This window comes from Lonchura striata, chromosome 5 (assembly GCF_046129695.1).
Source record: "Lonchura striata isolate bLonStr1 chromosome 5, bLonStr1.mat, whole genome shotgun sequence".
NCBI classification, from domain to species: Eukaryota; Metazoa; Chordata; class Aves; order Passeriformes; family Estrildidae; genus Lonchura; species Lonchura striata.
Window position 1 is genome coordinate 23557836 of NC_134607.1, and position 68155 is coordinate 23625990.

General features: G+C 50.1%; 5 protein-coding genes across 11 annotated transcripts in view; 3 read left to right on the plus strand and 2 right to left on the minus strand.

Annotated features, from left to right (window-relative positions):
• Positions 1-424: 424 nt before the first annotated feature.
• MICALL1 (MICAL like 1) lies at positions 425-20862 on the plus strand. The gene is made up of 16 exons (XM_021553958.2): positions 425-615; positions 6707-6755; positions 8723-8864; positions 9975-10078; positions 10747-10874; positions 12960-13537; positions 14076-14139; positions 14796-15178; positions 15455-15933; positions 16399-16533; positions 16867-16993; positions 17350-17440; positions 17814-17887; positions 18295-18409; positions 18740-18786; positions 19086-20862. Exons 1-16 carry the CDS (start codon positions 470-472, stop codon positions 19205-19207), a joined length of 2784 nt encoding a protein of 927 aa, XP_021409633.2. The 5' UTR covers positions 425-469; the 3' UTR covers positions 19208-20862.
• On the minus strand, positions 20863-24745 carry C5H22orf23 (chromosome 5 C22orf23 homolog). Its single transcript, XM_031503683.2, has 6 exons — positions 24634-24745; positions 24415-24477; positions 23874-24050; positions 23267-23401; positions 22164-22264; positions 20863-21871 (listed from the first exon to the last, which is right to left on the minus strand). The coding sequence occupies exons 1-6, from the start codon at positions 24722-24724 to the stop codon at positions 21767-21769; spliced, it is 672 nt and encodes a 223-aa protein (XP_031359543.2). The 5' UTR covers positions 24725-24745; the 3' UTR covers positions 20863-21766.
• Positions 24746-24768: 23 nt separating this feature from the next.
• POLR2F (RNA polymerase II, I and III subunit F) lies at positions 24769-28683 on the plus strand. The gene is made up of 5 exons (XM_021553960.3): positions 24769-24883; positions 24991-25060; positions 25182-25312; positions 26803-26874; positions 28446-28683. The coding sequence occupies exons 1-5, from the start codon at positions 24864-24866 to the stop codon at positions 28534-28536; spliced, it is 384 nt and encodes a 127-aa protein (XP_021409635.1). The 5' UTR covers positions 24769-24863; the 3' UTR covers positions 28537-28683.
• Positions 28684-31754: 3071 nt separating this feature from the next.
• SOX10 (SRY-box transcription factor 10) lies at positions 31755-42227 on the minus strand. Of its 2 annotated transcripts, XM_021554030.2 has the most exons (4): positions 42067-42227; positions 40400-40853; positions 34546-34811; positions 31755-34215 (listed from the first exon to the last, which is right to left on the minus strand). In XM_021554030.2, the coding sequence occupies exons 2-4, from the start codon at positions 40807-40809 to the stop codon at positions 33500-33502; spliced, it is 1392 nt and encodes a 463-aa protein (XP_021409705.1). In that variant the 5' UTR covers positions 40810-40853; positions 42067-42227; the 3' UTR covers positions 31755-33499. The 2 variants fall into 2 exon arrangements, with proteins under 2 accessions (XP_021409705.1, XP_021409704.1); XM_021554029.2 differs by lacking the exon at positions 42067-42227 and having other exon boundaries at positions 40400-41331.
• A 23729-nt stretch (positions 42228-65956) lies between these two features.
• Positions 65957-68155, plus strand: part of PICK1 (protein interacting with PRKCA 1) — a 9338-nt gene continuing 7139 nt past the window's right edge. Inside the window, exons 1-4 of one of the 6 annotated variants that reach the window (XM_077783395.1) lie at positions 65957-66003; positions 66735-66826; positions 67393-67504; positions 67968-68096. In XM_077783395.1, coding sequence (XP_077639521.1) covers positions 66786-66826; positions 67393-67504; positions 67968-68096 — 282 coding nt within the window. In that variant the 5' untranslated portion in view covers positions 65957-66003; positions 66735-66785. The other 5 variants (XM_077783397.1, XM_077783398.1, XM_077783396.1 and 2 more) reach the window with 5 other exon arrangements.

The window sequence follows — 68155 nt, forward strand, 5'->3', positions numbered from 1 at the left end:
TGACAATTCATTGCCTCGGTGTTGCTCGGGGTTCCTGAGATTGTATCTCACTCTTCCTCTGGTTCTTCCACGGTTTCCTGTGAAGCGCTGCCTGTGACTCCAAGTGTCTTGATCTTCAAAGCTTCTCCTTGGCCCTGAGCCTACCCTGTGAACCCCCTACGTCCCATCTGAACTCCACCGCCGCATCTTATGCCCCTAGGACTGCTGAGAACTGCTTCTGCCTGGAGCAGCCTGTGTCTGAGCCTGAGACGGTTTCGGAAATCAGGTTGCCGGGTGTTTTTTAATTAGTTGAATTTAAGTTGTATTCAGGTCCAGCTCTTTTGCCGAGGTGGGGAGGGTGCTCCCCGGGAAGCGCAGAGCGCGGGGGCCCGGCGCTTCCGCGGCGTGCCCGGCCCCGCCCGCAGCCCCGCCCCGGGAAGCCCCGCCCGGCCCCGGGCTGGCGGCGGCGGCGCTGGGAGCGGCCGCCCCGATGTCGGGTCCGCGGGGCGCCCTGCAAGCCTGGTGCCGCCGGCAGTGCGAGGGCTACCGCGGCGTGGAGATCCGCGACCTCAGCACCTCGTTCCGCGACGGACTGGCCTTCTGCGCCATCCTGCACCGGCACCGGCCCGACCTCCTGTGAGTGCAGGCCGCGCCGTGCCCGCCGCTCGGACGGGCGCCGCGGGGCCCCGGCTGCCGCCCGCGGGCGCTGCCGGCAGGAGGAGCGGGGGGCGCGGAGCTCCGGGGCGCGGGACCCCGGGGACCCCCTTTCTGGAGGGGTTGGGCCGCCTGTGCCCAGCAGCGATCGCGGGGGTCACAGGGGCTGGGGGCGATGGAGGAGCCGTGGGAAACGGCTCCAGGCTGGCCGGCAGGGAATCTCCCTGAGCATGGAGATGAGGGGCTCAGAGAGCAAAGGTGTCTCTGTTGCGCTGATGTGCTGGTAGGGGATGCGCTGAAGAAAATGCTGTCGAGAAATAGTTGGGTACTGGGAATGAAGGATTTCATATTCCCAGGAAGTGCTCAAAGCCAAATTGTGTGGAGCTCTGAGCATCTTGGTCCAGTGGAAGGTTTCCCTGCCCATGGCAGCAGAGATGGAATCAGACGATCTTTCAGGTCCCTTCCAAGCCAAACCATTCTATCAGTCTATGTTTCAGCAAACGACCTTATGACCTGGTCCTGCAGACCTGTCAAGGTCAGGGTTAGCAGAAGTTTTGTGATATAAGGCTGGTGAGATCATGGAGGTGGACTAGGTCCATACACCCTAGTGGGAACAGTGCCTACTGGAGAAGAGACTGGTGTTGGTATCTGGGTGCGGGGGTGTTTTGCCTCAGTGAGAGGTGAGCTTTCACACTTCAGGAGGGCCAGAGGCCTGTCCTGCACAGGGACATTCCCAGCTGCCAGAGGCAGCCACTCCGAACTGTGTAGAGGCCTGGACGAGGTTGCTGCTTGCATTTGCATCTAACTTGTTTCCTCTGGATTCCACAGTGAAAGCAGGAGGTAGCAAATGCCAGTAGGGGTATTGAGCCTCTCTAGCCTCCCCCAGCTTGGGTGTCTCTGGGGGCGAATGTGAGTTTCAGGAGGCAGACGGTGAGTTTGGGATTGCTTGGGGGCACTGTGTTAGGCTGGAGAAACTGGCTGAGCCGCTGGAAGGAATCTGCCCCAACCTGCCGCTGTAACCCTGTGTGCCCCGGCGGTGCTGGGAATCCAGCGCCCATCTGCTCTAATCCCTGGTAGTCCTTGCAGGGCAGGTAGGCATTGCCCCACCTCGCTGTGCCGCCGGTGTGCATGCGCTCCTTGGCCTGCCGCTAAAACCAGCAAGGGTGATGCGTCCCGTCACGTTCTGCTCTGGGATTGGTGGTTCTTCCTCTGAGGCTGCCCATACTGACCAAGTTCTCTTTCCTGAGCTGGCCTCAGGAAAGCTTTTTGCCATGACAGCAACCTCTGTCAGGCAGAGGATTGACTGTGACTCCACTGTGGAGCTGTGGTGTCCATGAGAGGGTGGAACAGGCGGGTGTCTTTACAACCTAAAGCTGAGCAGGTAGGCTGGAAACTGTGCTGCTGCCTGCTGTGGTTCAGGTGGCTGCCCCAAAACCCTCAGCATGGTGTTCTTGAATGACTGAGAGCCAAGACATACGGTCTCTTTGCATCACATCTCTGGGTCTTGAAGGAGCTGTGTGGTCTTGTGTCCTGCAGCTCTTGGATGGTATGGCTCACTCTGACTAGCTAGAATGGAGCCTCTGAAAATGCTCCCAGTTGTAAGGCTGTTGGGTGGGAAGAGGCAAATTAAGGGCAGGATCACTTGCAATTATTAATTTTTTTGTAAATGGCACAGCAGCTGTTAACTGAAAAGCAGAGGTTCACTAAAAGCTTATGATAAACACCACTAAAACCACCTGATGGTTTCTCATTAACCATATTTGCCATCCCATTAATGCAGAGGCTGTTGCTCTTAAATTGTCAGTGGGTTTAAATCTGCTCCTGGCCGATGTCCTAACTACATGCTTCACATCTGCACGAGCTGCATTGTAGAGACAAAGCCCAGGACCTTACAAGGACATGGCATGTTGTAGAAAGATTTTCAGACTGCCGTCAGGAGAGCAGCATCATTTCATCTGATTCCAGCTTCTTCAGCCTGTCCCGATTTGGAAGTGGGAAGATTGGATCAGAGGCAGTAAATCTCCTGACAGCCGAGGAAAAGTGGTTGCCCTTCTTTTCTTCTAAAGTGCTTTCAGTCAGCTCGGTAATGGGACTTGGCAGGGATCTGCAAGTGCCTTTCTGACCTTGTGTGGTCTTCCTTTATGTGGGGCTCTCTTGGCCCACATGAGACAGCTGTGCTGTCCCCGAAGGCTGGAGTTCCTCTTAGCTCCACAGAACTTCGAGTTCCTCTGCTTCCCTGCTTCCTGCTGGCTTCCTCTGGGATTGCAGAGAGGGGAATGGGCACATCCATAGGAGAGTTGAGCTGAAGCTCTTCTCTACCTGTGTGACACCGCTCCTCTGCCACCCTGATCCCCTGGGTAATGCTGCTGTGGTGGCTGCCAGACTATCCCGGTTTTCTGACCTTGCCTGGATACACGCCTGTTGTGCTGCTGTGCTGGGAGGGAACACACTGAGGAGGAGGCTGTCATGAAAGACCATATGGGTAAGTGAGACTGAGGACAGTTTTCCACATGACTCCTCATTTGAACACAATCACCATGGAATAAGTCAAACTGGCATCAGAGGGATGTGCTGCCCTGGAGAGCTTTGGAGCAGCTCCCACAGAACTCTTGGAAACAATATAGACTTGGGCTTTTTGAAAGAAGTAGACTGGAATTCGTCAGTGCCTACTGAATTCAGCTAAAGGTGTCTTGAAGTGACCACCAAGAACAAAGTGCACACCTCTAGGACCTGTGTGCTGAACCGTGCAGATGAAAATCCCTGACTCCATTGTTGTTAGGCACTTCACTTGGCTTCATTAGCTCACTGTCCCAGTCAGGGAAATGGGAAACTTGGATTTAGCCTCTGACTGTGCGGCTGGCTGTGTGATCTGGAGATGAGGCATTTAATCTCTTCTCTTCCCTTTTCAGTTAAGCTGTCAACATCCAGACCAACTTGACAGTGGACTGTGGGGATTAATGAGTTTGTTTGCTCAGTGCTCTAGAAATCTGAAGCATGAAATTAGTGTTTACAAGGCATTTGCTACAGATTAATGAAGCAAAGAGCATCTTTCAGCATCTCAAGCTGTACAGCCTCCCTGGCACACAGGGAAGGATCTTGGCATTCAGGGGTGAGAAGACTAAAGGAGTATGGCACATGCCTTTGGAGTGTTGGGAGAGATGGAGGCTTGAGAAAAACAGGAGATGAGAGCTGTTTTAGAAATGCTGTTTTGTGTCCCTAGAGCCATGGGTTTGGTTACAGGCAGGATTACAAATCTTGTTTGTTCCTTCCCATGTACTGCCTGCATTTCCCTGACAAGACCTGGAAAGCTGAATGGCTTATTATGTGGCACTGCCTTAAAGTGCTCATGATTTATATTTGAGGAATCCAGGAATTTGCTCTGGTTTTAGCTGTACGGCACACCCTTCCCCCTTCCCTGGATCTGCTGTGCTCCCTGGCAGCTGCCCTAAAGCCTGGAGTGCTTAGTGGCTCTGCATGTATCTAATTAGGTAAGTGCTTGGGATGTTATTTGCATAGAAATATTAGTCTGGGATATGGTACAACACTGAGGTTTGCTGAGTCAAGTCAGTTGTTCAGCTGGGATGGCCAGAGTCTCGCCTGTTCTGATATTCAATTCCTTGTTGGCAGGAGAGGAGCCTGAGTAGGGCTGGATGAAAGACTGCTGACGTCAGGGCAAAAATATAATGTGACATGCAGCCGCATGTCACAGAACTGTGAGATGGCAAGTTCTGGGCTCTCTGCATGGGAGACAGTTTATAGAGGGGAAAGGGGTGTGTCTGGAGTGACTTTTCCCCGTGCCTGAGAGGCCATGCTCCTTGCACATTGGTACTGGGAGCTTGCCTGGAGCCACAGGGGTGCCACGTGAGCAAATGGTATATGGGAGTGCTCATGTCAGGAGCAACACAGGTCAGTGTGGTCCTGCTTGGCTTATCAGAGAGGGAGCTGGAAAATGCAGTGGAGAGGAACTGAATAAACTGATCCCTGGGGCCATGTACACATGGACTTCAACATCTTGGATAAATCTGAGCCTGCAATCCTGCATTAGTGGAAAAGAATCTCCTGTTCCCTTGCTGCTTGGTAACCCCTTGATACCTCTTGAGCTTCACATTCTCTCTGCTTGCATCTGCTTTTTCTAATGGAGTTGCCTTGGTAGACTAAAACAGCTTTGGTTTGCTGAGGCAGAATGGAATGGACATGATATTTTGTCTGTTAGAAAATACTCTCCCAGCCCACCAAGGAGCTTCCAGCTATACCACTCCCATATCCTGAAAGTGAAGGCATTCAAAATGAAGGTCATGAATGTTTAGAGGACAGTTGATATATAACTTTGCTGTCATTGCTTCTCCTGTGTTCCAAGTTGGCATTTTCTTTAAAAGGAAAAAAAAAAAAATACTGCTAGGTTAAAGGATTTCTCTTGGCAAAAACAAAACAAAAACCTAGGGAAGAAACATCTCCCAGTGGAGACTAGTTATGATTACAAAAATGGCAGTGGTTTTGACATTAAAGTATAGGCTGCAGCTGACGCCTTTGCTCACCAGCATGTAGAGAAGGAAAAGTTGTGGTATTTTGAGCAGTCTGAGCTCTGTACATGCATTTACATGAGCTTTCAGGAAAGTAACAGAGCTGAATATCCAGCCCACCTTTCTGTGTGTCTGCTGCATTTGCTCCTGCAGCAGCCAGTGACTGCAGCTTCGTTCGTCTGTGAGGAAACGGCACCAGCAGCCTCTTGCTTTTGAAGGGAGGAAGTGTAATTTTATAGTGGTGTAGGCAGCCGGGAAAACTTTCCTGAGCTCATCATGGACTTCCTCTGCAGCTTTGGGAAAGCTGCGTGAGGGGCTTCGAGAAGGAGCTGGCTGCCCTGCCATGCGGCACCATGACAGGTTGTGTTGGTGTTCCAGGAAAAGGCAATAAAATCCAGAGGGGGATGGAGGAAGGAGGTTCATGTAGCTCCTCTCTGCAGGTGTGTGGTGCCACCTCACCTCCTGCACACCACATTCAGGGTGGGGAATGCATTCCCTCCTGTAGGCTGAATTGTCCTTCTGTGTTGATCTCCCAAGCTTTGGCACGTCTCTATGGTCCATTGGAGTGGCTTTGGTTGACCCTAGACCTCTCTGGACTGTGTCCTCCCATGAATCCAGCTAGCAGGCACCAGACTGCTGCACGAGGAGTTTTTTTTGTAGCAAAGCTGAGATCCTCATCAGGAAGGAGCTGTAAGCAGTGCAGCGTGATGCTGTTTTCACACATTATACCCACATGCACATGCAAAAGGCATAACTAACTCCTTCCTGCATTTCTTCCCCTCTTTTGGAAGCCTGCAGACTGCTTTAATGTTCTGCCCTCTGCTTCCCTGGTGAAGGTATCTAATCAGTCCCTGTGGCCAGGTTGAACTCCCAAAGGACTGCAGGGGAACAAGTGAAATGGGTTGCAACAAATGTATGCCCTGGGTTGGAGCCTGCTGGGAATCCTCTGTGTGCCCTGAGCACCTTGCATTCAGCTCCAAGGGCTGCAGCTGAGGATGATTTGTTGTGCACCGTGAATGTTTGGGGGAAAGCAAGGACAGAAGTGCAGTTGAAGATCTGTGTCATCCCAGATTCCTTGCGGTGGTGCAGGGAGGTTTGTCCAAGGACCCTCGAAATGCCACCTGTATCTGCCCCTTCTTTCTCTTGAGGTGAGGGATCTTTATCCCCATTCACCACTGTTGGACCAGTGGCCTTGAAAAGCAAGTCTGGGGTCATGGCATGCAATCTTTGGTGCAGCAGTGTGTGGTGCTAATTGAAACATGGTTCTGAAGCTTTTAATCTCAAGGGCAGAAGCAGGTAACAAGAGACAAAAATGACATTTTAATTTCCTGGTCACCACCCATTTGGGAGTAATTTTCTTTTTTTAATTGCAATTTCCCTTTGGTTTCCTTATCCCGTTAAAACCTGAAATCTGCTTTGCCAAGGTTTTGTTTATCTAGGATCTTATGTGTTGAGTTGTTGTAAGGTTGACTGCCCTGGGAATCTACGTATGATGGCATAGGGGCACTTTTCCTCTGCACTTCATGTGGCTATTTTGTGCTTTCTCATTTCAGAGACTTTGATTCTCTCTCCAAGGATGACGTCTATGAGAATAATCGCTTGGTAAGTTCCTGTTCTTCAGTGCACAGAAGGAAGAAATTATGTCAGAAGGACTTGATGGAGGTCATGTCATGTGGGAGGAATTTGTGACAGTACTGAGGGTATAAGAAAAATCTGTGTTAGTAAGTAATAGGCAGGAGCATCTTTGGAAACAAGGGAATCTGAAACAACAGCTTCCAGCCTGGTTATCCTAATAGTTGCCAAGACAACATCTCAGGTGAAGATTTAAATGGTGCAACATCTTGACTTCAGTTGTTCCAGATTTGCAGGCAGGAAGCATGGAAGCAGGAAGCTAGTTTTACTACAGGATTCAGCAGAGAGGAAGGTCATGTAGACCCTGGTCTGCAATGTTCCCTTCCTGCTTGGGACAGCTGGAGCCAGTAGCAGAAGCAGGCAGTGTGGAATGGGGAGGTGCCCAGCCCCAGGGGCTAGTGGTAGGACAGAGCAGCAATAGCCCTGTTTGTTTTAAATGACAAAAAGTCCTAGTTGCTACAGGCTCCATCTGACAGTCTGTGGAAAGGCACAGCCCATCATCTTCCCAAGATGAGTTGTGCTACATATAAATATCTTAAGGGTGGATGTCGAGGATGAGGCCAGACTCTTCAGTGGTGTCCAGCAACAGGAGAAAGGGCAATGGGTACAAACTGAATTACAGGAATTCCTCAGCTGAATATGAGGAAAAACATTTTTTACTGTGAGGGTGACAGAGCACTGGACTAGGCTGTCCAGAGAGGAAGTGGAGTCTCTTGCTTTGGGGATATTTAAACTCTGTCTGGATGTGATTTTGTGTCACCTGCTTTAGGTGAACCTGCTTTAGCAGAGGTTTGGAGTAGATGATGTCTGAGGTCTCTTTTAACCCCGGCCATTCTGTAATTCTGTGATTTGGTATTTACAGGATTAGGGCTGTCCAGCTGTGTCCTGGCATGTCCTTTCCTACTCCATTTGGCCCCTTTCAGTCATTAGCAGCTTTTTCCATTCAAGACCCACACAATGGGTATCTTGTCCTATTAGAGACCTCTCAGGTGGGATCTCTCTTCACTCTTTGCTCCTTGCAGCCTTGTGTTCAGTAAGACTCAGTCCAGACCACTGGCTTAAAGCCAGGCTGAACAGATCAGGAGGTCCATGGGGGGCACTTTTATACTCCTAGTTACTGGAAATATCTATTTTCTTTTGTTTTTCCATTCCTTTCCTTTATATCTCACACCCTGCACAGCACCTCTTGCCCCAGAGACTAGACACCTTCAGTCTTTACCTACACCCAGTACCTTTACCTCACCATTCAGTGCCCAAACCACTCTCATCTCTTCCAAACTTACTTCTCTTCAGTCCCTGCCATAGTCTTGCACCCCTGTCCCTGGGAGATCAATGTGGGTTCTCTGTCCTTGGCTCAGCAGAGGGATGGCTAGTGTAGAGACAGTAATCCACACACACTGACAAGTGGGAAACTCTCCAACAGCTTTTTATCTCTTCCATTCCTTCCTTTTGGGTAGCTGTGTATGCAGTTGGAGGAGATGGGTACTCCTTATCACAGTGTCCTTGTTTCTGCTTGCTGAGACACAGAAAAGTACTGGCAGTACTGGCTTGTGCGTGGCAGGGTGCTGGATGTTGAGCCAGGATGGCTCTGTAGATTGTGGGAGGGGAAGGTGTGGCACCCCAGAGCAGGAAAAGATGTCCAGTCAGTGTTTCTGTGGGGTGAGCATTTGGGGTGGCTGAGGACACTGCTCCGTAGAGCTCAGTGTCACTGGAAGAACCTGCCAGCCCTTGGCACAGGGTTTTTTTTCAGTGAAAACTTGAAGGGAACCTTGCTTCTGTTGCTATTTTTTTAGTCAAGCAGCATGTCTGGAAGCCTCTGTCCATAAGGGATGCTATAGGTTCACTAACCTTTCTGGGGTCCTTCCAATTTCATGTCTCTGTTATTTTTCATGAAACATCAGTTTTCTTTCCTTAATGCCTCTGTGCTGTTCCTGCAGGCCTTTGAATTGGCAGAGCGGGAGCTGGGCATCCCAGCCCTGCTAGATCCCAATGATATGGTCTCCATGAAAGTCCCTGACTGCCTCAGCATTATGACTTACGTGTCTCAGTACTACAACCATTTCAACAACCCCAGCCAAGGTGAGTGTCCTCCCAAACCCTCAGGTTTCCAGTTTGCCCCTGTTTGAGTGCAGGAAACCCAGCACCACCTTGTGCTTCCTCCTTCCTGTGGCAACTGGGAGCTGTGTTTGTGGGGAAGGGGAGAGGAGTAGGTAGTACCTGCCTCTCCTGCACCTTGCTGGTGCCCCTGAGGAGGGCTTGAAAGAGACAGTGCATTGGGGTGAGGTGTGGGGTGATGTAATAGCTCAGGCTGTGGAAAAGGAAACGCCTTTCTCCTCCCTCTGCACTGCATTCCTGCCAACTTGGGTTGAGCCACCACCCCTGGTGCTCACCAAAACCCTTTGTGGTCTGCTGTAACCCACTAAAATACAAGAAAGCTGAACAGGAGCCCATCTCCCACAGCTAATTTTCATGACATAGGTACATGTAAAGTGACTAGAGGACAGAGGGAGTGGAGCCAGGCTGGAATGTTTCAAATCAGTTCATCTGTCCCTACAACTGCAGTCTGAGCTGAGTGCTTTGAGCCAGCTCTTCCTGGGCATCCTTTGGCTGGGTGGAGATGAGAGCTCCAAGTCTCCTCTGCTTCAGACTGTAGCCACAACATCAGATAAATCTCTTCCACTTGTATATGCTTCTCCAGGGATGCTGGTCTCCCAGACAAGGAGTCCTGATGGAGATTGGTGTGTGAGCTCCAGCTCTGACAGTAAGAGATGCTTCACAGACCTGCTGACAGCCTGGAAGCCCTGAGGCCCAGTGGTTCACAACAATACATCAGTAGCTACCCCAGCTCCCAGCTGCTCTGGGCTTTGAGCATTGCTTAGGGAGTCAGTTACGAGGAAGCCAAGTAGCACGTGATGAGTAAATAAAATCACAGTGGGAAGCTGGTATCCCTGGGCCACAGAAGGAGATCCACAGCAGGCCAGGCTCTCTGACAGCCTCATAGCTTACCCATTATTAGATAGTGTTTGCATCTTCCACCTAAAATAAGCACTGAAGTTTTGGGAGTGGCAAGTCTCATCCTATGTCACAAGGCTGGATGATTTTATTTCTTTTCCCCTCCCCTTCACGCACATGGGTGGTGTGAGTCACCACTGCTCTCCACGCCTGATCCTCATTCCCTTTTGCCTCCAGCCAGTGTCCCTCTGCCTATGAAGCGACCAGCTGCTGCCTCCTCTCCTCCTCTGCTGTCACAGAAGACACCCGTGGCTGCTGTTGAGAGTCCTTCAGCACCACAGGTACCTAATTTCTTAGGAAAGTTTCCAAGACAGCCTGAGGCAGTGGTACCCCCTGCACTGAGGGTGAGGAGACGGGAAAAAGCCTGTCACAGAGCCATGGACCTCTGCAGGAGCCTGCCTGTGTGTTTTGAGGGTGAGGGGTGTTTGGGATTTTGTTTCCTTGTGGGATGCAGCTGAGACTGATTTTTCTCTATGAGTCTGTGGACTGTAATTTGTCCATGGCAGGCAAGAGGTTGGGGAGATTGGTGCTGGGTGTCCTTCCTTATGTGGAGATAACCTTGTAGATGAGGAAAGAGCAGGAATGTAGGATTAGAATGGCAGAAAAGATGCCTTTTATTTCAGGTTTTAGCAGTTGTCTGGGATGGGACCTTTTTCAATGTTTTGGAGGACTCTGGTGCATGGGGTATAGATTAGTCCCTTCCACAGCCATTCAGCTGTAGATAGGACCAAGGCACCTTTTGAAGTGGACTCTTCTAATTTGGGAAGAGGCAGCCTGCCTGTGCCTGGGCTTGAGGGCAGCTGTTCTGTACATTGTCAGCCCCTGAGGTCAGCCCCTGAGCTGTGCCACGAGTCCTCAGTGATGGGCCTTGCCCAGGGAGCAGCTGCTCTGGAGAATCCAGGGTCTGGGGAGCAGCTCCATGCTGAGCTGCCTGCACATTGTGTCCCAGGATGATCCCCCCTCGGAGCGGTCCCAGCGCAGCACGCTCAGCAGCACCTGTGCAGCCTGCCAGCAGCACGTCCACCTGGTGCAGCGCTACCTGGCCGAGGGCAAGCTCTACCACCGCCAGTGCTTCAGGTATGTCATGGCCAGGCCTGCTGGGGCAGCCTCTCCCCTCAGCACACTGGGGGTCTGTGGCCTGCTGCACCCCATCTTCAAGTGTCTGCATCCCTGGACAACATGGAACACAAAAAACAGTGCTTGAAATAAAAGTGAAGATGTTCCATTTGCTGCCAGCCCCCTGTCCCAGAGGTCTGACTAGCCCCTTGTGTCCATGTGCTCCATTCCTATCCTGCTCCCTGCCTCCCTTGCTTGTGCTTTCCCACTTCACTTGGAATCCCAGCTTCTTGAGCTTCTCCCACCTCCATAAAAAAGGATGCTCTGCCTCTTTACCACCTGCCTACCCAGGACCATCCCCCTTCCCCTTCCATTGAGGTCTGAGCCATGACATCATCCTACAGAGCTCCTTCCAGCTACACTCCACATCCTGAACTGGATATACAGGCTTCCATGCTGCCTGGGTGGTGCTGAGCTCTCAGGGAGCATGTGGAGAGCTGCAGACTGTTAACAAACTGAGGAATGAGCAGCTCTCTGGTTACTCCCTGAGTGCAGGTCCTTACCTGCAGCACCTGTGAAATCATTTACTTTGCTTTCCCTTCTGTGATGATGAAGAAATGAGATCTCTCCCATGGGCCACAGGACAAGGGTTGGCATCTGGTCAGAAACATCGAGCCACTGGGAAGATGTGGGAGGCCTCATTCACCTGCCTAAGCCAGTTGACAATGTGCTGTAGAAACAGTGTCACAGGAGGGCAGCTCAGCTGGGGCCCATCAGGCTTCCCATCTGCAGCTGGGACAAAAGCAGGAGTTTTGGGGTGCAGGTGCAACATTCCCTCATGGACCAGGAATAGGTGAGGTGCCAAGTCTGCCATGGCACAACTCATTGCCCTTCAGACTGAGCAAGGAGACCCCTGTAATTTAATCCCAAATGTTTTATCTCCTGATTATTTTCTTGTCTATTTTCTGCAAACTGCTTTCTCCCCTTGTCTGAGCTTTCCACCTCATTTCATCCTACCCCTTCTGTCTAGAGTTCCTATGTCCTCACACTTCTGCTCTCCATTTCAAAGGAAATCCCAGTCAACTGGATGCCCAGAGCAGAATTCCTTCCCAAAATTATCTGCTGGCAGTGTAGGGCAGCCAGCTGCTGCAAGCACCAGGTATTCAGACAAGAAGGAACAAGCTTGGTTTTCATGGGAGTGCTTGATCAGCCCCTTGCCTTTGGCTGTCTTTCATGTATGCTATCCTCCTCCCTTCCCAGGTGGAGAAGGACTGACTTGGCTGCCAGTGCTTTGTATCATGCTTGCGCCTGGAGGGCTTCATTAGGAAGCATTCAGAGGCTCAGCGGGGGAAGAGTGGATGATCCAAGGAGATGTAGCAGACAGCAAAGGACAGGGAAGCTATTAGCCCAATTTCAACAGGCAAGGAGTGTGTAAGAATGGCCCTGCTGCCTAAGGCCAAATGCTGTGGCCCAGCTGGATGCCATGGTCAGCATTACTGAGGCTGAGCATGAGACCAGGCCAGGCTTGTGTGTTCCTTCTCCTGAATACTCTGGAAGCCTCCAACACAGTAATTCTCCAAGTAGAAATTGATGTAATTTTATTTAATAATCAGCATTGGGGTGTGGTTGCTTTACAAACAAATGTGTCCGACATCTCTTTCACATGCCAGGACCCTTGGCCCCCGCAAGGCAGCCCGTAGCCTCCCTGTGCCAGTTCTGAACCAGTTGCTCCCTAATTCCAGTTGATATTCACTGTTTTGTGACTGTGAATGGTTGATCCCTCTCCCCATTCCAAGTGTGAAAACCACATCATGTCTCGATAGTAACTGTCACTCTTCCATATCTATTCAATCCTTTCTGAGATGAAGGAAGAACCCAAATGCATGCAGTATTTGAGTTGTGAATTTGCCATGGGGTCCTACAGTGGCCTGGTTACATTTCTCTGCTTCTCTTCTTTTCCAAATGACTTCCCCAAGGGCACTCTAGGATTTAATAGCAGGGGTAAGAACTAACTCTATCCCTACGAGGGTCTTTCAGGTGTGTTGCCTTCTGTGAAGGGCAGGGTGGCATCCCCCATCTCATGGTGCTCTCTCTTCTCATTGGCAGGTGTAAGGAATGTTCCAGCACGCTGCTCCCGGGGTCATACAAGCCTGGGTCAGAGGCAGGAACATTTGTCTGCACACAGCATCGTGGTAAATTGGCCATGAGTGGGAAGGCAGAGAGGAGACCCAGCCTAGACCGACAGTCACCAGAGCTAAGAACTGAGACTGGGGCTGACAGCATGGGAGAAAATGCCCTCCAGGCAGGAGCAGAGGTGGGGAAGGATGATGGTGACTCCCAGGAGAGTGTGGCAGAGACCTCTACACCTGCAGAGGGTCTTGCTGGCCCAGCAGAGGACAGCACAGCCAGCAAAGCAGAGACGCCGACACCCCCTGCTCAAGCTGGCAGTGGGCCACCTGTCTCCCAAACTCCCCCCAGGCCTCCAATCCCCAGCAAGCCTGCAGGGCTCACCCAGGACAAAGCCAGCTCACTGGATGGACAGCTCAGAGACTCACGTCCCACTCCAGCCCCAAGGAAGGCCACCGATGGATCTGCCCTCTCCCCTCCAATCTCCCACCCTGTCCCCCGGCCCAGGTCCACTCTGCAGGGCGAGGGCAGCGAGTGTGGGCCTGGCATGGTGAACGGTAAGAGGGCAGGGTGGTGACAGGGGTTACCTTCCACATCTTCAGTGGCTGAGGTGCTTGACTGCAGGATGGCTGAGTTCCTTCCTTCTCTGCAGCCTGACAATCTTCTGTCTCTGAACAAATCTTGGGCTCAGACACCAGGTCTTTGATTGTCAGCAATTGCCAGCCATCCCCATAGCAAGGAGAGTGGTACTATTTTTCCTGCTTGTCTGGTCCCTTGTACTTCTCCAGAGCTCTCCAAAGGCAGCAAGCCAGTGTGGAGGGAAGCTGGTAAAGCTGGAGGAGTTTGCAGGTTCAGGAACAGAGGGGCATGTCAGTTCTTCAGGTGCAGCTCCCAGGGCAAAGCGGGGAGAAAAACGCAAAGGGGTTTTTTGGGGTTAACTGGCTGCATCGACTGTGGGAAAAATGCCATGGGGTCTTCAGTGAGTGGGAATAGCCACCTTCCTGTGGGAAGGTATCTAAGGTGCCTCGTGTTGGTTTAACCTCTTTTCTTCATGTCTTTTCGGTGTTGTGACAGTCTGACTCTATGTCTTTCTAGGTCGGCTACCTGAAACCAGCCCCCCTGTCCCAAAACCTCGAGGGAGACCCTGCTCCTCTGATCGGTACGTCCCTCTGTTTGCAGATCACCTGAGAACTCCATAGTGAGGTGGGGCTATGGAGACAGCACAGCTGTGTTCTCTTCAACCTCCATCAGCTCCTGCTCTTAGGAGGATGTAGGCTTTGATCTATTCTCCAAAAGGTGCTAGCCCAGCACGGTCAAGCTGACAGTGTTCATCCGTACCTCCCAGGGCATTTTTCTCTTATTGTAAAGAGTCTGAGAGCTTCAGAAAGGTGTTTATGTGGCACAGGCAGATTGCCAAATGCCTTCTGAAATGTCCCTGCTTGTGGGTGCTGAGAAGGAGACATTTGTCTGCCTTGTGGAGGGTTTGTCCTGAGAAAGGTGGGAAGACCAGCTATGCCCATAAAACTCAGCCTTTACTACTGCTTAGAAGATGGAGGCTGTCATATTCAGACACCAAAACACTGGGCCCAGCAGGCAAGTCAGGCAGGCTGTGTTTCCCTAAGGCCTGTATGTTTGCCCACCAAGAGTGAGACACTGTGTCTGGGGAAGCCTAGGGCCATCCTTGGATGAGAAAGCTGCTTTTGCATTGGAGACATCCTGCTCCATCTTTCTTTCTCCCAAAGGCAAAGTCCCTCTCCAGTGCCTTGCCACCCCATCTTGTCTCTGTCATCTCAATTTCACTTTCTCTTCTACCAGTGGTGGAACAGCTGCAAGAGCCAAGGATCCACCATGGATGGCCTTAGTGCAAGCAGAGCCCAAGAAGAAGCCAGCTCCCCCTCCTCCCCCAGGCAACAGCCATGAGACTCCAAGTAGGACTTCAGAGGAGGATGGGGAGGAGGTGAGGAAAGCCAGGAGTGAGGAGAGCAGGTCTGATATCGCGGAGCCCAAACCGTACAACCCCTTTGAGGAGGAGGATGAGGAGGAAGTGGAAAATGCTGACACCCAAAAGAGCACACCTGAGCAGGAGCAGAGCGAGATTGCTGCCAAACCTCTCCACCCGTGGTATGGCATCACTCCTACCAGCAGTCCAAAGGCGAAGAAGCGGCCAGCTCCACGAGCCCCTAATGCTTCTCCACTAGGTGAGCTTCCTCCTGCTCCCTTATCTCTCCTCTTCAGCCTCTGTGCATCCCCTTGGAGGTTCCCCCTTCCCAGGTGCCTCTGCATCACCCTGGCAGGCCAGGCCTTTATGCAGTGATGGTTGCATTAGTTTGCATTAGCCATGTCCTCTCTAGCCACTGGAGCACAGCATCTGCAGGCAAGATTTTACGTTGACCCTTGTGTCCAGTGTATGCCACCCTCCCCTTCTGTCCTGGCTGTCCCTTCATTCCTTCCTGAGCTCTCCCTTTGCTTTGCAGCCCACCACCCCATCTCCAGGCTGTCACACTCTGAGCCATCATCCTCCACCCCATCTCCAGCCCTCAGCCTTGAGAGCATCAACTCTGAGAGTTCAGCCAAGGTGCTGGGAGACACCGATGAGGCCTCAGTGCCCAAAAGCTCCTCTGAGCCCACTGTGCACATGCCAACAGCTGCCAAGACTTCCAGCGCTGATGCACCGCTGGCCAGTGTCTCCTGCAGTGAAAGCCCTGCTGTCCCAGCCAGCCTCTACACCAACTCCTCCTTCTCCTCCTCCAGCGAACTGGCCAGCCTCAGTGGGGAGACACAGCCCAGCACCCTGCACAGCAGCAGGAGCATCTCCACTGGCAGCCTGAAAACCAGCCCTAGCCAGCTGCCTCCCAAGCCTCCAGCTGGGGCTAGCCCTACACCCATCCTCTTGGCTTCAGATGGTGGTGCTGGGAGCCTCAAGACATCTTCCTCACCTAAACCACAGCTGAAGGTGAGATGATGACCTTCTCCCCATCCAGATCACAGGGCTTTTCTTCCCCATCCATCACTTGGTCACAGGGTATCTGCAGATACAGGCTTGCCCCTTTGGTAGGCTTAATGTGTGACCTCTGAAAGCAAGCTTCAGGCCTGTGTTAAATGCTGGCTCTGCTTGTACTTTGCCTATCCCGTGTGCTGGAGAAGCAGCAGGATGTCATGTAGTCTGAGCAAATAGGAAGGGAACTATGAAGGAAAATGTTTCAGCATACTTGTGAGGGAGAGGCTAGGAAAATGATGTCAAACAGGAGCACAGTCATTTTTTTGAGTAGGTGCTGGTGGAAATGAGTGCTGCATTCCTCTTTTAGGAGGCTGTAGGGCAGGACAAACCTTAGCGCTGCCCTGTCTGCTTATTCCCACCTGTTGGGATCCCTTCCCTTCCCTGGATGCTCATGTGTCTGCTTTTGTCTGCCCTCTCCAGTCTTCCTGCAAAGAGAACCCCTTCAATCGGAAGCCATCTCCTGCTGCCTCCCCCTCGGCAAAGAAACCTCCCAAGGGCTCCAAGCCTGTGCGTCCTCCTGCACCAGGCCACGGCTTCCCACTGATCAAACGCAAGGTAAAAGGGCCCTGGGGAGCAGGGAGGGAAAAGCCAGCTTTGTGCTATCCCCCAGGGCTGTAGCAGTCTTCAAGCACCCTGCTGAGGCATGTGTGGGAAGGGATTACAGCAGGTGGCTGTGGCTGGAGAGGAGGGTGTGTAGGCTACACCTTGTTCAAAAAAACATCATCATCTTCCTTTACTCCAGACTGGAGTGGGATAGGGATTTCAGATCCACACTTCAATGGAATATTCTGTTGTCCCTCTGCCCTTGCTAGTATTGACCAAGCTCTGGATTACCCCTGGAAACTGGAGTCTGGTGGTAATGAAAGTGTCTGATTTATGGTTTGGCAGGTGCAGACAGATCAGTACATCCCTGAGGAAGACATCTATGGGGAGATGGATGCCATTGAGCATCAGCTGGATGAGCTGGAGCACCGTGGGGTGGCCTTGGAGGAAAAACTGCGCAGTGCTGAGAACGGTGTGTGGTTTGGGCTGTCTGTGGGTGTGGGGCAGGACAGACCCTAGGGCTGCCCTCTCTCCAGCCAAGGAAATAGCAACAGTGACTTCTTCCCTGCTGATGCTGGGGTTGGAAGAACACAAGAGGCTGTGCTGGCCTCCAAGATTGGAAACAACCTTATCCTGAACATGGAGATGCCCCTAGAATGGAAACAGGTGGGAGAAGAGATGGGGTCTCTCTGGGCCTCAGAAAGAGGCTGAGGTTGGGTTGGCTCTAGCCCAGTGCCTCTCCCCTGGCTAGGCAAAGCCCAGCCTGTTGCAGGGTGATGGGATCCACCAGGGCTGGGAATGGCTCTGAACTGTCCCTTTGCTTGGCAGACAACCCTGAGGACAGCCTGCTTGTGGACTGGTTCAAGCTCATCCATGAGAAACACATGCTGGTGCGCCACGAGTCGGAGCTCATCTACATGTAAGTGTGTGCAGGTGTGTGGAGAGGCACTGACACTCTCCTGGGGAATCTTTCTCAGCTCTCCTGAAATGGTGCTTCCAGGGGAGATCCAGACAGGGCCTCCTTGCCTAAAAAGGGAGGGAGTAAGGGCAAGCAAATCTGTCCAGATGTGCTGAGAACTGACCCACAGTGTATCACCAGAGCCTCTGCAGCATCTACTCCAGGAAGGCCCTGAGCAGTCAGGGCTGGTCCTTACTAGTCCTTGGCTCCCTGGCTATACAGGACAAGATCAGCATCTTGAGGGTTCTTTCCAAGCTCACCCAGTACTTTGGGATGATGTTCCACCTCTCTGGAGCCTTGCAGTGCTTCCCAATATTTTCCCCTTCCTTTGCAGCTTCAAGCAGCAGAACCTGGAGCAGCGGCAGTCGGATGTGGAGTATGAACTGCGGTGCCTCCTCAACAAGCCAGGTAAAGCACCACTCTGGGTGTGCTTACCACTTTTTTCATAGAATCATAGAATATATTGAGTTGGAAGGGACCCACAGGGATCATTTTTCCCCTGGGCATCATCTCCCCTCTCTCTAGGTGGATCTCAGGTGAAGAGAGGCAGATCTATAGGGATGCCATTGCAACCAGCTGGCTCTAGAGGCTCTAGCCTCTAGTGTACGTCCCAGTCTTGTGCAGGGATGTGCTCTTTTTGTCTCCAGGGAATGCCTCATGCAGGGCTCTGTCCCCATAGCACTGCTAGCCCAACTGGCCCTGTAACATAGCAGGGTAGAGGGGATTGTGCTGGAGATCTCTGCCCTGAAGCCCTGAATGTCAGTGCTCCTTCAGCCATGTAATTGCCTGTCCTTCCCTGGGGTTTGGCTGGGTAGAGAAGGACTGGACCGATGAGGATCGAGGGAGGGAGAAGGTGCTGATGCAGGAGCTGGTGACCATCATCGAGCAGAGGAATGCCATTGTGAACTGCTTGGACGAGGACCGGCAGAGGTGAGTGAGGAATGGGGTGAGCTGGGGGAGAAGGGAAAAGCACAGCCTGTCTGACTCAGTGCCACATGGTGCCTTGTGGGGGTGTCCCAAGATGTCCATGTTGCTGATGTTTTCCCAGGCTTCCCAATCCTTGTCTCTGAATGCTTTGTGTGGGAAAGACAGGGCAGCACATGCAGCCTGTGGGATTTATCCTGCTGGTTGCAAATGCTCACAAGACAGTGATGGATCTGCCCCTCTATGGCTTCTAAGTAGGAGGCTTTCTAGCCTTAAACAATATAGCAGCTGTTTTAAGGGCTGAACTCCTGACCTCTTTCCCATTCTTTCTTTCAGAGAAGAGGAGGAGGATAAAATGTTGGAAGCCATGATTAAAAGGAAAGGTAAGAAACAAATGGGAAGCTTTTTGTAGTGATGTTTTCACTACTGTCCCCAGTAAGGAGCAGCACGAGCCATTTGTGAAATTGTGTGCAGGAGAGATTGAATCTATTCTGTGTAGACTGGACTTTCCTGTAGGCCCAATAAAGTTAGAAGCACAGTTGTGCTGCACACCCCTATTATCAGAGAAAGGGTTCATGCAGTAGAGGGTTTTGATTCGTGGCTGTCACCCTTGCCCACTGTCTTCAGTATGTCTGTACAACTACTGACATCCCACAGTAACAACATCCCTTTGCAACCCCAGAATTTCACAAGGAGACGGAGACAGAGAGCAAGAAGAAAGGCAAATTCAAGCCCATGAAGGTGCTTAAGCTGCTGGGCAACAAGCACGACTCCAAGAGCAAGTCACCCAAGGAGAAAAGCTAGAGCAGGGGACACCAGCAGTGAGAGGGAACCCCAACTTGCCTCTCCCACTGCTCCCTCCCAGATATCCGAGCTGCCACCCCAGGGAGATGCCAGCCCTCAGCCCAGAGCGGGTGAGAATGACCAAAGCCCTCCCATTCCCGAGGCTGTGGGGGAGCATGACCATGCCCTCCGTGAAGCCTTGTTAACAAAGCGAGAAGAAGACGGATTTGCTTTTCAGACCTTACCCAATTGCGTGCTCTTATCATTAACTGAGAACAACAAAGGAGTTTTGTGTTTGTGGAAAACTTGCACTAACTGCACCCCGTCCCTTCTCCTACCCTAACTGTGACAGTTCCATGTGCCTCTGACTTCTGCCAGGAGGAGACTGGGCCTCCCTGTCCCTCCTTGCCTGCCCACTCTTGTCCCTTTTCTGTCCCATTTTTAACTTCAGGAGAAAACTGACATTAGAATCAGGATCCTTTGGGTTTTACTGGCCTAAACTAAAAGGTTAAGAAAATACTCCTGCATCACAAGGCTCTAGAGCCATAGCCAAAAAACAACTGGTGCCCTATTTATTTTGAGCCGTTCCCTCCCTCGAGCACCAGGGGTGGGTGGGCTCTGTCCCAAGGCTGAGAGGACCCAAGGGGACAGCATACAGCTGCTAGGATGTAGCTCACGTGCCCTACTCAGGAACCCCACTGCTGCTAAACACTGCTGACTCTGCTGCCTTCCTGGGGAGGGAGGATCTGTTCCTTTTCCAGGCAAGGGCAGAAAAGCTCAAGATTGAGTGACTGCTGGTGAGGGGCACTAAGTTGTGTCCCTGCTCACCTGTGCCACCCTTGAGCGGCAGGGGAGAGAGGCACGGTCACAACTGACCTTTACCCAGCTTCATCTGTGTATACTTTAGAAGTGTGCAGATGTGGCTGGATTGTTTTTTACACCTCCTTTACTAAATGAATTCAAACCTATCCTAAAACTTTAAACCCCTTATTTTATTTGTCATGTGTGTGTGTGTGTGTACATCAGAGGAGGGAATGTGTTCTTCCAACCATCCCTTCTTCCTTCCATTTTCTGTCTCCTGCCTTCTCTTCCAAGATGATGAGTTATTTATTGAGTCATTGTATCAGTCTGAATTAGAGTTTCATGGGTGTTTGGTTGGTCAGTTGTTCATCATGCCTTCTCATTAGCAAATTAGACATAACCAGCCCTGAGCCATCTGCTGCAGTCTCTTCTAAAAACCCAACTGGCTTTAGCCAAAATACTCTCGGAGCAGTGCCTTGCAAGGTGGCTGGTGTAGCATTCTGGAGAGGGATCCTCATTTCCCAAAACCAGAGGGACCCGAGCCCCTCCTCAATCCCAGCATGGCCCCCATGGCTGGGAGCTGGCCAGCTCAGCCCTGTGCTGGTAATGCCATCCTTGCTATACCAAGCAGGCTGATGAGGAACAGTGGTAGGAGAGGGGAGATCCCAAAATACAACTCTTCTCCAAGGACAAACAAATCTGCTTTAGAGCCTACTGTCACATCACTGTTGCCAAAGGCCATTGGGATTGCTGTAGCCTGACACCCCTTGGCCCTGTGCCCAGTCAGAAATTTGGTTTGTAAATTATACTGTACTAACCCCATGACTTCCATTCACCTGAACAGAAATAAAAGAAACATTGGATTTAAAAAATGATTGTGGATTAGGTTTCTCATTCTTTTGTGCACTCGTGCTGTCCCAGGGCCAGGGCATGCTGCCTGGCTTTGGAAAGTGGCTGAGTATTGCTAAGAAGCAGAGGATGAGATCTTAAGGAAATTGGAAACTGGACGTTATGCTGGGATTTCCACAGGAAAAGTGGGACATAATGCTTCAGCCTGCTGGAGGACAGAGGTGTGAGTATTTGTGGTTGAGCAAACAGCCATTTCCAGTCTCTATGGGAATAGAGTGGCTATTCTGCATACCATGCTTTCAGGAACTAAAAAATCGCAGCAAGTCCACAGCAAAGAGCAGCAGCCACTGGGGTGAAATTCCCTGTCCCTGCTTGGCACAGCTGTGTTCCTGAGTTCCTGCCCAGTGGGCTGCCACCAGAGGTTTGCTGATGCCGCAGGTCACAGTCACAGTGACCTGCAGCAATGCCAAGGGCTTGTGAGTACACAAGGCTGTACAGCTGCACTTCCTCCAGAGACATTCCTGGCATCACAGGGCCAGGAGCAAGCCAGTTACAGGTATGGTGTCAGTGTGTGTTACCATCACGCTGTCACGAGAAAACTCCACTTCTGGGGAGATGGGAAGGAATGACATTTCTATGGATGGATTGCTGAGGCACTGCAGAGGAAAAAGAAGGCTCTGCTTTGTCATGTTTTGGGAGCTGTTGCTGTGTGTTTTCATGTCTTTAATATTATGGAGCAAGAAGGGATCCAGTGTGTGGGAAGGATTTTACAACTTCTGTCACTGTGTATGTACAAATTGGTCCTGCCTTCTAGTTTCTGGCAACAGATTGTGCTGCCCCCTCTTTGGAAACAGACACAGACTAGCCTCTGATTCCCAGAGTCTGGGAAGAATAGGTGGGAACAAATTGCACCTGTGTTTTGCCCTTGGCCTAGTCTTGGAGATTGGATTTGTTCCCAACAGGGAAGGCTTTTGTCATGATATTTCTCATTTCCTCACTTCTCTTCTTGTCAATGCTCTTCATCTCATTCAATTTCTGCAAAGTAGAAAGGGGGAGAGCTGAGTAGGGAGAAAGCCAGCAGCTTTTTTTTTCTTCTCTTGCCAATCTCAAGAATAAAAACTGTTTCCCTGATTAAGTTACATGCACAGATGGAAAGAAAGCTGGAAAACCGCTATCCACCATTCCCCAGATTCATGCCCGAGCTGTGCCATGAAGGGAAGCAGCTCTTTGCCCCCTTCCCTGCTCAGATATCAGAGAAGACTCTGCTTTATGATCTCTGACACATGGGATTCCCTTCATGCACTGTTCAGCCAAGGCCCTCACATACCTGTGAGATTTCAGTGAGGATGATCCCTTGATACTTCTTGCCCTGTCCTAGAGCTTCCATCTCTTCCAGGAATTCCCTCCTCTCTTGAATTTCATTCTTCACTGGTGGATAGAGAGAAAGAACTGTGGAAACAGAATGCAGCCAAAAAGCAAGAAAACACATTTCTGTCTAGATCTGAACCCCCAATTTCCTAAAGTTCTGCTTGAACAGCAGCCCCATCAAGGCAGGGTGATATCTGCTGTAACACTCACCTTGCCCAACATGTCATCACAATACCTCAGCAGTCCCTTACATAATGGATATGTCCCCTCTGCCCAACTTCTTACCACTCCCTGACTCCCAGGAACAGCAGTTTTCTAATTTTCTTTATGTAGACAATTCTCTTTTGCTTGTGGGCAATTTAACCAGTCAGTGGATGGAGACAGAACCTGTGACAGAACTTGTGACAAGTGTTGGAGACTACCAAGCATGTGTAAAATCAGCTGCACTAGCTCCCTGCAGCAGGGAGTATCCCTTTTGTATACACTGCTCTAGCAATGCCCATCTTTGTGCTGCCCTGGCTGGCAAAGGACTGCCAGGGCTGTACACACACTTTCAAGCACAGATTCAAGCACAGAAAGGTATTAGGCAGTGTTTTGCTATCCCAGTATACACTGCAGGCCAGAGTCTTTCACTGCCTCAAATTCTGCTTGATATTCAAGCTTTGCTAGTATAACTGCTGTGATCCTGGAGTGGAATGGCCCAAACTGTGGTCAGGCTATCAAGTGACCTGGTCTATGTTGCGTCATACTTGCTGGGAAAAGGACCAACAGTACCTGAGCTTGTTTCCCATGTATCCCTACACATCCCTAGGCTATTCCCCTGCCAGCAGGGTGCATTTTGTGTGGGCAGCCCATCTGCCAGCAAACCTCATCAGTATAAGCTCTGTGGGGATGGCTGGATCAGAGTGTCACAGCAGCGAGTCCTTTCTCTTGGGAACTGGCCTTTGTGGCTCCTCCTGTAACATGCTTCAGGTTACTGGCAACACAGCCTGCCAGCCCAGCCCTAGGAGGGAGCTGGCTTCCCAGGCTTCCTGCCTCTCTCCTGGGGACATGACAACGTACATTCTTCAAACCGGTCAGCCTCAGCTATCTCCTCTTCCTTTTTCTGAATGAACACCTGCTCCACCTTCTCCTCCACGTCATCCTTCCCTGATGCTAAAATGTTCTGAAGTCTTCTCTTCTCCTTTTCCAAGTCTCCTAAGAATGCCAAAGGAAAAAAGCATTATTATCAGCACGTCTCCTCATGGAGGAGCCTGACCACACTGCTTCCCTGCTAACTGTGCCAGAGGAAGTGTTTCATTAATGTCAGTCCATCCCTGGACTGTGTGCAAGCACCACATGGGTGTACAGCGCCCACCAAACCAACATCAGAGGTGTGGTTCACCTTTATGTGCTAAAAAATCACGTAGTGCCCCATCCTTACTCAGGGACTGTGCAGGTCGCTATCGCCTGTCACCCCCCAGCTGGCAGGCAGAAGTCAGCGAGCACTTACAGGAGATGTTCCCTCAGAGATCCATTTCTGAAACATCTTTGCAGACTGAGAGCATGAGGATGTGATACAGCAATTCAGATGCACTGCCACTGCTGAGATTGAGGCAGGGGAGGGACAGAAGGAGAAGAGAGGCTCTAGGCATCACCATGTATTTATTAGCAGTGATCGCTGACTTACGTGTGGGCTGTGGCTTGAATTTCTCCCGGGTGTAGGCATCCCCTGCCTGGCAGACCCCGGCAGGTCGGAGAAGCGGTCTTGCTGGAAGCCTGTGTGGCTGACAGGCTGCTGGGGAGGAAACAGTTACTGGCTGTTTGCTGGATGGGGAGAATCTCTGAAGGGGCAGGGCATCTCCGCCTGGGGGACGAACCAAAAATAACAGCAAATCAGACAGGAGGGACTCTGAATGGATGGCTCTGGGCCATTACCAGCAGATCTACCTGTTGATCTATAGCAGCATCACAAACGAAGACCCCAGTGCCCCAGATGTCTCACCCTGGTCACTGGGCACGACAGACTGCGGTTCAAGTCACACCGTTACGCCTTGTTTCCTGGGCGACCCGTGGGGACAGCTCTCCCGCTTGTCCCCATGTGCCAGCAGCCGCTGTGCTGCTGGTTTAAAGCACTTGCCCATCCGAGCAGGCTCTGGGCGAATGCCGAGATGCAAAAGCTCCACACCACAGCACAGCAACTGGCAGGAGAGCCAGGGCGCCTCACTCACGTTTCACATAGGCCATCAGGTATCGCTTCTGGGAATGCGTCATCTGCAACTCCTCCATCATCCCTGAAAAACACAACGCGTCGATGAAGAGGCAGCAGAGCCGGGCTGGAGAACCCGCCCTAGGGTCACCTCCTCTCACAACCCCAATCCGAAAGGGAAGATGCGGGTTTAGGAGACTCCAGCCGGGGCGGCAACACCGGCGACGGGCTCCGCCGTTACCTTTCACTAACTCCCGGGTGCCTGTGCTGTAGCGGGCCGGCCTGCCCGCCGCCGAGAGCCCGCCGCGGCCCGGGCACCCTGCGGCCTCCATCGCCACGGGCGGCGCCCGCGCGGCACGGGGCAGCGGCGGCGGTCGCCAGGGCAACGGCCCGCGATGACTTCCGGCAGCGTCACGGCGGCGGCCGGAAGCTGCTCCCGGGAGCGCCGGTCCGGAGCGCCCGGCGGGAAACATGTCCGACAACGAGGACAAGTGCGAGCGGGGCGGCGGGCGCAGGGAGGGAGGGAGGGAGGGAGGGAGGGAGGGAACGGGGTGGCGGCGGCCCGGCCACAAGTGCGACGCGTGTGTCTCTCCCGCAGCTTTGACGGGGATGACTTCGACGATGTGGAGGAGGACGAGGGCCTGGAGGACCTGGAGAACGCGGAGGAGGTGGGTGCCGCTCGCAGGGCCGCGCGGCTGCTGTGGCTGGGGTGGCCTCAGCGGCTCCCCCCACACCTCAGGGCCTCGGTGGCGGGTGCGGCTGAGCAGCGGCGCGGTCTGTTTCTCCCAGGAGGGACAGGAGAACGTGGAGATTCTGCCCTCGGGAGAACGGCAGCAGGCGAACCAGAAGCGGATCACGACCCCCTACATGACCAAGTACGAGCGAGCCAGAGTCCTGGGCACTCGTGCCCTGCAGATAGCGTGAGTATTGCCTGCTGTGTCCCCAGCACTGCTGCAGCTGTGCCTCCTTTTACACTGATTAGAGCTTTCCTCTTCCCTTAAAAATTCCCAGGTCTTCTGAATCCTTTGCATGACTGCCGAGCTTGCATGTCACCCTCTGGTCAAACTGAAGCTTACTCTTTATTGCACCTGAAGTCTGTGTGTCTCTCCTTGCCTGAAACTGTACTACGCGTGCACAAAGAGGGAGCATTCAGTAGCCACAATGAGTTTTCCTAGATCACGGGCAAAATTACTAGGGAATGGGACAAGACAGTTCTGGTTTCTGTCTTTCTTCAGAGAGTCAGCATGGACTTGAGAGTTCGTGACTGGTTTGTGAAAGGTAATGTTTGAGATAGAGATGCTTCAAAATAACTTCAGTTGATACCTCAGGGCTGTAGGAATTGGGAGTGAAGAAACCAACCTGAAATTTGTTCCAAATGCAGTTGCATTGTGGGTAGCTGTAAGGTTATTGAAGTATTTGCAATAAAAAGGCCTTATTTATAATAGACAATAACATTTAAAATTTACTTTAAGTGCTGTCAAGGCTGGCTGCTCTTAATTCATTTGACTTTTTAGATTTGTTTTAATAATAAATATTTAAAATGGTGTGCTTTTTGGGAAACTACCTTCTGAGAGAGAATGTTAGACATTGGCAAGGGTTTGAGTTTCATCTTGTTTATATCCACCTTCACAATGAGGCTTCTCTTGTGCATCATTTAGAAGCTCACAGGCAGGCAAGCTGTTCTTTGCACAGCCTGTGAAGCTGTGTTATGCATGTTCTTTCAGTTGGTGAGAGGCAAGAAGAATGGGGGGAGATAAAGGCTGTGCCAGGCCTTTAATCCACTCTGGCACTTGGTTCTGCTTCACCAGCAACTTCTACTTTCAGAACCCAGACAAGCAGCAGCTCCCATGGCCTCACCCACACATAACATGAGCTTTCTCTGCCACCACTGTCCAGGTCATGGGTGTAGTCACAATCCTTTGCAAAATGCTGAGTTTTTTCTTCCAAGAGGTAAAATGCCTTGTAAATCCAGCCCTTCTCTTCTCCTGATCGAAGCCTGGGAGCTGTGAGCAGGTCAGAATGTAAACGATGTGTTGGAGCTGTAGAAGGTCTGCTCATTTTACAGCAATTGCAACCTTTTAATTGGATTAATTTTAGAACCATTCTTTTCTACATGTTTAAGTATACAGCAGAGGGCGACTAGGAGAGTGTGGATTTGACCAGTCACTGAGCTTGAGCTGGTTGGCAGACCCCTAGGGATGGGAGAAGAAGAGCACTGAAGTAAAAGTTTGGTCTGTAACCATCTGGGGGAATTTTCTCCTTCAAGGGCACAACAGAGCAAATCAGTTTTGCCAGGATAGTGTCCCACCCCCCTACTTCATTGGCTGTTGTAGAGGTGACACAGGTAAGCAGGTGTTTAACTCTTCGTTCTCTGTGTTTTTGCTCAAGTGGCTGTTGATGTTTTTCTTAGGATGTGTGCCCCTGTGATGGTGGAGCTGGAAGGAGAGACAGACCCCTTGCTCATTGCCATGAAAGAACTCAAGTAAGTCACAGATTTTGTACTGATTTCTGTAAAGCCAGCAGTCCTCTCCTCATCCCAACATGTAGCAGTTTGTTCTAAGACAGCGTTATTTTCCATCAATAACAGTGAGCAAGTACTATAGTTGCCTTTTCCTTTCTTCATCTTGTAGTTTCTCCACAGCTGCTCTCTCCCAGACTACTTGCTCCTGCAAACTGATGATTACGAGTGCTCTGGACCTCTTCTACTTCATGTTCCCAGTATTATTTATTTCTGTGATGGAATCCCAAGGTCCTCATCTTTTGGGAAGTGATTTAATTTCCCAAATGGAATTGTTTTGAAGCAGCCAGCTGAACAGAACTGTGTTCAAATGAAGTGCTAGCAAAAATTAAAATAAGAGTTAGGCTGATGAGAATGTTTATTTCCTGCACCCTTCCGTGCTTGGCTTCTTGTCCTTTCCCCCTGCTTACAGAAAGGTGAATAAATCCTTTCTGACTGCAGCAGAGGCAGCTTTTGGATGACCACTTGCAGGCCCACTTTTCCACAGCAGAACTCCCTGCTGTCCCACAGTTTTCCTGCACAGTCCAGGTCACATGCAAGCAGCTGGACACTGTTACTGATTAGGTCCCTGTCCTTAAACAAAATTATCCCCCTGCTTCCCCAGTTTCTCAGTGCACGGAAACTGCTCTTGCAGATTTTTTTATCTATGACAACTCCCTTTGGGTCATATTCCTGTCAGATCTCTGGGCTCAGACTGAGTTGCTTCTGGTCACTGCCTGTGTGCAAGTTCTGAAAAGTAAGTCAGTGTGGTGTGTCCTGTTCTGTGCCAAAATTCAGTTGTAATTCTTGGCATCGGGGAGTTACTTTACTACTGGAAAAACAACCTCCCTGAATGTAAAGAAGTTGTGTTACTTTTCAAGTCTGATACAGTTAAAACCTGATGCCCTGGCTAGATTCCAGACTGGCTGATGATGCTTTGCTGACTTAAACTTGCTTTCATGAAGTTAAATTGTATTCAGAATTTTCTTGCTCTCTAATCGGAAGGACTATGAGCAGGTGCTGTGCTCCACCCCAGCTGTAACAGGTTTTGGCACCTGAATAGTCGCTGTTTCATGTATCCTTCTTGAAATGTATCTGATGCTCTCAGGATGCAAATTTCTCTGTAAATACCAGTTTGCCCTGGAAGTTCTCAGAATTCTGCCACTAAAAATAGTGTTGTGTGGGGAAAAACCTTCTGTCAAACAAGGAGTGGATTTGTTCTTCAAATCCCTGGATTTATATTTTTCCCCTGTACCAAGGTTAGATGCTTATTGTTGCCTCTTAACGGGTTCAGAATGCTAGGCTCAATTCTTGCAGGAGCATCAGAGGTCTGAGAGGTCTTGGGTGTTCGTAGTCTGAGGGTGCTGAGTGCTTTGCATCTACAAATGACGGAATTTTGTTGGGACTTCGCTATATAGTATCAAACACTGGTGCTGCACAGCTCTCAGTTAAATCTGATGAGCTTATTGGAGCCACCAAGCACCTCACTTCCATCACCTGCTGAAGTGATACGGTGGAGATTCTGACATTTCTGTTCATCTCTCTCTTCCTTTCAGAGCACGCAAGATCCCCATAATCATCCGTCGTTACCTTCCAGATGGGAGCTATGAAGACTGGGGTGTGGATGAATTAATTATCACAGACTGATCAGATTCCAGCCATTGTTTTTGGTTTTGCATTTCCAGGGTTGTTTCTAATTTTGGGTAGTGTTTCTGTAAATAAATTCTAGATCTCCCTATTTTAAATTAAATGTATTTGGGGTTTTTTGCCCTCTGATTTTCTCTTTCAATCCTATATGTCTGAGAGATTACTTTCTTAGCTGTCTCCACCAGTCTGGGTATTTTTTTTTTTTTTTCTCTGTGTGTCATGTACTGTATCAGTAAGATTAGGGAGCCGAATGCAATGCTGTTTTTTCAGCTTTCTTACACTGTTGAAGGCCTCGTCTTTTAGTTAGGCCAAAGTGTGCAGTAACTCCCTCCTCTAGAACTGCTCCTCCCTGGTTTCAGGACTAATGCCCAATTAAACTCCTGCTGTACAGAAATGCTCCGGCAGGTACTTTGGCTTCAGAAAGACTCCAGCCTTCAGCCACTGTCCCTTCTTAAAATAGGAGTGCTGAGACACCTCCATGGCTTCCCCCTAGACAGTTGGCCCTTTGTGCCCTGAACAGGTTGCTGTGGAAACCCCCAATTTCCTCTTTGGCCAGGGCTGACTGTGGGGCTTCTCAGGAGTATCGTAGAGCAGCTCTCATCAAGCCACCTATTGTTTCCCTGCTCCCTTGCTGCTTATCAGAAGTGGGGATCCCCTTTCAGTGGCACTGCCCCAGCCGGAAGCGCGGCCGCCCCTCGCTGTCCCACCAGCTCAGCAGGTGTGGGTTGTTGTTGCACTTGCTCCTGGTGCAGCTGTTCTCTGGCACACGGTGGAACTGAGGTCCTGGGGATGGACAAGCCATCTCAGTTTAACATACCCTGATGATTCTTACAGTGGCACAACTGCAGCTAAATCCTAGACTTCCTTTGATCTATATTGTGGTGAAAGATCAGTCATCTGTCCCCTTCAGGTACCTGCACTCTCACCTCTGATGTGCTGGGAGGTAATGTGCTTGAGTCAAGAGTTGGGTGGATGCCTTACAGTCTGCAAAGGCTTCCAGCCAGCTGCAGATTTTCATCACTTCACCTAGTTTTTGTTTCTTGATCTGTGTACTTCAAGGTTCTTTCTCTGCATGTGGAAGATCTGAGCTTGAGCAGAACACACCAAATTTTCTCAATTATCTTGCTAATAAGATCTCTCAGAGGTTTTGGTTTCTATTTTTAAAGAGAAGAAGGAGGAAGGTGCACCTCACCTATGGTTTCTGCCTTATATTTTTTTGTGCTCTGGTCCAGAAATAATATTTCTGACTAGTTTGTGTTAAAGCTTGTACTTATATATATAAGTGATCATGCTCCATGTGTGGTTGGTGCCTGCGCATGAGCATCCATGTCCTAAAGGGAATTTATACCCACCTGCCTGGGAACTTGGCTCATGTAACAGCCATGAATGTCATTCTCTTACTGCTTCCTGTAAAAGCACCAGTCTATCATTCCTCTCTTGTTGTGCACAGGAAGGGCTGGTTTTGGAGGCAATAATGCAAGAGCTGAATGGGTCCCTGGGTGAAATGACAGGTCAAAGGGGATGTGGAGACGTTTGCAGGTGCACGGAGGGGGTTGACTGTGAAGAACGCAAATGCTTCCTGGTCCAGGCCACCCTTACCAAGAAAAGGTTAACTTGCAGCACTGTGGCCTTCAGCTTTCTCCCCCCACCCTCAGTGGAATCCTTTAATCACGTTGGTGCGGTGAAATTTCAGCCCTGAAATGGTGCCTTTGTGCAATCGTTTTGGCGTCTGCCATGGAGCGCGGAGTCGTTTTCTTGTCCTTTTTTTTATTTTTTTTTAAATGGCTTCTTTGTTCCCTACTGGACTCCCCTCCCCAGCCTTGCATCTGTATCAGATACAATTAAAGGGATAGGGAAGGATGCCGGGAGAGCTCCTACTAGGCTGCAGGAGGAGTGGTTAACCCCTCTGTTACCAGTGGTATTCTCAGTACTGTCTTACTTGCAACAACCCCCCTCTATGAGAGGCTTCTCCTTCCACTGGTGAATGGTTGAGGCAGAGCGCACTCACTTTCCTAATTTGCTTCTTGAAGAGCTGGAGTACTTATGTGATATTAAGAACTTTCTTTTCCTACTCTTCTGTTCATCCATGTTGTGTCACTTCTCTCTCCCACCCCTGTAATCAGCTTTCATACCTATAATTCCACCATGTCTTCCCTTCCTCCCTACCTGTGCTTCTGACTTGCTCAGCAGTGCCCTTCTGGGCTCTTCCCACAGCCTGCGATTTGAGGTATAGGTTTCTCCTCCTCTCCATGAATGGTCAGTCCTATTTTGCATGGAATTCTTTACCTGACATCACTATTATTAGATTAATTAAGCTATCATGCTGTGGATGCTCTTGGCCCTATACAGAACTTCATCCAAAGAGTGCTATGCTTTTTAAAAAGCTTTGAACATTCCACAGTTCCTAGATGTTCTGCTTACTCTACTCACCCATAAAGTGTTTAGTGAACAGGAACTCACTGCATCTGCTCACACGCACCAGCGTTGAAGCCCTTTGGAATCAACTTGTAATTGTTGGGAGTGTCTGTGGTAAACGGGCTTCTATCGTTCTGCCTCAAGAGATGTTCTTAAGCAGAGTGATACCTGCTACACATTCTTCTTTCCAGACAGGTTCAGTTACCCTCCCAGGATCTGACTATTTACAGAATATCTTCTTCAACAAGTGAGGAAGTGTATGCATGTATTCTGGAATATACTCTGTGTGTATGAGTGTTTGTGTTTAGGTTCTTGCTTGTGGGAGGCAAGAGGGTGGGGAGTTGAATTTTTACAGAGGAATTACTGGCTGCTTCCAAAATACACGAATTTGGGGGGGGGGGGGGAAAGATTTTTGAAGGTATGTTACCTGCTACCTGGTCATAAGTAACCAAGATGAGAAATCCCACACCTCTATCCTAGAGAGCATTAGTAATTGCACTAAGAAATTTTTGGGTGAAGCATGTGCAAAATAGTACTCTTGATAGTGTGTGCTGTATCTCATATGAAGAACAGAAATCAGTGTTAGTGCTTTTCTCATGGAAGAAATTACTGGAGGTGAGGTGTAAACAGAAGGTGAGTTTCATATCCATGAAGAAGTCTAGACAGCCAGTCAGAATTGTACCTGTGTCCTCTTCCTGAGAGGCAGAGGAAGGCTGTGCACAGGATTTGTGTGTGACCCATCATACATGTGCTGGGGGAAAAAGCAAGAGACTTGCAAGGAAGAGGTCGAAGAAACCCAGACATGTGAAAATGAAACTTATAAGTTTATTATTCCATATGTTTAATGCAGAGTTAATGGTGCTAGGATGGCACAGAGACTGAGGAAAGGGAGGTAGGGGAGGAAGGTGCTACTTGCATAAATAAGGGGACAGGGCTGGAAGAGGTTACATGCATACGGGGAGCAAACATTCTACGTGATCTTTTCAGACACCACAAGGATAAGTCATCTGTAGCTAAGGGAGGCAGGAAGGGCACCTGACAGTCATATCAACAAAGGGATACAGCAGCACCCATCACAGTCCACATTTAGTTAAAGTCTCTTTCTAGACTGGAATATGCATTGAAAAGTCCCACAGTATGTCTCTGCAATCAACTGCCAGGAATCATATTTGCCTGTGGCAATTTTTGTGCCAGTTCAGTCCCTGGCATGGCAAAACACCCCAGCCCTAGAGGTGACAAAGGAGAAGCAAGCAGACTATCTTCAGATGCTGGGCTGAAAAAAGAGGTTGATCTCTAAGAGATAGTTACTTCCAGTTTGAAACCCAAAGACATAGAAGATTACTTTGCACCTAAATATGCTTCTTTCATCATCCGAGATTGGGTCTGTATCTACTTTGCTTAAAGCCACAGGAGTATCTTTCCATTCTCAGCATAGATGGGATGGAGGTGTTGGCTGACTGGGAGACATGATGGACGAATGAGTTCAGCCTGGGTTTGGAGTGGGAGCTCAAAGAGTACTGGAATCAACTTGGGGTGTTGACAAATGCATTGTAGCTTTCTTGGTGCCTCTTCATTTCATGCAGACACTGTCAGATATGGAAGAGCAAAGGCCAGGTTTGCTCAGAGGTTGTTTGGGGTTCTGAAGAGATTAGAAGAGACTGGGAGGCCAGAAATGCCAGACATGAATGATACAGAGTAATTTTAAAAAAGGAAGATTCACCCATAGCACCATAATGGTTCATTGGTCCTTCCCCACCTCTTCTCTGCCTTCATATATGAACACGTGTGTGCACACAGGCTGTGATACAAGTAATGCTAAGACTGACCCCGCTGTTCCCAAATCCCACGTACTGTTCAGGCAAGCCTTCAAATCTCCATTCTGGGAAGAGTGTGGGATTAAACAGAGGCAGGATGGTAGGGAGAGGTGGGGAGAAAAGCTAGGGTGCGGCTGTGGAAATCAGCAGGGAAGCAAGCGTAGGTTGGTCTTCCAAGGGGTTCAAGATTCATGCATGTGTGAATCTTAGGCAGGACTGCTGCACAACGCTGATTGCAAGGAAGCCGGCCATACCATCCTCCCTAGTGCTCCTTCCGTGACACATCTGCCGAGGCTGAGCGACCACCCAATACCTGCAGCAGGTGACAAAGTGTTGGCCATTGTGGCCTGTTGGAAACACTTGCAAACTCCCTGGAGCAGTGTGGGAGGGGAAGGAAAGGACAGTCTCTCTCAATGTGCAGTCCAGGGTGCGCACAAGAAAACCCACCACATACCAGTCATTCCATGTCTAGAATCCTCCTCATCTAGAAGGCCAGTAAGGCATCGCAAGCCAGCCATGTGGCCTGTGTGAAATTGGTAAAGGGCAAAAGGATGATAAACCTTCCTCTAGGTGGGTGTGCCAGCAAGAGCTGGGATCAAGAAAGGCACTTTTGTATGCTTGGTGGGTTCTGGTGGCTGGATGGCACTGAGTGACCTTGGAGTTCGGAGGCTCTTCTGCCTGTGCTGATTCTTCGGAGCCATTCCGTCGCTGCTTCGGTCACTGTTCCCCATTCCCTATGGTCTGGAGAGAGTTGTGTACACAGGCTGTTCCCAGTGTGTGGGGCTATGGGACTGTGGCACGGAGGGTGCAGGATCAGAGATGGCAGTGTAAAGGGGACGTTGGGAAGGTCCCATATAGGAGAAGGCAGAGTAGAGGCCAGAGGCTTGGGTGGAATGGCTGTAGTAGGGTCCTGAGGGCTGGTGGTCTGGGTAGTCAAACTGTGGCCTGGAGATGGAGGGGAAGGCCGAGCCATAGTGGGGCAGACTCAGGGATGTGTAAGCAATCTGGGAGGTGGAGGGCTGGTCAGTGTAATGGCCTCCAGGGGTGGACCCCTCTGTTTTCACCTGGGCCTTTGAGTCCACCACCGATGAGGTGGCGGTGGACAAGGAGACTCCATGCTGCTTGGAGATCCAGGCAGAGTGTCCGCTGGCCGCAGCCAGGGCGCTCCCGAGGCCGTAGCCAGCAGCAGCCGCTGCTGCATAGCCCCCGACATGGCCTGGGTGACCAGCGTGTCCGTTAGGCGGCAGGTATTGATCAAATTCATTGACATCAAAGGTCTCCATGTTGGACATCACCTCATGGCTGATCTCCCCAATGTCCACATTTCCAAAGTCAATGTGTGGCTTTCCCCCTTCCCCCAGGGAACGTCCTTCTCGTTTGGAATCGGCTTTGCCTGCCTGCATCTCGGTCTTAGGGGTGGTAGGAGGTGTGGGGGGCCCATGGCTCTGACCTGCAATGTGAAGAATATTTTGAAAAGGAAAAAAAGAGAACAGGTGAGTTACAGTTTTATGACTTGCTGTATACACAACCCATCTCTGTTCTTCCCAGTATTCCAGCAGCTGTTTAGACAAGAAATAGACAAAACCAAATCTCTATATCATCTTGTGGAAAAAAGGGAGGATGCAATGATATCTTGCCTGACTAGAAGAATGCAAGTGCCTCTGAAACTCAGGCATGTCCCTGTACTGCTGATACCAGCAGTCTGCTGGGTCATGAGTAAGGTGTGAGCTTCTGACTTGGCTGTAGTCTGTCAAGAGATTCACTGAGACCCCAGACTCACCTGAGGAGTGTTCCGGATGACCATCAGACATGGGCGACCCTTCGCCGGGATGCCTGTGATCCAGGTGGGCATTCTTGTAGTGGGCCTGGATGGCAGCAGCCCCACCAGCCTCCCCTTCTACCTGGCCTTCACCCTCGCCCTGTGTGGCCTTGCCATTTTTCCGCCGGCGGGGCTGGTACTTGTAATCAGGATGGTCCTTCTTGTGCTGCATCCTCAGCCGCTCCGCCTCTTCGATAAAGGGCCGCTTGTCGCTTTCGTTCAATAACCTGCAGAGACCGAGGTGGTAAAGAAGAGGGAAAGGAGTGGGGCAGGTCCATCAGAAAAAAACACCTATGCTCAGTATTGTGGCATAGGGTGTGTAAATCCAAATGCCAGGATGTTGCCCCATGGAGGGTACTTCCCAAAACAATAGGACAAACTTAGAGTGTTTCCATGGAGACAGCAATGCTTTCCTTCTTCTCCTTAGTCATTTAACCCTGCCACCAGTTGGTGCCAGTGCTGGATGCCCCTTCCCCACCTGTGTGATGCTTCTCACTTGAGTAAGTCTAACTTACCCTTTCTTCCATTGCCAAAGGGCTAAACGCAGGCTTTTGTAGTTGTGTTAAATAAGTTTGGACGAGCTGCTTTTAAAAACTTCAGGAAAATTAAGGGCAGTTGCAATTGTCCTTTGGACAAAGGTAGTGTACTCCCTGTAGTGCTGAGTGCCCCATATCTCTTGCTTTTCCCCAGACTATATTTGTTCCAGGTTAACCTCACCCCTTCTATAGGCTCTGCTCCTAGTTTGAGGCTGTATTGGAGCACCAATAGCAGCAATTGATATTGGCTCCACAGGGACCATGTAAAGCAACCCTTAGTCATCTTGCAATATTCTAAAAGGGAATTTGGAAGTTTGGAAAGGGCTAGAAACCCTATCAGAAAGAAAATTTGGAAGGGCTAGAAACTGTGTACTCCACTATTCCTGGAGCTCCTCCTCACCTCAGACATGGATAATGCAAAAGGTTGAAGCACAAAGGACCAGCCTTTCTTGAACTTGGCCAAGCAGTTGTAAAAACTTTAGCCGCTAATTTGCTGGCTTTGTAGAAGTAGATGACCCTTAGCCTCTGGATGAAAGGGACGGCAGAAATGTAAGCTACTTCTCTGTATTCCTGCTAGATCATGGGCTGCTCTAGTTAAGGCTCTCTGAGGAAATGGTGAAATGCACAGGCAGGATTCCTCAGAGCACTTGAAGAGAAGATCAAACTCATTGCTCAAGCCTTTTGCAGCATTTCAGCTGGAAGCACTTCAATTTCATAGTATGATTTTCCTCCTCATGTTCTTGTGACTCAAGGTCATCCTGCCTCCAACCAAAAACTAGTACTCTTAGAAGGGACTTGTCTTCTCATGACTGGGAACTCCAAACAGCCATTAAGAATGGCAGGGCTCACAAACAGCCAAAAAAAAAATCAATTTATGTTATGTCCCCACTTTTTTCTCCCCAGCAAAAGATCTACATGGCGATGGGACTGTACCAGCATCTTGGCACCCCCGAAGCCCTTAGCACTAAAATGTGACCAATTCTGTTTAGCTGTAGGCTCTCAGGAAGATATAAAGGTCAGAACTGACCTGAAAAACTGAAGATGAAGAGGAGGTATGCTCAAGGAATACACAGGTAAATCTAGTGGGTGATCAGATTACCAGCAAGTAATGGGTTGGTCTCTAAACACCCTTTTCCCCCCTACGCCTTGTGCATTGCCTCGGCTGGTAGACAGAAGGTGTGTGGCATGGTGCTGTCCTGGGTTCACTCCAGTCAGCCTGAGCAAGTTGTGGCCACACACCACATTCCTCCACTGCCTTAATCCTGGAGATTAAAGCAACTGAGCTACCATCCAGCACCAGCTTTCCTGTCTCCCTCCCACCACTGTATAGCATGCTCACAAGTCCTAGAGGGCTCTAATCCCTCAGCCTGTGCTGCTCCAGAGACCTGCAAGGGTCAATCCTCATAGGCCTTGTGGACTGGGAGCAACCTTGCCTTGGCAAAACCTTCATCCTTACAGAACTTGGGATATGGAGAATTAAGGCAAAACCTGCAAAGCTCAGCCTCTGAGATCTATCTTGTGGATGGTGTGAAACAGAGACATTGGAGGATACACAGGTGTCAGGTCCCTGACCTCTGAGCTATGCTGAAGTGCCTCACCTCCTCTCTCGGTGACAGCAGCCCATGGGTAGTGCCACCAACAGGATGGAGGCAAGTCCACTCCCCACATCTTTGCCTTCTCTCTAAGGCTGCCTGCTCCCTCCTCCCTCCCACTGGGATCAGAATTCAAATCAGCTTTAGCAAAGTGAAACTGGTGCGAGCAGGCAAAGGCCAGGAGATTGGGGGGATTTGGATTTCACTTGCTTCCTGCCCTCCCCCTCCTGCCCCCCACGCTCTCTAGGCCATAATGCAAAGGAATCTCGCACGGGCAGAGAAGTTACGGATCACAGAGCAAAGCCCTTCATGGGGCTTATCCAAGCCTGACACCAAATGCTCACCCCTGAGCCAAGGGGAGAGGGGCAAGCATCCAGCGCCACGCTCTGGGAGGAGAAAGAAGGGCTAAAACCTTCCTGCTTGCCTCTCAGAGCCTCCCCGTCTGCTGCCTGGCATGGCACTGCTCCGTGTGCCAAGCGCCTGGCTCAGCAGCCAGAGGCCTGACCCTGGCTGGGGGCTCAGCTGCAAACAACTCGGTGCGGTGATGGGCTTGGCCACTGGAGCTGATGCAAGGCAAGCGCTGGCTGAGAGCAGAAAGCAGCCCTCCTACACGTCCATGGCCCTAGATTTTGTGGGCATGAACTAACTCCCTGGGTGTTGCCACCCTCACGCAAAGATCCCTCCATCAGGGCCCCTTGCTCCTCCCTACTAAGCCTTCCTCCCCTTCTTCCCGTGCCTCCCTTGTTTTCAGCCCTGGAGGTGGTGCTGGCTGGCATTTTGGCTGGGAGTCATGCTGACATTTTCAGCAGCCAGCCTCCATTTGAGAGCTGTTCCCTGTCCCACCCTGGGAAAAGAAACCATTCAAGGACAGATTTTGTGACCATCAAGCACATAAACTCTCCCTTCTTTTTTAGTATGTCCCATTTATTGTCTACACCCATCACACACCCTAATGGGTACAGAGTGGAGAAAACGGATGGGGCCATAAGCCCCCTGGCATCATGTTTGGGGTCAGACAGGTAATGTGGCCATCAGGGCATATCCTGCAGCCTCTTCCAGTGAGGGCTGGTGCCTGTGGAGGACATGGCGGTGCAAATTCTGGGCTTTAAAAAAGTCCTGGGCTGTTGCATCCTATTTTTCAGGTGCCTCTCAAGATTTTCATCCTTTTCCATCCCCACCCAGTGCCGATTGCTGGGGATGTGCTTGGTTTAATGGTGGTCTGCAGGGAGTCCCTGTGGTCACCAGCCTTTGCCTTTAACCCACATTTTATAAGCTCAGAACAGCCAACATTTTCCAAAGCAACAAGCCTTGGCAGTAAGGTTTCGGTGGCCCCCTTTGCAAGGACATTCATCAAAAGTGTGAGGCTAAGCCATCCAGAAAAAAATCCTGTCTGCTTGCAGCTGTACCCATGTGTAGGAGCTATACCTGGGGGACAGTGTAGATAAGGCAGTGGGAACCTCAGCAGAGGAAGCCCAGCCACACCATGACTGGAAGGCGAGGCTCTGGACTACTATCCTGGTAACCTTTGGGCCACCTCCTCTGGAGTTTTGTGATTGATATTTCCCCCCAGCTTCACAGAAATACACATACATACGGCCAGATATTGACTGTATCCAGCTTGCTGTGTTGTGTGATCTCCGTAGGGGCTGGCACGGCTCGGAGAGCCTCAGCATGCGCTAGGAAAGGAGATATTCAAGAGAAGCACCCAGCTGGCAAACTCAAGAGCTTGCAACAACCCTGGGCCTGACCCCACAAGCTTCTCATCTGAGCAATGCTACCTGCCTGTATTGTGCCCCAAGAAACACACAGAGACCTTGTCCATTGTCTGGTGGCAATGTCCTGCTGCTCTGAGTCCCATATGGCCAGCAGTGGGGGCCATGTCCTGGGAGCAGGGAGGCATGTGAGTGCATGACTGTGGGCATGGGCTGGGGGCTCTGTCTCCCTGTGCTCTGAGTGCAACACCTATAGAGATTTCACTGCTCTGCTATATTTTCTAGGAAAATGCAGCATCCGGAGGGAGACACCATTGCTCTAAAATCTGGCAAAATTTTGCAGTAAAGGAGTGATATCTTGAAATCAACATTTCAGGAACAAAAATGGTGGGTCCCTGCCCCATCACCCCCTCTGTTCAACACAGCTTCACAATCCAAAGGCTGGCAGCAGAGCCCCAGGTTAAAGCAAGTGCTGTGGTAAAAAGAAGGCAGAGGAGATCCAAGCAGGAAAGATCAGATGAGACATTCACAATAAATGCTCTGCCTTTGACTTCCCAAAGAAATCCCTCTGCTGGGGTTACATTAGACACTCAGGAGTCACGGTAAACAGGCTGACATAGCAGAGGGAGAATCTAATGCCCAATGGGTTGGTTTCTTGTGAGCTAGGCAGTTTGAAGCCAGGAATTAATAGCTGCTACAGAGAGTGTGTTTTGAAGCTTCTGCTTCAAAAAATGTATCTTGGCTCACCCAAAACTGAGGGCTTCCTCTATGAAATGGTGTCCGGGTGTGAGAATGAGATGGCTGTTTGCATGAGCTTTGGTTTGCGTTGGTTGGTGTGAGGCAGGGGGCTGTGCTGGGGACTTGTGGCAGAAAGTAGATGGGGTTATCAGTGGAGAGTGTCTGATGGGAAGGATGCGGCACAGCCAGCCTGACACGTCTGGCTCCAGCACAATGGCTCTGCACACTCATGGGCTGGCTGCACTCGATGAGAGCAGCCTATGGATCTGCTAGAGGAAGGAGGGGAGGCTACTTGAAGGACCCGGGATCTGCACAAAGTGAAAATAGGTACACAAACTGGTGGTGCTAAAGGAGAAGTGTATGTGTGCTAGTGAGAAGGGAGGGCATCCCTCTGGGTGCAATGGAAGATGGGGTTTGTTTGAGCCAGCATATTCCAAGAGAGCCTGCAAAGGCTGGAACTCTTGCAGGTCTCTTCCTCTCTGCTAAGCCTCAGCCCCTGTTTCTACCTGTGTCTCTTCTTGTCCATCTCACTGCACTTGCGTGGCTTGCCAAAACTGGGACCATACAGGGAAAGACGGGTGTCAGGCTCTGACTGCCTGTCTCCTTTCCCCTGACCTTCCTTCTCAGATGTAAATTGGTTTCCCTCTTGCTTTGTGGCACTGACCATAAAAAAAACCCTGTTAGTGCTGGGATCTGAGTTCAGACAGGTTTGAGGCAGCCACCTGTGACTTAGTTCTTAAGTCTTGAGCTCAGCCAGTTTACTGCTAGTGCACAGCTGAGCCCTACAGGGAAGGTGAGCCAAGAAAGCAAGATCTCCCCAGGCAGTCAGGCAGGGAGGACCAGAATGACAGTGTCCCCATCAGGAACAATAGGGAAACATAGTAGGAAACACATGGAAAGGGCATCTGCCCAGGACAGAGGTGAGCTCTGCTGCGGAAGAGCTCCCTACATCCAGCCACCACTCTAGCTTCAGTCAACAACTGTGCCTCCTGTGAGGGGGTTCACCGCACAGAAGTCCCCTCAAGGGACACCCCTTCCATCCTGCTGAGTCTCCATCCTTCCACATAACTACACAGTCCTCTAGAGGACACCTCCAGACCTCAGCCAAGAAGACAGAAGGCTGACCTAACGTTTTACTACATATGGGTGAAGTGGCATCCTGTTGCCACTTTTCTCTGGTTTTCTGTTTCTTTTTAACTGCTTTCTTACCAGCCCACCTTCCACCAGTCTCTCTTACCTCCAGAGCTTCCCCAAGGTCTTACTGAGCTCGGCGTTGTGCAGGTGCGGGTACTGGTCAGCCAATTTCCTCCGGGCAGCCTGTGCCCAGACCATGAAGGCATTCATGGGCCGCTTGACATGGGGTTTGCTCTTGTTACTTCCATTGACCCGGACGGGCATGGGAACCAGGGTCCAGTCATAGCCGCTCAGCACCTGGCTGACTGCCTCGCGAATGCACACCGGGAACTTGTCATCATCCGCCTCTGAGTCTTGCTGTTCCTTCTTCACCTTCCCCATCTCCCCATTCCCAGAGCCACTGAGGTGTGGGGAGTTGTCTGATGCCATGGAGGGTCCTGGGGAGAGGCAGTGGTGGTCTTCAGAGCCCACTGGGCTCATCTCCACCTCTGAAAGGTCTTGGTCGTCAGCCATCGTTGCTCTCAAGCCTTCCCTCTTCCTTCTTGCTGTCCTTCTCACTGGGGAGGGAAGGGAGGAAGACAAAAACAAAGGAAAGATAGGAAAAAAGGAGGAAAGGAAAGAAAATGAGAAGCAACCACCAAATCTGAAAGGGACTCCAAGGTCTCTGAAGAACTGACCACGAGACAGGGGCTGCTCAATTAAAGCGCAAGCAACGCAATTGCTGTGCACACCGCAGAACCCGTGATCAGTGGGGGTGGGGATGGGTCGGGGCCCCTGATTAATTGGGATATTGCTCCCTATCTCTGCAATCATGTGAAGCTGACATGTGGGGAAGGGGCTGATGAAGGTTGGGGGCCTGAAAGGAGAGAGACATGCACCATTCTGCCTGGGCACAGCACTCCACAGAGGAGTGGAATGTGGAGGACAGCCACCAAACTTGTGTGGGGAAGTGCCCCTTTATTTCAAAGACACACAGTGAAATGTCTGGGGGGAAACAAGGGAGGGGAAGCACCGACACCGTATCTATAAGCCAGAAGGGACTGATACCCCAGGTGCCAGGGAACCTGAGCGGGTGGCACCACCACGCAGAGAACCAGCCCAGGCCTGGGATCCACACCCAGAGACCCTGATTCCAGCTGTGAGAAAGTGCTTCTGCGGGGACATTTCATCCCACGTTCTCACAGCTGATAAACCAAAGGCATAAAATACATCTACACTTCATACACACACACCCTCCAGTATATGCGTATGCATACTCACATTCATGTATCTATATCTGTATCTGTATCTCTATCTCTATCTCTATCTCTATCTATATCTATATACACCCAGACAAAAACACAACCAAGTTTAACTTTGAGACAAGACATAGCTTTGGGTTGACTGTCCCATATGCTCCACCTTTCTCCTTCTGTTTGCAGTCACCTCTAAAAGTCCCTGCTGCTGTGCAGCAGTTCCCCCCTAAGAGAAAGAAACACTCTAAAAATAAAGGCCTCTCTATACTCCCCATCTAGAAATAAATTTAAAAAAAAAATGGAAGAAGAAAAAATAAAACAAAAAAAGTGATGGAAAAGCATGCCTCTGGCTTAACCGGAAAAAAAAAAAAAGACAGTGCATAGCAAGAGCTGCTGTCCCTCTAGTTTCGGAGGGCAACACAGACTTTTGTTTGGGAAAATGAAAAAAGGAAAAAAGGAAGAGAAATAGAGCAGGGGGGAAAAGTGTGAACAAAAGTGTGTGTGTGTGCAAGCGAGCTCAGGTAGGAAAACTTACATTGCTGGCCGGTGTGCCGTGCAAATCCTGCGAGGGCTGTGATTTGTATCCCAATAGCCCCCCTGTTCTCTCTCCCAGCCCCAGTGGTGTCGGGGCGCGCAGCACAGGGAGGCTCTCAAGCGAGTGCCATTCCTGGAGGGAGGCTTGGTTTTTACTAATACCCCGGCTGGATGTCTCTAGCTGGCTTTGCTGCTTAGCACCGGGGGAGGGAAGGGCGGAAGGTGGAGCCAAGCACTCCTCAGAGCCAGAACACGGTCAGCCAGGGACGGCGGGGAGGGGACACAGGCAGCCCCCCACCCCACCTCAGGCACCAGTACATTCCCTGTTTTCCATGGTGCCAGCTTCTTCATGAGAATTGCTGGCATTGCTGCTCTCAGTGGCATGGCCACCCCAGATATGGTGCTGGAGGATTCAGCCCTGGCAGGTTGGGGTGGTGGGATGTTGGAAGGGATGTGGGTGGTTTGGGGAGAAGGATGTGCATCCTCAGGATGGGGGGTCCTCCTCCTTCTCCCTGATATCATGGTTACTCCTGAAGGATCTAGCACTCCCCATGTACTGAGTCCCTAGTCCTCATCACAGAGTCGCATGAGGATTTCTCTATGCTGAAACAAGTTGACCTGGGACCCTGGGTCCAGGCACTGTGAAAAGGGCATCATTCAGACCTGTATCTGCAAGGTAGGGAAGGGGATGCAGGGGATCAGAAGTGTTCTGAGGGTGAAGGACATCAGGTCCAGGGAAATGCCATGCTGCTGGACAGTGGATATCAGTTTGAGCCTTCTTAAGATTTTTGCACTCTAGGGATGGGCTCTGTGGGATCTTGCCAAGACAAGCAGACACTGCTTCCTCCAGCATTCTGAGCTGCTCCTATAGGCAAATGTGGTCTCACAAGGAAAGTGGGGTTTCCTAATGAGAAGGACTCTCACATTTGCTCATCCTCATTCTTGCCGCTTGTACACTGGGACACGTAATAGATCTCAGCTCTCAATGGTTTAGAATGCTCTCCCTTACATCATCTGTTTTCCAGCTCACTTCCCACATGCCTCTGGTAGCTGGTTTCTTCAATTTCCTTTGTTACCAGGGCTTGTATAGTCCAACACCAACTCTGCAACCATGAGAAGTCATCCACAAAAATTCTGATGATCTCCTATGGTAGCAATGAGATAAACCCAGCTCCTGCCCCAGCTCCCTGCTGGAGACCCGAAAGACATTTCAGTGCTAAGTGAGAAAATACAAAGAGATTAATGCATATGACCCAGGCAAACAGTTTGGAGGGATTTCAAGAACATTTTCTACTTCTATAACTGATATTCACTCTCCAGAAGCTTTGTGTTAGAAAAACCCAGAAAACCACTGGCTGGTACCACATGAACTGTGAGGGAACCAGTGCCAAGGATGGTGCTGAGCACCTGAGCTAAAGCCCTTAGAACAAACCTGTGGGACTGTTTGCTGCCCCTGCAAACTGGCTGACAACTTAGGGCTGCTTCCCTGCATGCCTGGTGCTGTCTGGAGTAAATAAAGCTCTGAAACCATAGGGTGGCTGCAGAGAAAACCTCACTAAATCCCAGTGAGAAGCCTTTACTGACCAGAGCTGGGAGGGCAAAATGCCCATACCACTGGGATCAAGCAGGGAGCTCTGCCTAAACAGGCTGCTTGCACCCCACAATAAAAAATAACTGTCAAGGGATCATCTCCTACCTTTCTTTTCTTCAGTATTACCTACTCTGGAAAAAAAAGATGGGTTCAAATACTTTTCTTCTCATTATGCCTTTTTCCCTTTGGAAGAGAGGAATGTGAGTGTCTTTTTGATGACAAGAAGACCCAATGGAGATCCTCACACAGCAGTATCGAGGCCCTGCTTTCTTGGCCAAAGCAGCAGCTGATCAACCTCAAGTCTTGCCATTTGGGATGAGTTTTCTCACCAACAGACACCCCAGCTGTAGTTGGCACAAGAAGAGGACTCAAACCACAGATGGGCAATTTGGCAGCTCACCCTCAGTCTGGCATGCAGATGACCAGCAAAAACAACTGAGGCAAGGTCAGTTCCTTCTCAGTTGTCTGTGGCCCACTGGATCCAGAGTCAGTGATACTGCAGAGCTCATGGCACCTTCCTCCAACCAGTAAGGGTCATCCTCAATCTACAGGGGCCCTGCATAGGAGTGTAGGAGAACTGGAACTGGAAATTTGGTCTCCTACCCCTCAAGAAGGCAGCCTCTGCTGAGAAACACTGCCCTGCTTGTTTCCCTGGCTGCAGCCAACCTCCAATCTGAAGCAGGGAGGGAGAATGACACAGAAAATAGCCAGAAAATGGTGTTTATTTGCTCTCCCTTCAGGTGACCAGTTCCTGTGGATTCCATGGGAAAGAGGCAGTGTGGCAGAGATTTCTTGTTTTCCTCTGGAGTGGGCATACAGGGTGCAGGGCTTCACATGGTAGGGAGCGATAGGCCAGGGGTCCTCTCGTGTTTTGCTGGAGAGGATCCCCAGTCAGGAGACAAAAAAAAGAGCCCCACAAGGCACTGAGTACAGTTTACAGCCTGCTCAGCTCGCACCCAGAGTGCAACAGGTAAACTCTGCAGGGAGAACAACTCCCAGCTAGGCAAGAAAGGAATCAGACCTAGAAGGGATTTCAGCAACCTCCAGGGCACTGGACCAGTGTTTTTCCCACTGCTCAGCATTCTTGTCAGAGCCTGCTGCCAACAGCCAGGAGCCAGTCTGTGCCTTGTTGCAGAGCTATGGGTGGCTCAGCTGCAGAGAGGGGTATCCTCAAAGGAGTGTGTACCAGCCACACAGTCTCTGCAATCTCAGTGTCTCCTTGTATTTACATGTTGAGTCAGGTGCTTTTCCCCTCCATTCTGCTTTTCTTGTATTTTGTCTCCTTTAGTCCTGCCTCCACGTTTGGAATTCTCCTTTATTTTGCAGTTTGTTTACCCCTTTTTTCAGCCCCCTCTCAGAACACCAAGTGTTTGTATATCCTTGTCCAAGTCTCTTCCATCCACGTGTCCTGTGTTCACACCTCTCCCAAGGATGATAGAAAAGACACCCTCCTCCAGGCTGGCTGCTTGGTGAGCAAGGAGCATCATTGCAGCAGCACCTGCTTGGTAGGGTTTCAGCAAGAGGACCACATTGGTGGGACACCTCCTCCACCAGGGTGGGACTGTGGAGGTTTCAGGGGAGGGGTTTTGCTAGATGACACCTATCCCCTGCACCTGTGGTGAGGGAGGAGTCAGAGGGGAGAGCCTGTCCACAGCAGAGGAGCAGCAGGATCCCCAGCACGAGAGCCAGCTTTTGTCCCCTGCCCAACTCGGGGGCACAGCGCCGGTATTGTCCCAGGACTGCCTGGGAAAATGGGAGGGGTTCCCTGTGAAATCTTTCCATACAGTAAAACAGCGTCACAGCTGGGGAGCAAGGAGGGGACGATACAGACATTCGAAAAAATACACATACACACCCCCCAGCCAAACAATACCCACAGTGTGCTGAGGGAAAGGGAGACCCATGAATTGGGAGTTTGATAAGGATTTTCTCCCGCGCGCGCCTGCTCTCTCAACAGCCCCTTCAGTTTTCCCAACAACCCCCCCCCCCCCCCCCCCTTCCCTTTCTGGCTTTCTTGTTTGGGCCTTAAACAGTGCACAGTCTTTGTTCAGGATACAGGTGAATGACAATCATGTGATTAACACACACTCACACACACACACACACGCACGCACATAAAAAGCATTTTAAGAGCGTCCAGCTTGTTCCAGACCCAAAGACGGGAGAGGAAGCCCAGGCTAGGAGGAGCTGAGGCGGCAGCAGTGGCCAGGATGGGGACAGCCACTGGGATGGATGAGCGGGCACCACCTCCTCTTTGCAAAATCCCCTTCTTGTGGAAGTGGGCACGTGAGACAATGAGGGGCAGGTGGTTGGGGGGGTGGGGGAATGGTCTGGGATTTGGGGGTGGGAGGGGGTCTTGCACCTGTTGTCTTCTTGCCTGTGCCAGGCAGGTTGGTGTGGATTTGCTGTGGCTGTATCCCCCCTGTGATGCTGTGGGAAGGACAGGGAATGGTCATAACAGTATCACGTTAGGGAGGCAAGCTAGATATCTTACACCAAAGCCAAACCCTTGTCCTGCCCTATCTCCAAAGTGGAATTGCATCTTTGACGGCATGAAGCTTGCTGCTGCTGCCTGACATGGATGGTGGGCATGACTTGGTGAGGAAGAGGATGGGGACAGCCCTCCTACTGGAAAGAGGGTCTGTCTCCCTGCCCATGATGGAGAAAGAGGGAGGCAGAGGACCAGGCAACCCAGTTGGTCATGGGAGGGTTGAAGATGTCAGGGACAGCTGACCCACACTGGAAGTCCTTCTGTCCCAGTCAGAAATAGTATACCAAACATCCACAGTGCATGTCCCCTTCGGTGTGAAGATGCCACTGGGCCTTATCACACCTCATCATCATCGCCATGGGATAGCTGGGAAGCTCATTACTCAGTCCTGGGGGCGAGTAGAACCTAGTGGCCAGGTGGCCCCCACAGAAGAAGTAATGAGAAAATTGGAAAAACTAGAAAGTTTCAAAGCACTACTCTTTTATTTGATGATTGCATAAGTGTGATGCTCTGAGAAAAAAAAAATCAGGGAGGAGCAAAGGGAAAGACCACTATAATGTCTGGAAAACCTGTGAGTCTGCAGATGGTCTGACTCGTGAGACATCATGGGACATGACTGATGACAGCCTGAGAGAGATCAGGACCAGGTCGTACCCTTTGCTGGAGCACCCAAGCCCAGCCCTGTCTCCACCACTTCCTCATGCCCTTCTCTCCAAATTCCTCTCCCATCCAATGTCTTGACTGCTCTCCCAGGCTCCCAGAGTGTGGGTCATTTTCAAGGCTTGTCCACGAACAAGAGGAAGCAGAGGGTCCCCGAAGGCCATGTTGGTGTCACCCTCCTCAATTCTGTGTCAGCCACACTCTCCAAAGAGCCCTTTGATTTGCCTTGTGCCATAGACTGCCTTCCAGCTGAGAGCTGGGCACAGAAACCACTGCTGGGCTCTGATCTTCATCGCCCCTCACTGTTCTTGGCTGACACTTCCACTGTTTGTCCTAGACCCTTCCAGGTGCCTCTGAGCTTCCAGTTGATGGACTGGTTGTTTGCAATTCAGCCTGAGGAGAAAAGAAGTGGTGTGGGTCAGTCAGGAAATGCAAAGTGCTGCCTGCAGCCCTGTGTTTTGGCAGCACCATACAGCATCCATGTGGTAACAGGATAGCTGCAGGGACTGTGCAGGAAGTTTTGCCATAGGATTTCAGGGGAAACACAAGGCAGCCAGTGCCTGGAGTTGTTTACTGGTGGACTGGGCTGTTTGACAATCCAGTGTTCTGTGCAGGCAGCTAAAGAAATGTCACTATCACAGAAAATCCTTCTCCAGGATTATCATTCTGCATGGGCAACAAAGCCTGGATGGTGCTGGTTGGTGCATAACTCTGCACTCCCATCACCTCAAGAGGGGGTGGGAGTCCTCAGGAAGTTCTCTGGGGACTGGGTCTGGGATGTGGTTGCAGAGTCCCTCCTGGCTCCAGAGCAGGAGTAAAACCTGTTCTCTCTCCAAGGGATGCTGCGGGATGCCACATGTGCAGGATACCACAATGTTGCTGCCACTGGTGTATGGCCTTGATGTGGCCAAGCAGACTTTGCTCAGATGTATTTTTTGATCTAAAGCAGTGGATTACAGTGCCAGCTGCTCCAGAGAGGAGGTGAAGGGAAAACCTTGTGGAAAGTAGGGAGGAGAATAATTTGTGAACATTGCAAAGATCCCAGGCAGCTCTCAGCCTGTCATCTTGGCCAGTCTAATGTTTCATGGGCACGGCAAGGACCTGTGATGGCTAAACGGGACAATTTTCCTGCATTACTCAGGTCTGGGAAGATCAAAGAGGAGTGGGGCAAGCATGTCTGTCTGCTACCTGCTTTGATAGATGGCACAGAGCCTGCCTGGCTGTTAACCCCTGAATGTCCTGCTGAAGAGAACAGGTGTAGTTCCAAAAGGCTAACCCCAAAAAGCATGCACTGAAGGGGCAGAGCTGGAGGAGAAAGACCAGGTTGCCTGTTCTTGGATGGAGCCTGGCATACCTGGTGTTATGTAATGGAGGGAGCTGAATGCTCTCAGTCTGCACAGCAGATGAGAGATGCCTAGAGAGGAAAAGAAGGGGATTGTACAAGATTGGGCAGAACAACCAGAAAAGGGGATCCTCCCAATGGGAGCTGTGTCTGTAGCAGTGCTGAGTGACCCCAGTGGGCTCATTATGTGGTGGTCAAGGTGGCTCCAAGGTGATCTTCACTTCTACTAGTCCCCTGGATGCAGGGAGGCTCCTGGGGAGCCGGGGGAAGGGTTAAGTCAGGAAGGCTTCAGCCTGCTGCCTTGGCCCCTGTAATTCCTCCAGAGAGTAGGACTGGGAGAACAAGGAGCCCTTTCTGTTCACAGGAATTAATAGCAAAGAGTCATCTGGGGTGTCATTCAAGCCCTGATCAGCTCCCAGAGGAATGTGAGGGAGAATGAGTGAGGGAGCACGGCCTCAAGGCACCAGAGCTAGGGCAGGAGCAGTTTGGCTGGTAACCAGAGTTACCAGCCAGCATTTGGGCAGTGGGACTGTCTTCCTCTTTACCCCAGCGTCTATGTCCCCTCTGCCCTGTGCAGGGGCTCACCCTGACATCCATATTCAAAGGGCTCTCAAGCTTGTCCCTTGTTACCCATCCCTTCATCCCGGGGAGGGGTGAGATGTCTCAGCCCAGCACCACAGCCTGCCCTCTGCTGAGCCTGGAGGGATGGGCCAGGCAACCAGGGGCCAGCACAGACCCACTGCTCTCACAGCGGACGTGAAGTCCAGCAGGCATCCCCTTTCCATGGCTGTCTCACCATTGCCTGTGATGGCAATGTTGTTGTCCTCCCAAGCAAGGTTGCCCATGGAGAGGGTCTCCAGGGAACCCTCAAGCACAGAGGGATATGAGGGTTCAAAGTTCAGTGCTGAAGCTTTTGCCACTGCAACAGCTCACTCAAACTCACCCGGTCACTGCAATTTCAGGAGAAAAAGATCAGTCTAAGGATTTGTTATGCTGCTGTTTCACAGTGCTGCTTCATGGCTACACAGGAAGGTTTGAAAATATTGCAAGGTGGCACTGCAGCTTTGCCTGTAATAGCAACCAGCTCTGGTGAGCTAAGGAGAGATTTTGGGCACATCTCTACATTCCTGAGAAGGAGACCTTGGAGTGATCTGTCCTCTTCCATGACCCACTTCCTCCTCTCTGCCCAGCTGGATCATGGGCAGCCCATGTGACAACACCTGGTAGCACAGGGTGACTTATGGCTCTGGTGATGAAAAGTGGTCAACTCTACCACGTGAAATACAAAACCTTCAGGTCGGCTCTCAGTGACCTGTGTGCAGCGCGAACAGAGCTGTGCTGGAGTCATGAGCTGCTTTTGCTGGCCAAAACATATCTCACCAAAGCCTCCTCTCCTTCCCCCAGCACCAGGCCGGTGTAAAACCAGGCTTAAGCACCAGCCTGCATCTCAGCATCCTCTGGGAGATGCATGCTGCCACTGGGATGGACTCTGCCTGTGCCCTGCTCCCTGTGCCATCACCACTGCCACGATGGGCGCGCCTTGTCATAGAGGGGTTAATAAATGATGCAAGAAAGAAGCCCTTTAATGCACAGTGACCTTTGGCCTTTCATAAATCACAGTGTTGGGCTGCAAGTACGCGGGGGGCACGAGGCGTTTGGGGGAGAGGATGGGAGGGGGGTCCATGCAGCTGCGCCACGGAGTTGACATTGTTCCCACCATCACTAAAGTGCAACAAATCCCTCTATTGTGTTCCTGGTTTATCTGGTTCCTCTTGTTTATTAGCAGAGGTTGTTTGGCGCTGGCTCCAGCCCTGGGCGGGTGGAAAGAGTGTTGGCACGCACCAGAGAAGGGGAGGGAGGGAGTGGGGGGGATCGGGACTGGAGGACGAGAGCAGTTCATCAATGGCTGTATTGTCCCATCTTTTTTGTTGCTCCTGTAATGATATGTTCGAAAAAAGGGGATTAAAAAAAAAAAAACCAGGCGGGGGTTGGGGGAGACGAGAGAGGGAGAGAAAGACAAACTGCACAGAAGGACTCGATAAGAATGGCCGGTCTGGGCCCACAGCGGATGCTGTTGCAGCTGGGGAGGATGGGTCGGGACAGAGCCGCGACGGGGCTGCTCTGTGTCTTTATGCTGCTTATTCAGGTCGGGAGTCGTGAGCCCCAGTGGCTCAGGCTGGACCCACCCGTGCCAACTCTATTCATGGCCAGCCGGGCCCACGTGCGCATGGCGGGGAGGACGGGGAGCGGGAGTGAGGAGTTGGGGCTGGCGAGGAAGGGGGAGGAAGGCTAATCCTCACATCCCTCGAGACTGAACACAGAAGAGGCAGTTGTGGGGCAGAGCATCTTCTCGAAACACTGTCAGTGTCTTTCACCCTGCTTGGTTGTTGTCCCCCAACATATCCACCCGTTCTAAGAAGTAGTAGGGTCCCTTCCCAAATTAGCAGGGATTTTCTTGCATCCAGACTTTGCTTATGCTTGCACTTTTTCCCTGGAGGTGCCTATGGGCACATGCCCATGAAGAGCTCCACTAGTTTTCATGGAGATCAGTGGGACAGTGCTCCCAAAGGTCGATGGAAAATGGTAACACTTTGGTTGCCTCCTTGCTTAAAGGTCATTGTCAGCAGAGTAAAACTGCCACAGGCACAGAGGCTTTGCTTGTCATTGCTTTGCTTGTTGTTACCAATGTAGCTGAAGGGATGCAAACATCCCTAAGAGAAGCACATCCCTCCGTAAAGAACCTCATTGAGATCAAAGTGGAGTTTAACAATAGAAGAGTGAAATTATGTCCAGGATGCATAAGGGCATTTTTTTTAGTTCATTTCAGGCCACTACTGGCTGGTTTTATCCCAACCACACTGTCTGTTTCTTCTCCAGTGACTCCACCACTTCAGAGGTGTCAGGTAGGGCCATGTTGATCTGAACATGCATAGAAAGTCTGTGGTGATTTAAAATTTTTATTTCAAATGGCATAACTCAGAGATTGAAATATTATCCTGAACTTTAAATAGCAAGTTTTATTTCATTGTTTTAGGGTCTTGTGACTGACCTCTCATCTTTCAGCCTGTGTCAAGTTTTAAATGCAAAATGCTGGCTTGACACAAAATGTCAGAAATTCACTTTGAAAATGTCCATTCACAGCATTTTGGCATTTAGAAAAGAATAATTCAGGAAGATTGCCTTGAAATGAAATGTTTTGATATTTTAAAAATCTGTCTCCCACACTCACTTTCCACTCAAAAGTGCTTGCTGAATTATGTCTGAATTTGCAACTTCATTCCCTTGAACTCCCATTTCTTAGCAAATTATCTACCAATAAATGCTTCCCTGGTACCAGCCATTCCCACCCAATGATGCCACATCCTTGCCATAATTGGGAAGTCTCAGGGTCTCCACAAAGTGGTGGAGCATGCTTGGATTCCTGGTTTCCCTGAGTCCCACCTTGACACAAGTGATCTCAGAACTCACAGCAGGCCTGCCATCAGTCTGTGTCACCCACTCCGTGAAGGTCAGGCATGAAGCCCAGAAGTGCCACTGTTGTAGCTTTGTGACCTTAAAAATTGAGGTTAATCATGGAACGTGGTCACAGACGTTTGTGTGGTGGCAGCTCAGGATGTTTATAGAGGGACATATGAGGAGTGGCAGGGATGTGAAGGTCTGAGAGGATGGATCCCCCTCATCACAGGGATATATGTCAGTGCATGCAGAAGAACCTCTTTCACCTGAGTGGAAAATGAAGTATGTCAAAGCCAAGAAGGATTGCTGACTTGATTAAAGTTAACATTTTTCATCCTCCCTTCTCCCATGATGACATAAAATGACAGAGTGAATTGGCCATAAAGAAATGTGCAAGGTAGTGATGACAGGATTCTACTAGTTGCCAGCAGCTTCCCAGTCCTTCATTTAAAGAGTGGTTCAGCTCCCCACCCCCTCCTCTGCTCATTGCACCTCTTCAATAAAAGTTTGATGAGCTTCTCCACTATAGGAAATTCTCCAACTGGATTCTGGCTTCCCTCATCAGATCCTGCTCTGTATCCAGCAGTTACTTCCAGTGTTAACTAAAGCATCTTCATGAAACCTCTGAAAAGAAAAAATAAATAGGCAAGATTCAAAGCATGAATAAGCAATTGTCCAAGCAACTGGACCAGAAGGAATGGGCAGAAACTGATGCACAAGAAGTTCCACCTGATTATGAGGAAGAATTTCTTTACTGCGCAGGTGACCGTGCAGTGGAACTGGCTGCCAAGGGAGGTTGTGGAGTTTCCCTCACATTCCAGAACTGTGTGGACACAATCCTGTGCCAAGCCCTCTGGGATGACCCTGTGTGAGCAGGGAGTTTGGTGCAGGTGACCCACTGTGGTCCCTTCCAATCTGACCTGTTCTGGGATTCTGTGAATAATTCTCAGCAGCAGTCGATATTACTTCTTGTTTAGATAAATCATTCAGGTGCACTTGTCCTTTCCATCCTCCAGTCCAGTGAGAGGGGACTTTATAGGACTTCTGGATTACAAACCCAAAGAGTTACAGAGTTTTCCTTGAAAACATTTGGTCACATGATGAGTGTTACAACAAACTGGAAATCGTTTTCCTGGACCAACCTGAGCTGGTGGCAAGATCAATCCTACACTTGAGCTGGACAGTCGTGGGAATGTATTGAAACCAAGTCTCATTTGACATTCTCATGTCTCTCTTTTATCTCATGGGCAGTCTAAGCTTGGTTTAGCCTAAGACTACCTCCCAGTCTCACCAACCCTCACAGCAGGTGGCACTGGTGACTTTGAAGAAGTTAGCATCTGCCCAAAATATGACACATGGCAGAAAGAACAGAGCACTGCGACCTGGATTTATGCAGGCAAGTGCACCCTGAGTGTCCTCAAAGGCAAAGCCTACCTGAGCTTCTTCCTCTGCAGGCAGCATCTCAATCACTCTGCAGATGTCCCCAGGAGCATTCAGTCAGCAGTGGTGAGGACAAGTCAGGTTACCTCAAGGCTGTACCTGCAAAGTGCAGCAGGTAATGGAAAATAAAATAAATGCATGCACGTGAAGATGATGTCTCATCCCAGACCATATGGGAGAAATTTCCTGGACTCTGAGGTCTCAGCTGAGCTCAGGGTAGGCCTGACTACTTTCAATGGCATCCCTTGGGGCAGGGACAAGACTGTGGCACTCACCATGAATTTCACAGTCCAAGCTGTTGTCAAGAATCCTATCACTAGCTTTTGCTTCCCAAACTCCAGGGAAACTCAAGGAATTGCTTTTCTGCCAGCAATGGTCTAGGAGTTTTTAAATAGGAGCAGCATTGAGCTAGAAATTCTTAACAAGCCCAGATCGATTTCCTAATCAAGAAGTACATTTGGGATGTTTTAAACCTAAGTGCCACCTCTTGGGAAGAGCACAGGCTCTGCTCCTCAAAGACAGTCGAACTCTGTGCACTTTGCTCAGGAGCAGGAGAGGAGCCACAGCCCCCGGCACGCGTGACACGGTGACTAGAGGAGCATGGCACTGCTGGCGGAGCATCCCGGCCCAGATGGCACAGCTGAACCTGCCGGGTGGCAGGGGTGGCAGGGCTCCCCGGCACCGCCGGCTGCACGGTGCCTGCTCCCACGCTGTCCACAGCACAGCTGGCTGTGTCCCCTCTTCTCCCTGCCCCCCTGCAGACATCGTGGTCCCCTGACCACCAACGTGGCCCCTCTGTCAGGAGTCCCCTGGCTTACTGGTCAGCTCTGTTTGAATGGTGGCATGAGAATTTCTCCCTCATTCGCACAATCATCTTGCCTTGCCCCCCCCCACCAGCCCCCAGCCATCAATATCCTCCTTCCCTGCCTCCCTCCTCCTTCCCCGCCGCCTCCCCCTTCTCTCCCTGGAACTTCCCTGCAGCTGCAGAGCTGGCCAGACAATCGGGTGTTTTAGAGAAATACATTTTTGGGCTAATTTGCCATGCATAAGTGTTTCTCTTACCCTTTAAAGGCAGGGAACAAAGAGCACATTCTCTACGAGCTCTGCCCTGTTGTGAGCAGCCCTGCAGCTGTACAGCACTGTGCTACCCTCCTCTCTTCTGCTCCACTCCCTGCTAGCTGTGTAAGGAGATGGTGTTCTGCTTCTCCCCGGGACCACAACATCTCTTACCCATTTATTACACATTTATTTCTGTTGGGTTTTCTTTCTTTCTTTTTTTTTTTTTTTTTAAAGCAGAGACAGAACAAGTGCAAAGGTAAAGGATTTGGCAGCACTGTGTCCTAGACTGACTTGCCAGATCCTCCAGGTAGAATCTTTAATGTTGAGAATCATTTATTTGGAAACAGTCTTAATTCTTCTTTATTTGGGGTTTAATTCTATGTCAAAATATTTTACTCCCTTGATTGGTAACACTGTGGCAATGTCTTACACACACTACCCACTATATTAGACTGGATGAAATTTTGTTCTATTGAGGAAACTTAGTCAAAGCATAAATCCTCTGAGAGGGTTTCAGGTCCAGTTTTATCACTTCAAACACTGGTTGCTATCCCTGCCTATCCCTGGAACTTTTTATGGCCAGGTTAAGTGGACTTTGAACAACATGGTCTAGTTGCCTATGGCAGGGGAGGTGGAACTAGATGATCATTAATGTTTCTTCCTGACCACACCATTCTATGGTTCCATGATTCTATGATACCTGGCTAGAGATTTCAGACAGGATGATTTTCCTTTTTAGGGGTAGGATTCTGAGTGATGAACAGATTTGGCCTGGTGGATCAAATTGGGAAGAAGATGCAGGTGTTCTGCTATGAATCACTCACAGGTTGTGGAGAAGGAGATAGCCTGGAGCAGCTGGACACTGAGGAGCTAAAGATTTTTGTCAGCTTTTTGGGAATACCATTTCAGCACTTGCTGAATAATCTTTTCCCTGTCCATGGAAAACTAGTCCAGCAAATAAATATCTTGCCAAGTAGTAATAAGGTTCTGGTATAAGAGAAACAGGGCTTTTCAACCAGGTATAGTGAAATTACTCACACCAGTTCAGCAGCACTGTATCGAGGCAAACTATTTCCATCAAGCCCACTCCCATCTGCTGCAAATATTAACTCAGTCCAAACCAGTCCCATTTGCAGATCCAAATTCAACACAGCCTAAGGCAGCGAGAGGAGAGGAGAGGAGAGGAGAGGAGAGGAGAGGAGAGGAGAGGAGAGGAGAGGAGAGGAGAGGAGAGGAGAGGAGAGGAGAGGAGAGGAGAGGAGAGGAGAGGAGAGGAGAGGAGAGGAGAGGAGAGGAGAGGAGAGGAGAGGAGAGGAGAGGAGAGGAGAGGAGAGGAGAGGAGAGGAGAGGAGAGGAGAGGAGAGGAGAGGAGAGGAGAGGAGAGGAGAGGAGAGGAGCATAGGGTGGAATGCATAATACAAGCAAAGATAAAGGTTTTATGAACTGTGGACTCAGATCCTGAGCTTCTAAGCTAGGAAAAGCTTAGAGGAAGTGATAGCTAGAGGAACATATGGTAGAAGAAGGTGTAATCAACAGCACCCAGGTGCTGGGACAATGGGACAGGCTGAGCTTCACCTGGCACAGCCTAATAAATCCCTCAGTTCCTCCCTGTCTCTGAGTTCTTTGCACTCAGCAAGGTTGGTTGGCATGTGCACCTCAGACCACAGTTACAATAGGAGGCCATGAGTGGAGCCAAGGCTCAAAGACCTGCATTAATTGACAATGTAGTAGCATTTTTTGTTCACAGTACACTACTTGCTCTTAGCTCAGCTGAGGTCTCAATGTTCTGAAACTTCTGCTTTGCTGTGCCATTGTGAATTAGTTAGTTGTATGAGGCAGCAGTGGAGAACTTAAAGTTTTTTTAGTTTAAAAACTTCAGAACTCTCTCTTCTGACCTGACAAGTAACTCCAGTAAGTGCCCACCAGGTCTTAAAACGGTACTGCCAAGAAAAAGACAATTTATGCCAGACTCTCCTGCAATAGTGAAAATCCCGTTGAGCAATGGCTTTAATCATATTTAACATCCCCTCTGGGTAAATGTCCTTCAATCCCTTTAGGAGACTGAATTTGCAAATTCCCCGGTGGGCTTGCAGGGGACATCACACAGCACAGGTGGTCTGAGTAGCACAGGTAGATTGAACTCCAGCACCATGTGCCAACATATATACCCCAAAGCCCTGGGTGAGGTTAGTGGGAGCAAAATCTAACTCCATCTTTTGAGGTTACCCTCTCAGTTAAAACAGAGAGAGAGAGAGAGAGAGAGAGAAGGGAGTAAGAAGGTTACAGAGTGGGGGAGGGCTGGGAGCCTGCAGACTTCTGTTGCCACATGATTTTCCTGGTTTCCAAATTGCTGCTCCAACAGACATGCACGAGTCCCATGTGATGGCTTATTTACGAAAGCACAGTTGTAAGGCTGCTTGCATCTCATATCCGCTTGGCAGCCCACCTGACCATGGGCTCCAGGGGCACCCACTGCATCCTCCCCATCTGCGCCGTCAGGCCAGGGGGATGGGTGACCCATGATGGGAGGACACTGCTGCTGAGCTGGTGAGACAGTGAAGCAGAGAGGAGAAATTCTTTCCACTGCTCTTTGCACCCCTTTGCCTGGCACTGTGTTAGGAGGCTCCAGAGGCAGGGTGCTGCCTCTTATGAAGGGAAGAAGCTTTCTTTGAGATCTATCTTGCTCCTTCAAAGCACCCAGAAGCAAGCTCACAGTCAAACTGACACAACATTTGCTGATATTCCATGTTTATCTTCAAATAGGTGCATATTCTCTTTCCTTGAGTGGAGCCTTTTCTGGTCCATCAGCCTAGAGTCTCCTTTCACCCAAAGATCCACTCAATTAAAGAGGAAAATTCCTTATAAATAATGTAAAGGAGGCTAAGGGGGAGATGATGACAATGAATTAAAGATAGTTGTTTCTTTGGAAATTGATGATTTGGCATACTTTCTATTAGTTTGTACAGAGAACCCCTAACTACAGTAAAATTGTTCTCCTCAGTCAAAGAGAAGACCAAGACATGAGCAAGAGAGACACAATATGTGAGGAGAGAGTTTTTGAAGGCCAGCAATAGAACCTGAATTCACAGAGGCTGTGATGGGACAAGATTATGCTGAGTAAGCCATATATTTTAGGGGTGGTGTTTTCCTTACTCCATAGCATCCCTAAGAAAAACATCAATCGAAAAGTCATCACCTCATATGCTGCAAAAAGCCCTCTGGTGATCTCTTCCAAAACCAAAGCTCCAATGAAGAAAGGATATCTGACGTTTTAAAACTTCAGGAACAACATCATCCCTATATCCTCTTCCCAGACAACCAGTTGCTGTTTTAAATTGCCCAAGAGCCAAGACTGCTACCTTGCCACACAGATTATGTCTCCCATGGCCATGCCTCTTTCCTTCACACTCAGTAAATCGCCTCCATGAAGGGTTAATTCAACCAGGGCCTTTTACTCCAAGTTGTTTTCCAAGTAGCTGAGAGAATAGGTCTCTTGTTACAAACATGGCTTCTGGGCATTTGGTGATGCTTTCCCTTTTCTCTCTCTCCGTACCACAAAAGAATCTTTTGTTCTTGTCTCTCTGTCTCATTTACTCTCCCCCACCCTGCTCTCGCCTCTTCCCTCCATTGGCTGCCAAGTGACTAAGGAATGGCAAAAAAATGACCATAGCTTGGTCATGGCAAATATTTCTTCACCTATTATCTGATAGAGACTTTAAGCATCTATGCGAAGGCCCCTCTGCTTCCACTGGTCTTCTCTTAGAGATGGGGAAGTATGAGTCAGGCACAACGGGGCAGGATATAATTTGAATCAGACCAACATGCTAATGGAAATATCTTGGAAATTGACTCATGGTGCCTGTTTCAGGAAAATCAAATCATAGGGACCCAGAACTGGCAGGAGTTGAGTGGCAGCTACAATGGGTCTAAATGTTTATGGGAACTCGGCGTTTATTAAAAAGCACAGGGGAGGCGCAAAAAAAGTCTCCTTCTTGACTTCACATTCACTGATTCAGTTGGTTGTAAGCTGGAGCTGACACTCTCTTTTGGATGGGTTGTAGTGTCACATAGTTTCCCTGCACTGTTGCTGTAAATATTCTTGTGCATGATCTCCCACCACAGAAAACTTGTGGCAAATCCCCATGAACATCATGTCTTCCCACAACCCATTGAAATTATACTTCAGGCATTCCCACAGGCATCCTTCCAGCCATAGTCTCCTTGCACATGCTGTTTCACTGAGTCACCTTACACGTACACAGATATGTAAAAGATCACATGATACCAAAGTCACTGCAACTTCTACAGTGACCTTTCTGCAACAGAAACAATTCCTTAGCCAAATTCCCACCTCCCTTCCTTTCATAGCATTTGGCATATACTTCACTGATACTGTGTTCGGCAACAAAATCAAATTCTTCATTCTCACCTGATGCAAATCTTCCTGCTTTTCTGCTCACCTTCTCCTCTACTGAACCTCTTCACTCCTCTGACCACCCTTTGTCCTGAGTCAATCTCAGTCCATGTCATGAGTTAGATGAACATGGCTTATGCTGCCTGCATCCATCTGCCAAGCTTTCTGCACTCTTCTTCCATTTAGTGCCTTAACTGTTTTGGAAGGCACTTGAAACAATCATTAAATTTCAGCCTTAGCCACATCCCGCACACACACACAGAGCTGTGGATGTAAAGCGTTATACAGAGAATTTTTACTCCTGTACAGAAGGGGAATGGACTACAGATAAAAGGGCTATTATATTCCCATATTAGAAGGACTTCTTGTCTGGTGGATTTTAACCAAGCTGGTTAAAACATCCTGAAAACGATGCACTGACCAACTCTTTATATTCGTACAGCTCTGCCCACAATAAGGATTTTTGCTCAGTCAACCGTACTGTTTCAAAGCAGCGTGCAGGGCAGCTTTCACTGTAAAGCCTCAAACTTCTCTAATATGTAACAACAAAGGAATATACAATAACCCTTTTTCCTGCCTCCTGGCTTGATAGCATCTAAATGAATCCCAACAAAAACACAGAGATTCTTCCTGCAACCTCAGCTGTGTTCCACCGCTCCCACAGTAGCTCTACCATAGAGGATGCTCACCAGGACACTGATCATCTCCATCACTAAAGACAACCAAAGGACCCCGAGATGAAGAATTTTGCCCTTGTCAAAAAAACAAGTCCCTGGAAGATCCAGAAACTCCTTAATTCAAATGTTGTGCATCTAATGCTGCAAATTTAAACCTCCCCACCAGGCAGTGCCCCTGATGAAGCAACGTATTGCTGGATACTCTTGGCATTCTCCACTAAGCAATGGTGAAACTTTAAGGAAAAGGCTTTGCTTCTCCCTGCTTCAATTTTCCTTCACATGGAGTGATGCCACACTCCTGATGTGAAGATTCTAATCATAGGTATTACACTGTCTAGGGAGCCCCATCAAGGTCATCTTTGCACCTTGTAGAGACCAAGAGGTCAGCTGTTGGAGTCCTTTTGGAAAAAAGAATCTACCACCATCTCTTTCACAAATGAGAAGCTCAAGGATGGATTATGGATTCTTAGATAATTTTGGATTAATCAAGGAGAGAGGAGGGATAGCTGGATGTCTAAATAAAGCCAATGAGATCACATGTTCTGCCTTTTTATCTGCTTTTCTCTTTCTGCTTTTGGACAACAAAGCTTCCTTTGATACAGAAGAAGGGGGGGGGGGGGTAGGGATGGTGGGGAGAGGGGGTGCCAGAGTCACCCCAAAGGCCCCCGGTCACTTATCCATGCTCCTTAATGTGATGTTCCCACTGACAGTTGACAGAAAAAAACAGTGATCTCATGATTCCAGAAACGATTCATGCAAACAGCCCTGGGAGATCAGGGGTGAAGGGGACAGGAAAGAGGGATAAAGGATGAGTGAGGAAAAGCAAGAATGGGAGAGGAAAGGGTAGAAGTGGTAGGGAGAGTGAACATGGGAAGCAGGACTTTGGGGGACAACTGTGTGTGGAGGTAGAAACTGAAGGTCAAACTCCAAAAGAGGATGTGTAATAGGGATTGTAGAGAAAAGGAAAAGAAAGAGGAGTCTTGAGACCAAGGTTAACAGGACTGGTGGAAGAAGACTGTGTGTGAGGTGTGATACTGTATGGCAGGACTTGAGGGCAGAGTCAAGAATATGAGTTGACTTGAGCTGTCTAAATGTGGGAAGAGGGCTGCTGGCCTCAGAGAAAGCATGGTGGGATGAGGAACAAGGGCTTGATATGAGGATGAGAACGAAAGAAGGCAGAATTACCTATGGGATTAGGAGCAGAAAGGCTAAGACTTGCTGAAACTTGCTTCTTCTGCATATTGCTACACAGAACCAGGTCACCAAATCTGCCAAGAGAATAAAACTGGTCTCTCTCAGTCCCAGACCCAACAGATGCCAGACAGATTTACTACCTGAGGCATTCAGCCATGTCCAAAGGAGGCAGTGGCTAAGCAGTGGGGCTGAAAACAAGCAGCCTGGTTTGCACTTTCGTTGGGCTGATCTCGCAGAAGGAGAACTTCACTCCTGCACAGAGGAGCACTATCTGTGCATTACACCTCACCTGCCAGCAGCCATTTCATTCAGCCTTCTTCCTTTCCTTCCCTCATGTGCTTTCATTACTCCTTCCCTTCTCCCCTCCTTCCATCCTTCCTTGCCATCTTGCCACAGGGAGACAAGAGATCTCCACAGTTAGCAGGAGACATCCCTTCTTCTCCATCCCCCCAGGGGACCTTCCACCCCAGCTGCAACCTGCCCCTAACCAGTGAAGCAGCCAAGCACGGGAGACTTTTTAGCCCACAGGAGTCCTGATGGAGCTGGGACAAATAGTGGGATGAAAGACTGGGGAAACAACTAAAAGAAAAAGTGTCTTTCACAAGAAGCTGCCATCTCCATGTCTCAGCTCTCCCCAGCACTGGCCTGTCCCAGGGGCTCATCACATTTCCCCCCTCCTCTGTCTGCTCTGTGGCAGCTAATCAGTGACCTACTGACAGTCTCTGTCCATCACTCGTCTCTGCACGCAATGGGGTAATTAAACCCTGACCCTGGGCTCCTTTTATCCATTTCCTCTGCACAGTCACTCCCCAAAATGGCAGAGGGAGGGCCTGCTGTGGAGGTTCCTGCCCCAGTCTCCAGCTCTAATGAAGATGTGAAGCACAGAAGAAGGACCTGTTGTGAAAAGAAATATGCTAATGAGGCAGCCAAAGAAGTATTGAGTGGTACAAGGCTTCCTTCATGATTGTGCTGAGCTCTGCTGACCCACCTCCACTGGACAAGGCTTTGTAAACCTTCAATTCTGTATCATCATGCCCACAGATTGTCCAGCATACTTCCCCTGCCCAAGCACACCTACAGAAAACCTACTACTCCTCTGCATGTCTTCAGGGCCGTGACAGGTGTAGTGGCCACCTCAGATCTAGCAAAAGAAAATCAATCAATCAATCAATCAATCAATCAATCAATCAAACAAACAAACAAACAAAAACAAACAAAAAATTTTCCAGAAGTCTCAATATATCCAGCCCTGGGCTTGCACACCCACAAGATCAATACAAAGTTTCTGCCCTCCCTGGTGTGAACCTATTGCCTCCACTTGGACTAAGCCAAATGACTCAGGCCTGATGCAGGACTTTCCTCATTAAACATCTGTAGAAGGGCAGAAGGAGGTCTCAGTGATGGGGTGAATCCCATGGAGCACAGTGGATGGACAGGAGCTGGCTGCGACAAGGTGATGTTGCTCTTGTCTGCACAGAAGGACAATGGAGGATACACCCAGTGACAGACAGGAGTCACAAAATGGAGAAGTCCTTTTTCTTTATTTCTCTTTCTGCTTTCTGGCACTCTGCAAACTTTATGACAAAGATTGATAAATAGCCAGAAATTATCTCGAGCAATCCAGACTCTGCTTCCTCCTCCTTACCCTGAGTGGGGAAGCTGCCTTCCTCCCACGCATGAGCAAGAAGGGCTGGGGCCACCCGGGGAAGGGCATGACGGGTAAAGCAGTGCCCCCAAACAATTAAGTACTGTCCCAGGCACTGCACACCCTTGTCCTGGGAACAAAAGAGTCACACACAAGAGACCTGACTGTGAAGCCTCCATCCGCTTTCATCACTGACCCCCAGGGCAGGCAGGGCACAAGGTCAGCCCACTTAAACTCCAAACTCGGCCAGAAATAGAGCTGGGAAGTGGGCAAGGGTGGCCAACTGCAGGGGTCCCCAAGCATTTGAGGGGTTCTTTGACTGAGCCATTTCATTTCATCAAAGACACATTTTTTTTCTGGAAGGAAAATGGAGAGCAGTGGGTGTGAAAGGAGTAAGGGGGAGGCAGGGTGTTCACCATGAGTTATGACCACTCTCAACAACAGTCTTTTACATTGCAGAGGTGAGGAGAGGATGGGGTAATTGGGCATGTTAGACCCATGCATAATGAGAGCAAGTCTCTGCCTGTTTCCCACCCCTCACTCTGCTACTGCTCATGAGATGTAGTCCCCCATATGCCCTGTCACTATTCTGCTGTGGAGCTCAACATCCCAAGGGCTCATCCCAAGGACCACAAGCTTTGATAGCACCTTGCCAGACCAGTAGTGCCCCTGGGCTGTGCAATAGAGTGTAGTCATGCCCCTGGATTGGAAAGGATAAAAGTATAGCCTTACAAAGCAAAACTTAGCAGCCAAGTCAGAGCTCATGCTTTCCACCTGCAGGGTCTCAGAAAACCCATGAGGTTTTAAGTTGCCTTTAAGGTTTTTCATGTTGCGAGTACTGATTTTGGGAGTAATGCTTTCATAGAAGTAACAGCTGCACCAGATGCCCCTGAGACCTATCTCCTTGTCTGGGAGAAGAAATCTGTGGGGATGAAGTCCAGGGGCACTGAAACATGTTTGGTGTATGTGGAAATACAATGCACCTACTATGGAGCATTGTCCATTTCCCCCAGCTTCCCTCTGGATAAACCTTGGAGAATCCTAAATGAAGGGAACTTCAGAGGAAGAACAATGAAAACACCCAGTGAAAGCAGTCCCCTATTCCACCCCAACAGGGCCATGTCCTAGCTGCCCCTATAGAGGCTGCTGCAAGTCTTGGCAACACCCAGCAGGAATGGGGTAGGGATAGGGCAGGCTGTGCAGTGATGGGCAGAGAATACAACCTCAACACTTACTCACTGAAAGTTCCCCCAAAAACAGACAACGTGGCTCAAGGGACAGCAATCAAGGAGGATGTTAGTCCAGAGTTAGTCATGTTGACACTGAAAACAGTAGCAGAAAAGCAGCCAGAAACATGAGATTCAGCACAGCTCCAGTACGCAGAAATACATCTGAGTGCCAAGAAACTAACCAGTCATGCAATGTGTGATCTGCTAGCAGACTCTTTATTACACCTAACGAAAGACAAGCAGAACGGAGTTTTGACTCTCAGAGTCAAACTTTTCATGGATTGTATACTTGGGGGTTAGAAAAATCTAATGTGCAAACTAAGCCATCTTGATTAAAGCCATATTGGTAGACTGCAGTGCACGCAATTTTCAAGAGAAAGCTGCATTTCAAATTTTTGATACAATTAATCAGATCTATTCTTGAAAATGAACAGCTTCCTGGGATTTTTTAAAAATGCTGGCTAACCTTACTTTTTTGGATTTTAGGCAACCATTTTCATTAGCAATTCATTACTTCTCCCCTTGGGAGGAAGCAATCAGGCAATGGATTTCTACTATTGAGACAGACATGGCTTTAGGGCACATGCAGATTCATTCTCCATGTCACACAGAGAGAATCCAATCGATCTTGGACACTTTGTGGCAGCTGTGCACAAAAGGCAGGGTCAGCCCGCATACGTGTACAAAGGCTGATGCTTCAGGGATGTACTGAAGGACACGCACAATGCGCACACTTCGCTGGAGCAGCAAAAAACAAGGCTCATCAGACCTACAGGTTTTGGCCTTGTCAGTGTTTTCCACCTCGGGTGAGTTCTGCTTATTGTCTTTATTTTGAACGGCAGAAGATGCCAGCAAAGGAAACATTCACTGCTTGTTCATCTCTCTTGCAGCTCTAGTAGCAGAAGCAGACAGCAGGAGAAATGAGGTCCTGCAACTTCTTTTAAACAGTCTGATGCCCAGACAATCCACAAGGCTCTGAGAAATCCCCTTTGGCGCAATGAAAGGATTCACATTATGCAGGTGTTCTGTGTGTGAAAAACCTGTGTGGAAAACCTCTTTTTCCCCCTTTTGCAGTAAAATAGGATAAATATCCCACCTCCGCACACCCTGAATCCAGGCCCCCTCCTGCAGCAGGACCACACGGTGGCGCTCCAAATTTAGAAATAGAGCCTGGCCGGGGGCGACCCTGCCACCCCCGGGGGCGACAGCGCGGGGACAGCGCGGGACACACGGCCCCGACCCTGCCACCCCCAGCGGCGACAGCGCGGGGACAGCGCGGGACACACGGCCCCGACCCTGCCAACCCCCGGGGCCTCTCTCAGGACCGCAGCATCACAGAATCTGTCCTGCTAATTGCCACTGTCTCCAGGGATGGATGTTCCACCACCTCTCTGGGCTGATGTAGCAGTGCTTACCCACCCTCACAGTGATTTTTATTCCTTTCCTTGCACTGTAATTCCATCCTACAACTTGCAAGCCATTCCTCCTGTCTTTAGCTGTGCAAAACCGCTCAGAACAGTCTGGGTCTGTCTTGTCTGTATCACCTGCAGCCACAGTCAAGTGCTGCTGTACTGCTGAGCCCCAGCAAGCTCTTCATGCAGGGATCAGGGTCTGGCTCATCAATTCGGGAGCTTCACTGATGTAAAGCTCCTGTCAGTGGCCAGGGTCAGGATGTCAGTCTCTTTTCTTCAGAGCTCCCACCTGAAGGACTGCATTTCTCATTCAGCTTCCCCTCATAAATAAATCTCATCTTAGACCCAGGACTATAAAATGATTATTAACAACGCACTCTTGCCCCTTGTAGTCCAGCATTGTGGGTGGCTTCAGTCAGTGTTTTGATGTATGCAGACAAGAGGCTCAAGGGGCTGCATACCACAAACACTAACCAGCCTCTCAGCCAGCAGGAGAGGTCACTGCCATGGCCAGCCCTTGCTCCTACTCACGGAGGAGTTTTCAGTTCAAAGAATACAATGTTGGGGTTGTGGGGTTTTTTTTGATCTGTGTCAGTAAGTTGGGGTTGGAAGCCTGGTATTGCTCAGAAGCCAGGAGCAATTGGAAAAGATGATCCATAATGCAACAAGGCAACCGCAATTCTCTGGGAAATCAAAGCATTCTCCCAGAGCTGGTGTCACGATGGAGGCAGGAAAACCATTTGAACAGCCAACCAGTGCCCCCACATAGATCGCAGAGGAGAAGAACATGTGGAAGCCCGGCGATCCTGCACACACGGCGGTGCAGGGGGTTTGCACACAGCATGCTGACAGGCTCCCACATCCGCTGGCATCCGATGCTTCCTCAGGTCACTGCCGATTGTGATCGTGCCACGCAATTTCACAGAATCACCGAATCAATTAGGTTGGAGAACACCTCCGAGACCACGGAGTCCAACTGAACACCACCACGTCAACCAGACCGCCACACCGAGTGCCGTGTCCAGTCTCCTTAAACACCTGCAGGGACGGTGACTCCACCAGCTCCCTGGGCAGCCCATTACGATATCTAACCATCCCTCCCGTGAAGAAATTCCTCCTGACGTCCCACCCAAACCTCCCCCGGTGCAGCTGGGCGAAGAGCCCGCTCCGCACGCGGCAGGGGGGGTTTCAGAGAGCGGCCCTGAGCCCGCGCTCGGCCAGGCCCGGCCGCCCGGTGCCCGTGGCAACGCGGCGGGCGGGGCGGCGCTTCCGGGCGGCGCCGGCGCTGACGCGGCGGGCGGGGGCTGACGGCGCCGCGGCCGCTCCCGGTGAGCCTGGGGCCCGCAGGGCCGCCCCCGCGGCTGCCCCCAGCCCTGCCCTGCCCTGCCCGCAGCCCCTGCCCGGCCCCGGCACGCTGAGCTGTCGGTGAAGCCCCGGTCCGTCAGGGTCGGGCGTGGTGGAGGCGACCACCCTCACGGCGTCACCGTGGCTTGGGTGCTGGGAGGGTGGGCGGAAGCCAAAGGTGCCAGCTAATTAGTGCCCGAAAGTAAATGGAGGCGAGGTTTGTGCATGGGGCAGTGAGGAGGCTCGCTGAGCACGGCCTGCCGAGACAGGCGGTGAATGTCAGGGAGTGACGTGACTTGCTGTGAAGGCCAGGACACGGAGGTGTGCGATGGATGTCGGGGATAAAAATGAGTGTCTTTAGCAGCTGTGGTGCAAGGTCGAGCGTGCGGAGGAGCAGCTTCGGGAAGGGAACACGTTTTGTTGTGTGCTTTGGAAATGGTGCACGTGTGTCAGTCTTGGGTTTGGGACGTGCAGCATTCAAACTCGAGGACTTTATCCTGTTGCATGCACAGCAGAGAACCAGGAACACTTCACTCGTTTTTCATCTTTTGATATAAGAGCAGAGATGACAATGTGGCATTCCAAAAAGAAAAAGGAGACTGATAAAGGTCACAGGCTTGTTCTCTGGTGTTTTGTTTTGTTGTTTTTTTTTTTTTTTTTTTTTCCCCTATTGCAGTCATTCTTTTATTTGGTTTATTCTGTTCTTTCTTCCCAGGGAGTTTGGAATAAACAGCTTCAGACAAACAGATTCCACTGAACCAAAACAATGTTTGCAGATTTGGACTATGATATTGAGGAAGATAAGCTGTGAGTATTTCTCTTGTCTTTTCCTGGTGTTTCTTATAATAGAATTTAGCTTCGCAGCCAAGACCTAATGAAAGTTGATAAATTTACCTGTGTATGACACTGTGTGCTGAACATCAGCCTTCCTGTTCCATACTGATTTCTTGCTCCCTCTGGAGAGTGGGGATGAGGCATTGCTGTGCTGGTGAGCAGAGGAGAATAGTTGTATTGCTCTGCAGTGACTGCCTTGCATTTAACATAGAGCACTTGATTTGCATCACATTTATGCTGTGCAAGTTGTCCTCTCACTCCAGCACTAAGTGCAGGTGAAACACTAAAGCATGATAGTGTTTCCTCAGTGCCTAGCAATGGATGAGGGTGTCTCTTCCACCTGTAATCCTTGCATGCAATCCCAAGAAAAAGATGGCACAGAAAGTCTCCTGGGCTGGCCCAGCTCTGTGGCAGAAGTGAAGGAATGAATTCAGATGTGCAATGTCCATGATGTTCTCCATTTATACTGACTCAGATACCAGAGTTGTTTCATATGCGGGCAGCTCTGCCTATGTTCAGTTATTCCTTTCTCTTTGTAGGGGTATCCCCACTGTACCTGGGACAGTGACCCTGAAGAAGGACTCTCAGAATCTGATTGGGATCAGCATTGGAGGAGGAGCACAGTACTGCCCCTGTCTCTACATTGTCCAGGTGGGCACCTGGGGAGGATAAATAAGCCATCTTTTTAAAACAGTGTTGGCCTGAGAGATGAGAAGTGTGGAAAGAGAGCCCTATGCTTTTTGTGGGAGATGACATCTCACTTTCCAGTGAAAAATTTTCCTTACTCTAGTAGCTACTAGGTGTGGAAGAATTAAATTAAGACTTCTAGAATAGTCCTTCTCCTTGGAGAGCATGTTAGAATTCACAGGGGAACAGTGTGACACTCCCACTGCCAGGAAATCCTATGCTGGAGGAGGCACATCTTAGGGGCAAGAACTTCCTGAGGGAACAAGATGATCAGCCCACCTCTTGGTTAGGGAAGGGGGAAGACTGCAGCTTCACCATGGACAAAGCAGAAGTGAATTAAGTGGGAGGAATGCAGCTGTTTGGTTTGTGCTCTGTAGCTCTGCGTGGGCCCTGCTCCTGCCTGCAGACTGCCTGTGCTCTCTCGCAGGTGTTCGATAACACTCCAGCAGCCTTAGACGGCACCGTAGCAGCTGGGGATGAAATCACTGGGGTCAACGGGAAATCCGTCAAAGGGAAGACCAAAGTGGAGGTGGCCAAGATGATACAGATGGTAAAGGTGAGAGGTAGGAGGGGACCACTGGAGCTTCTGGGTCTTAGTTGGCAGCTTATTGTCCT

What these genes read in the sequence shown, in the direction of transcription:
- MICALL1 (XM_021553958.2), top strand. Translation starts at nt 470, where the DNA reads ATGTCGGGTCCGCGGGGCGCCCTGCAAGCCTGGTGCCGCCGGCAGTGC. An exon ending in TGGGCCTGGCATGGTGAACG is followed by an intron (nt 13,538 to 14,075) that starts GTAAGAGGGCAG and finishes ATGTCTTTCTAG; the next exon opens with GTCGGCTACCTGAAACCAGC. An exon ending in TTGGACGAGGACCGGCAGAG is followed by an intron (nt 18,410 to 18,739) that starts GTGAGTGAGGAA and finishes TCTTTCTTTCAG; the next exon opens with AGAAGAGGAGGAGGATAAAA.
- C5H22orf23 (XM_031503683.2), bottom strand. Translation starts at nt 24,724, where the DNA reads ATGGAGGCCGCAGGGTGCCCGGGCCGCGGCGGGCTCTCGGCGGCGGGC. An exon ending in ATTCAAGCCACAGCCCACAC is followed by an intron (nt 23,402 to 23,873) that starts GTAAGTCAGCGA and finishes TGGCATTCTTAG; the next exon opens with GAGACTTGGAAAAGGAGAAG. An exon ending in TCCTCACTGAAATCTCACAG is followed by an intron (nt 21,872 to 22,163) that starts GTATGTGAGGGC and finishes TCTACTTTGCAG; the next exon opens with AAATTGAATGAGATGAAGAG.
- POLR2F (XM_021553960.3), top strand. Translation starts at nt 24,864, where the DNA reads ATGTCCGACAACGAGGACAA. An exon ending in ATGTCCGACAACGAGGACAA is followed by an intron (nt 24,884 to 24,990) that starts GTGCGAGCGGGG and finishes TCTCTCCCGCAG; the next exon opens with CTTTGACGGGGATGACTTCG. An exon ending in ACCTGGAGAACGCGGAGGAG is followed by an intron (nt 25,061 to 25,181) that starts GTGGGTGCCGCT and finishes TGTTTCTCCCAG; the next exon opens with GAGGGACAGGAGAACGTGGA.
- SOX10 (XM_021554029.2), bottom strand. Translation starts at nt 41,109, where the DNA reads ATGATTGCAGAGATAGGGAGCAATATCCCAATTAATCAGGGGCCCCGA. An exon ending in ACCTTGGGGAAGCTCTGGAG is followed by an intron (nt 34,812 to 40,399) that starts GTAAGAGAGACT and finishes CGGTCTCTGCAG; the next exon opens with GTTATTGAACGAAAGCGACA. An exon ending in TCATCCGGAACACTCCTCAG is followed by an intron (nt 34,216 to 34,545) that starts GTGAGTCTGGGG and finishes TTCACATTGCAG; the next exon opens with GTCAGAGCCATGGGCCCCCC.